The sequence below is a fragment of the Cryptomeria japonica genome, chromosome 10 (assembly GCF_030272615.1).
Source record: "Cryptomeria japonica chromosome 10, Sugi_1.0, whole genome shotgun sequence".
Taxonomy (NCBI): domain Eukaryota; kingdom Viridiplantae; phylum Streptophyta; class Pinopsida; order Cupressales; family Cupressaceae; genus Cryptomeria; species Cryptomeria japonica.
Window position 1 is genome coordinate 473,548,660 of NC_081414.1, and position 72,089 is coordinate 473,620,748.

General features: G+C 36.3%; 1 protein-coding gene across 3 annotated transcripts; it reads right to left on the reverse strand.

The window, feature by feature from the left end:
• Positions 1–13,930: 13,930 nt before the first annotated feature.
• On the reverse strand, positions 13,931–38,585 carry LOC131063375 (nudix hydrolase 16, mitochondrial). Of its 3 annotated transcripts, XM_057997174.1 has the most exons (6): positions 38,386–38,585; positions 37,976–38,227; positions 37,483–37,597; positions 25,070–25,153; positions 24,529–24,669; positions 13,931–14,417 (listed from the first exon to the last, which is right to left on the reverse strand). In XM_057997174.1, the coding sequence occupies exons 2-6, from the start codon at positions 38,044–38,046 to the stop codon at positions 14,127–14,129; spliced, it is 702 nt and encodes a 233-aa protein (XP_057853157.1). In that variant the 5' UTR covers positions 38,047–38,227; positions 38,386–38,585; the 3' UTR covers positions 13,931–14,126. The 3 variants fall into 3 exon arrangements, with proteins under 3 accessions (XP_057853157.1, XP_059068088.1, XP_057853156.1); XM_059212105.1 differs by lacking the exon at positions 38,386–38,585 and having other exon boundaries at positions 37,483–37,542; positions 37,976–38,311; XM_057997173.1 differs by lacking the exon at positions 38,386–38,585 and having other exon boundaries at positions 37,976–38,310.
• Between the last annotated feature and the right edge of the window lie 33,504 nt (positions 38,586–72,089).

The window sequence follows — 72,089 nt, forward strand, 5'->3', positions numbered from 1 at the left end:
GTATATGTTACCGAGGTTGAATCTGATGTTTTTATGGAAGATTAAGTTTGTATGATTCACCCCCCTCTCTCATCTTATTAGCTTGGCATCTGTACTTATCTTTAAGTATCAGAACTATCAATTGGTATCAGAGCTTTGGACTCTGGAAGAAAAAGTTTAAAGGTACTTGAGGAAAATATCCAAAGATGTATAAGAGGGATGCACCGAAGCTGAACAAGTCAAGTTTCTCTATATGGCAGAAAAGGATGAAGCTGCACCTATCAGGAGCTGGAGAATATGTTGTATATTATCTGGCGAATGATTTCATTACACCGAGCACCTATCCATTGACAATGGAAGAGATAAAGGCAAAGCAAGAACACATCCAAGCAATGATTGAAATAACATCTGCATTGACCGATTCAGAGTTTAATGATCTAGAAGGTTGCAATGATGCAAAGGCTATGTGGGACAAGCTCATAACAGTGTATGGAGGAGATGAACATGTTCAAAGAGAAAAAGTGGATAGTCTAAGAGGACAACTTGAATCTATAAGGATGAATGAAGGTGAGAACATAACCCAGTACAGTACAAGACTAAAGGAGATTGTCAATCAAATCAAAGGAGCAGGTGGAACTATTGAAGAAAAGGATATAACAAGTAAGTTGTTAAGAACCCTTCTACCGACTTATGCAATCCGAGTCTCTGCAATCAATGAATTGAGGTCTATACCTAATATGCCAGTTTCTTTAGATGCTACTATTGGTAAGCTACATGCATTTGAGTTAAGTAACTTTGATAACAGTGGGTCATCGGTAAATAAAGTTGAATCTGCATTTAGTTCTTTTCATATTGGTGAATCTGATGATTACAATGATAGAATGAGTAAGTACACTAAAGGAGATCATAGTGGAGCAAGTGAAAGATTTCGCAAGAACATGGAGGAAGTACACAAACTGTATGAGGAAATCAGAAAGCAAGAAGAGTTTGAAGCACTATTAGCCAAAAGGTTACATTTTGATTGAGTGTTTGAAATCCTTTAACAAGGTCACTTCTAACAAGGTGAAGATCTTAACAGATCTGAGGGAAATCCCTTAACCGGGTCACATCTAGCAATGTGTTTGTAATCTTTAACAGGATTTGCTTTTAACCAAGCATACTCTAGAAGAGTATATTTCTTAGTGGGTCCGAAATCCCATAGTGGTTTTTCCCTATTTGGGTTTCCACGTTAAATCTGGTGTTATGAGTGTTATGATTTTTATATGCTTTTGAGTTTGCATGTTTAGCAGTTTTGGTTATATTACTGAAGTATATGTTACCAAGGTTGAATCTGATATTTTTATGGAAGATTAAGTTTGTATGATTCACCCCCCCCCCTCTCATCTTATTAGCTTGGCATTTGTACTTATCTTTAAGTATCAGAACTATCACACATCATGAGCCTTAAGCTCTCCATCAATATTCAATGTACCACAACTCTTAATCTTGATAGAGGAGTTGTCACCAAACCGGACAGAACCACCATTCCAATCATCAAGCTTGATAAAAAAATTCTTGTCTTTGGTCATGTGATTTGAGCAGCCACTATCAACTACCCATAAATTCTTCCTTTCAGCATGTAGAGCAGTTTGTACAATCAAGCTTGACTCTGTCTTGTTCTTCTCCTTCTCTATCCAAACATGTTTCTCTTTCTTCTCCTCTCGCGTCATTTTGTGTTCCAGTTTAGTCTCTATATTCTGATCTTGTACTGCTTTTTTTGCTAGCTAGTTCTCAACTTACAATGTCTTGCTATATGACCAAAATTTTGACACTTGTAACATTTTTCATTAGCATTAAAAGATGTATCCAAAACATTCTTGTAGGACATCTGTACATGTCTTCTACACTCATAACTCTTATGACCAAACTCATTGCAATTATAACATGTGACATTTGTACCTTGTAATGCAGTAAATGAGTTTCTACTCTCAAAAGTCGGGTTTACATTCATTTTCCTACAATCTGTCATTCTATGACCGAACGTATTACACCAGTGACCATAACCATGAAAGTTTGGAACATACCGATTAGATTGTCTTGGTCCTGCAATTGACTCCCTCACTGGGGGTCTTCCTTTCATGCTGCTAACTTTGGTGAATCCTTCATGACTAGCTCTTGCATTTCTCCTTGGATCTGCATGGCGATGCATTGAGTATGGTCTTCGGTTCATTGATTGTATATACCGGTTTGTGTGACGGTTCTTAACAACATCTGCATATGTCTTCTTAACGGTATCTTTGCTTACCGTGAATGTCTTCTTCTCTTCACCTTCATTTGAATAAGTAAACTATATCTCCTTATTGGATGTGTCTTTGCTATTTTACCTTTGACCCTCTTCAAATCCTAATCCACTGGTATCTATAGATTGCTTTTGTTTTCTCAACATCTTGTCTAAAGCTTCAGTGTTGCCTTCATATTTGCTTCTCACTTTCACTTCTTCCTTGCTTTTCTCTAATTCCTTCTGGATCTTGACAATTTCTTCTTCCAAGTTTTGATGCCCCTTCTCCTTTTTACTCATGTCGGTGCTAGTAACTTCACAGATCCTCTTGGCCTCTTCCAATTGATTTTTTAGATCTGCAACTATTTTCTTGGATTCTTCAAGAGATTCTTCCAACATCTCTTGTTCTTCAACTGTAGCTTTTTTCACCTTCTTTAGATCTCTTCTTGTTTTCTTTAGCTCTTCCAAGGCATTGATGAGCTGTGCTTCATGATCTACTTCTCCTTCTTTCTCTTCCTCTTCTCTTTCTTTAGGTACTGGAGCCTCTTGGGCGATGAAAAGGGTTGCACTGACTTCATCTTCACTGCAACAACCATCTGAGGCACTTTCCTCATCTGTGGTATCATTTTCATGTGTGTAAAGACTGTTATGCTTCCGGTAGCCTCTTCTACCATGTCGATAGACATTCTTCGTCATGTCCTTACCGTATGATCTGCTACCACTTGATTCATTATTATCACCATAGGGACATTTAGCAGTAAAATGTCCAATCTTTCCATAGCTGAAACATTTCAAAGGCAGCTTGCCTTTGTATTTGCCTGAGCCCGTCTTGAGTCTTTTGACAGAGTTTGCCATGATTTCATCAAAGTCTTCACTGATTCCATCATGAGCAAACTCTTATTTTCCTTTTCTTGATGTTTTGAATGCACCTTCTTTCTTCATAGCCTTAGTATCAGCAGTCCTCATTTTATAAGCAGCTAAGGAACCATACAACTCATCCATTGTAAAGACTTTCAAATCTTTTACTTCTTTTATTGTTGAAACCTTTGTATCATACTTAGGTGTGGGGGATCTAAGTACTTTCTTCACTACCACCTCATCTTTTATTTCTTCTCCAAGCCCTCTAATATGTTTGTTGTTTCATCAATCCTTTAGAGATAGTCAACAATCTTCTCTTCATCTCTCATCTTCAAACCCTCAAGTTGTTCTCTCAATGTCTGTAACTTGGCTTCCTTGACTTTAGCATCGCCTTCAAATATCTTCTGCAACTTATCCCAATTTTATTTTGCAGATGAGCAATGTGTGACCTTAACAAACTCATTATCAGATAACCCACTAAGAATGGCAGTTTTAGCTTTAGCATTGTTCTCATATTCCTTCTTAGCATCTAGATCAGTAGGAGGATTGTTAGGGACTATATACCCATTCACAACTGACATCCATACATCACAAGCTAGAGAAAACAAATAGGTTTCTAGTATTCTACTCCAAAAGGCATAGTTGACACCATCAAACATAGGTGCTTTTGAGGAGGTTGATTCATTTCTTGCCATTGTGAACACTTGACGGGATCTACCCAAGCTAGAGAACTCTTTGACACAACAGGGTACCTAGGCTCTGATACCAATTGTTGAACACAATGGATCACTGAGAGGGGGGTGAATCAATGATTTAAATATTTTTTACTTAATCAGAGCTATATTGGTACAATATAAAATAAACAAAATGCAGGTCGGTTACCAAAACAATGCAAACAAGGTGTGTAGGAGAAATATCTAAAAGATTAATACAGCACACACATGAAGATGCAACACATAACACCATATGTACGAGGAAAACCCAATGTGGGAAAAACCTCAGTGAGAATAGATATTGGAGATCTTCTACTCCAATCCAACCTCACAATGAAAAGATCTGATTACAAATTTTAGGGCACCAACCCAAGGAGCATCAAGCCTTGATTTATGAGCACCAACCCCTACACAATTTATAGGCTACAACCCCTGCACTAAACACCTACTCAATGAAAACAATATGAAAATTTAGATACACAAATGAGATCCTTGTTGCAAATGAAGTTTTGCAACCCTTCAATACTCTACTCTACCAATTTCAATCTTACTGGTTTGTGATTACTCCACACACACTGCAACGGAACATATCTACTGATTCTAACTCTGTTGAGTCTTCTCTCCCTCTTTTTGTTGAATTAAACTTACACTTGATCACACTTTATTAAGTTCTATCTCAGCCGGTTTGTCACCTCTCCATTCTGCACTCTCTGTCGGTTTGTTCCTTACATCGGTTTGCCCTGCTTCTCCTTACTAGTACAATCTTCACTCACAAATAATTCATATGTTTATCTCTTCGGCTCTCAGACAACAATTTCACTCTATCCTTCACACTTCAGTAGCAGTAACTATTTGTCTTAGGTCGCCATATTTAAACTAAAGCTTTCCTGCCAAAAACCAACTCAAACAAAGGGCGGCTAGGGTTTCCCTCCACCGATCAAATATTCATCAAATCTGATTCGATCTACCTTGGATCGATCACTTGCATCGAGGAAACCGATTTGTACATGTTTTTATTCATTCAATGCATTTTTTCTAAGAATAGCAGATCTATCCTTACTTTTATGCCTTGATTTTCGTCGACCTCATTTAAGATCCTGTTATTTCCTACTAAAGGTCAACCTACAATCCTGATGTCATGCTTCAATCACTATGCCAGCAACTGCCTGACCATTCTATATCATCCATTCTTCCTCGATTCGTACCAATCTGTCATCGATCCATGATTTGTGGTCATTTCATTTAATATCGACTAACTACTCCAACAACCATGTCGATGAAAACTTCACCGACCTCTACATGCTTGCCACCTCAGCTCCACGTGGCATCACATCGGCATACACTTAGCTCACCAACACAGGGTCGGTTTAAACTTGAACATTCGACAAATCCGCATACCGGTAAAACCTTCTCCTGCTACTATCCGGCAACATGCACTACACCTGTAGCTCAACTTCACCTGTGATGGTTTGTGATCTCTTTGACACTCTACCTCTTCATCACAAACATTATCACAAACAAACAGCCAACCAACATATCGGTTACAACTTGTCATGCCAACACACAACTTTATGTCACCTCTTATTTCACTGACAATCTCAATACCTGCTTGTCTTCCACGCCTTCATACCGGTTTTGTCTTCAACCATACCGGTTGACATGCCTTCATGTTAATCTTCCTTATGTCGGGTACATCCTTCTACATATCGGTAGACACTTAGTTGACATCAGTTGACCATACCAACAATCTCCTACTCACCGGTTGACATCCATGACAACTCAACACCAACAAAAATATGTGAAGGGGATAGAATGCCATATAACTTGTATTAAGTATTAATAAATAAATGCATGTTTTGTAAATCATCCAACTAGCTAATTAGAGTCAAAAAAAAATTATGTTTAACTGGTAGTGGTAGTTAATTGGGTGTTATATATTGTTCGACTTAGGCAAGAGACAATAGATTAAGAATATTGTGTCTTATGATCTAATATGTAGATGTGGTGTGCATTGGCTTCCTTTCATAAAGAGCATTGTATGGTGTTGCCTTATCTCAAGGGTTTGATATCATGTTAAATTAGGCCAGTCAATTGTAACCAAAATCCTAAAAGATGTAGAGCAATGAGTCACACAAAACACAATGAAACCTTGATAAAATTTGAAATAAAATACTCAAAAAATCAAATCTAAAAATCAATATGTCAAAGGCAAAGCCCTGGTAGTTTAAGATACATTGTGTTCACTAATTGATCTAATAAAATGAAATATTGCACTAGATAAATAAATCTAGACTAAATAATTGCACTACATAAATAAATATAGGCCGCTTAAAGTAAATGTATTCAATAAACACACAATTAACCTAGATTGATTAAGGTCAATGACTATAATAAATATTCAAAAATTAGATGTGATGTATTAAAAGTACTTAGCTCTAGAATTGATGTAGATGTATGACTGATATTTTTAATTAATGATAATTTTATGTTGTCTAAAAATTCATGCCCTCATTTGATGATAGTGTCAAAGCCTATGTGATGTCAAAATTTCATTTTGTTTAATCTCATGTGCTACCAAGTCAATCACAATCAACTAAAAATCTATTTGACGAGTGGAAATAGTTTGACAAGACATGCTTAAAAAAATTGCATGCATTTACCTCCCTAGTAGTTGAATGTGTCAAAATGGTATCCTTAAACATCATTGAATAGATTGCCAATTCAATAGGTAATTATGTTATGATGGCAACTTGTTTGAAAGACACTCAATAGAAACAAATTCACAATAGGGAGATAGTATAATGAAAAGAAATTCAACAATGACAAGAACTTCAGATAGATGTGGTATTCAAGTGACGGAATAATTTAATCAAAGATAACAAATCAAATATTCTTTTGGTCAAACAAAACTTCATATCTTAACAAGGATTCCAAAGAACCGGTTTAAAAATAAGAGAATTAGAAATTTGAATGCATATTTATTTGTGTAGTATTTGAATTACGAAATACAGTTGATTCCTCCTATGATAAGAATTATCTCATTGAGGCACATTTTTGCTCCCTCCTTCCTCATTTTGCACCTTCTCAAAAACTTATCCCAACAATGAGGGCTTTTTCTCTCTTTCTCTTTCATTTCCAAATTTGTTTAATGAACATCCAAAAAATGTTCTTGTCCATGTCCGTAAAAATGTGTCTCATGCCCTAATTCCACTGAGTCAATAACCTCCAGCGAATATTAGGATGTAGGATATAGAATCTTGTAAAATCTTTGCTACCAAATAACTTCACCAAATGTGATACCCTGGAGATGTGAACTAGACAAAAGAACTAACCCCCCAAACTGAAACAAACACTTGCAAAACATAAACAAAGCAAAATGGAAACAAAAGTAAACAAACCAATTTATTGTAGAATGATGCCCTTGCATCAGGATTCCCGACACAAAAAGATTCATGAGTTCGAAAATAGAATGACCCAACTTTATGATTTCTAGTGCAATTAACTAAGTTGCATCCTCCAAGGGATGGTTTATCCACTTCACCAAATACTAGAAATATTCATGCTTGTGGGTCTTCTTCAATAATTGTCTATTGTCTATCAGGAATCCATTCAATCTCTAGTGGAGTGGATGAAGTTCCTTGATTCTCTTTGTTGAATAGTAACTCCTGATATACCTTCTTCCCCATCTTCTTTGTAAGGATATAAATCAACATTAAAAATAGGAGAAATACCCATGCCTGAAGGAAGGGCAACCTCATACACATTGGTAGTAAACTTCCTGAGAATTCTACAAGGATCGATCTTCTTCATTTTCAACTTATTATATTCACGTATAGGAAATATCTTTCCTAAGGTGAGCCAAGACAAGATCCCCAACCTGAAAAAATGAACTTCTCTCTTCTTCTTATCAACATATTGTTTGTATTGTTGATTGTATTCTTTGATGTTCATCTTAGCCTCCTCATGAAGGTCATGAATGACTTCGACAAAGTCTTCTCCATCTGCACTTCTTTTCTCCATATCACCAAGATTCCTGAGCTCATATACACCCCTAGCATGCATGCCATAAACAATATAAAGAGGACTGAAACTCCAATATGGAGATAGGCAAAATCAGCTTATGCTAATGCCAAATCCCAGTCTTCAGGTGTTTTCCCAACAAGGCACCTCACCAAACTCCTATTGATCACCTTGATTTGGCCATCTATTTGGGTGATAGGTTGAACTAAAACTAAGTTGTGTTCCCAATTTTTTCCAACAAGTACTCCAAAAATGTCTCACAAAATTGGTGTCTCTATCAGATATGATACTTCTTGGAATACTATGCAATCTTACCACCTCCTTGAAAAACAAGTTAGCAATGTTGGTAGCATCACTAGTTTTCTTGCATAGAATGAAATGTACCATTTTAGACAACCTATCCACAACAACAAATATAGATCCATTGCCCATTTGAGTTCGAGGGAAACTCAAAACAAAACCCATATTTACAGTCTCATGGTCTAGATGGAACTGGTAATGGTTGATACAAACTAGCATTTTGGCTTCTTCCTTTTGCATGTTGACAAACTCTACATCTCTCCACATATTTCTTGACATCAATGTGCATTTTTGGCCAATAATAATGTGTTCTTAATTGCAAAAAAGTTGTATCTTGTCCAAAGTGTCCCGCTAGGTTGCCACAATGCTTCTCCTTCAAGAGATTGGCTCGCATTGATCTTCTTGATATGCACAATTGGGTTACTTTGAACAACAAACCCTCTTGTAGCATAAAATCAATCCAAGGGACTCTACCTCTGCTAATAGGATTGTTGCAAGCTTCATAAGCATCTTTGAAATCTGCGTCATCTACATACAATTCCTTCAAACTATCAAAACCCACATTGTTAGCTTGAATTCCATGCAACAAAAAATTCCTCCTACTTAATGTATTAGCAACCTTATTCATTTGTCCACATTTATGTTTCAATACAAAATTAAATATTTGAATATACTCTACCCACTTAGCATGCCTTTGGTTTAACTTATGTTGGTTGTTTATAAATTGCAAAGGATGATTATCTGTATAAACAATAAACTCCTTAAGGAGTAAGTAATGTCTCCACCACTTCAATGATTGAACCAATGCATAAAAACAAGATCATAGGAAGAATATTTCTTCTTAGCATCATTCAATTTCTCACTAAAATAAGTCATTGGTTTACCTTCTTGACTAAGAACAACCCCTATTGCCAATCCACTAGCATTGCACTCAACCTGAAATACTTTATTGAAATCAAACAACGTAAGAAAGGGTTGCTCACTCACTTTTTATTTAAGAAATTTGAAACTTATTTTAGCCTCTAATGTTTATTCGAATTGCTTCTTAGATCCCTTAATTGTTTCAATCATGGGAACAACTACATAAATGAAATTTTTGATGAACTTTCTACAAAAGCTAGCAAGATCATGAAAGCTTCTTACCTCCATTGTACTCCTTGGTGTTGGTCAATCAATAATGGCTTGAACCTTCTCTTTGTCCATCTTCAACCCATCTTGCACACTACAAAGCCCAAATAAATCAACTCGGTTTGTATAAAGACACTTCTTCGAATTAATCTACAAATTTTCTTCATGTGACCTTGTCATAATCAATCTTAAATGCTCCAAATGCTCTTCCTTGGACTTGTTAAACATCAAAATTTCATCAAGATATACAATCAAAAACTTTCCTAAAGATATACAATCACAAACTTTCCTAGGAATGCTTTCAAAACCTCATTCATAAGCCTCGTGAAGGTATTGTCTACATTAGAAAGTCCAAAGGGCATAACCAGCCATTCATAGAAACCATCATTAGTCTTAAATGTTGTTTTCCACTCATATATAGGTCTGATCCTAATCTAATTATAACCACTTTCAAATCTATCTTAGAAAAATACATTGAGTTACTCAAACAATCCATCAAATCTTCAATCCTAGGAATTTGAAATCTATATATAATAGTTATCTTAGTAATGGCTCTAGAATCAGTGCACATACTTCATTCACCCCTTTTATTAGGCACTAAGATGGTTGGAATAGCGCAAGGGCTAAGACTTTCCCTTATCAAACCTTTCTTGAGCAGTTCTTCAACTTGCTTTCTAATCTCCTCATTCTCCTTTAGAGTCAATCTATATGTAGCCTCATTTGGAAGGCTAGTTCCTAGTATCAAATCCATGTGATGGCTAATGCTCCTCATAGGAGGCAATTTATCAAGCTACTATGTTGCAACAATGTATTTATGCTCCTCTAGGATTCCTTGTATCCCTTTAGGCAAGGTCTCCAACGTTGTTGATGTAAGGACATCCTTAAATCAAAGCATATCCCATTTCTTTATCCTTCATGGTATGTAAAAACTCATTTCTGCTCACCACCATTATTGTATTGCTATTGCTACTACTATTGCCCCCTTCTTGTTCTTGCATAGACAACAAGGTATGCTTGATACCGTCCTCAAAAGTGTAGGTGTTCTCTTTTCCATTATGTACCACTTTCCTATCAAATTGCCAAGGTCTACCAATCAATACATGACACACCTCCATGGGCATAACATCACATAACACACTATCCTTAGAGCAAGAGCTTGTTCATCTACCAATAATTGGTGCCCTTTCTGTAACCAAGAAACTCTATAAGGAGAAAGATGTTTAGTTTTCTTAAGGCCTAAGTTTTCTACCGTCTTTGTCTATCAATGAATAATTTGAAGACTTAACTTTTGTGTTAGTTTTAAATAGAGCTCATCTTTGGATTGGTTCTTGACTTTAATTGGGTGTCTTCAACAATACTCTTTTGAACAGCAATGACTCACCCAAATTCAGTTCTTCTTTATGATGGACATGTGACCCCACACTCTCTTGGTTAGCTTGCACAATTTGATTGTTCCTTTCAAGCTTTGCATGTCGTCCTTGTGTAGATTCAAGACATTCCCAGCTTTTGAGTCCAACATATTGATTACACTTGAAACATTTACTAGCAAATCCTTTGCCTCTTCCTTGAAAACCACCTCTTCCATATGATCTTCCTCCCTTATTTTGATAGCCTCCTCTTTTAGTATTGGTTGTCCCACTGGAATTTCCAGGCCCTTCTTCTTGATGATGTTGTTGTCCTCTTCCTCTCTTTCTTTCTTGTTGGTTTTGTTTCCTTGGTAGTTTCTCTTCTACCTTAATGGCAAGTTGATAAGCCTCTTCAAGAGTTCTAGGGGATACAAGATTCATCCTGCAAACTATACTTCCAACCATTCAAATAATTTGCTACTTTCTCTAGATTATCTTCACTATGGCTTGATTGGATCACCAACTTGTAAAACTCTTCTATATATTATTTTACGGACATATCATTTTGTTTGAGATTCTACAATCTTTTGAAAAAATCAATTTGATAATCACCCAGAAGGAACTTGGCCTTCAACTTAGCAACCATTCAATCCCAAGATTTAATTTTTTGAAGTTTTGTCTCTCCAATTGAACATAATCCCACCACATTGAAGTGTTGCCTTTGAGTCTCGTACAGGGAAACTTAACTATCTTTTTCTTCTGCAACTCCCTCATACTCAAAATATTTGCCAAGTTCATCAATCTAATTGATAAGTTAGTCACTATTGAGGCTTCGAAAATAAGTGGAATCATCTACCTTTGTCTTGGCTCCTACACTCATGATTACTCTTATTAATCTTACATCATTTCTAGCCAGTTTTACAAGAGCATTATCATTGACTTGGGGTTCCTCTTCCTCTTCCATGTCACTGCCCTTATCAATCACCGCACCTCTTCTTTGTGCCTGCTCCATGGCATCCACCCTTGCCATAATGTTCTATGACATTTCAAATATTCCATTTTCCTTACCACTCCAACCACCTCCTCCATTCATTCTTCTTGGTGGCATACTGCTCACACCACAATCTCCCAATCTCTTAAGGCTCTGATACCAATATGATGGTAGCCTGCCTAATAGATACTAAACAAAAACAAATTCACAATACCGAGACAATATTGTGAAAAGAAATTCAACAATAATAGGAACTTTAGATAGATGTGGTATTTTGAGTGACATAACAGTTTAATCAAAAGATAATAGAGCATTCTTTCGGTCAATCAAAACTTCATACCTTAACAAGGATTTCGAATAACCAGTTACCAAATCAAAGAATTAGAAATTTGAATGCATATTTATTTCTGATAGTATTTGGATTAGAAATTTGAATGCATATTTATTTCTGATGGTATTTGGATTACAAAATATAGTTGATTCCTCCTAGGATTGAAATTGTCCTCTTTCAAACCAGTTTTTGCTTCGTCCTCCCTCATTCAACATCTTCTCCAAAAATTATCCCAACAATGAGAGCTTTTTCTCCCTTTCTCTTTTGTTTTCAAAATTGTTCAATGAACATCCAAAAATTGTTCCTATCCATGTGGCATCAAAAACGTCGTCTCATGCCCTAACTCCACAGGTTCAATAACCTCTGCTGAATATTAGGATGTAAGATGTACAATCTTGTAAAATCTTTGCTACCAATGAACATTAACCAAATGTAACCCCATGGAGATGTGAACTAAAGAAAAGAACCGACCCCCCAAACTGAAACTAACACTTGCAAAACAAAAACAAAGCAAAATTGATACAAAACTAAACAAACAATTTATTGGGGAATGATGCCTTTGCATCATGTTCTCTCAAGTCAACCTCCTTGATGGGTCAAACTAATGGGAGTAAGTATTATGGAAGATAATATTCACCATGAAGATAGTATATGATGATGATTCCATAATATTCACCATGAAGATAGTATATGATGATGATGTGGATCTACTTCTTTATCCCTTTGAAATTGACGTGTAATTATATTCTCTTTGGTCAACCCCCTTTAATCTCCCTATTTTTTAAGACATTTAAGTGCATAGAACATTTAAAAATTTAGATGACAGCAACGTGTCTCACACACGTATCAAGTTTGTCCTTAATGGCTAGTAGAAAGAGGCAATAGAATTATTTTTGCATGTCTTTTTGAATGTGTGAAATTAGAACTTGGAATTGAAATGATAATTTTGAAGTACAAATATGTGAGAATAAGTAAAGAATCAAACCTAACACTAAAATATATGTCACTTAATATGTTATTGCATTAAGGACTTTCAACGAAAATGTGTCACTTGATATATTGTATTAAGGACTTCCCACCATCATGCTCCATTAAGAACTTTTGCATTAAGGACTTCCAACCAAAATATGCCACTTGATATGTTATTGTATTAAGGACTTCCCACCATCATACCACTTGATATGTTATTGCATCAAGGGCTTTTCCTTGTGGACACAAAACTAAATGGAAAAATGGAAAATGGGGTAGATGCACAAAATTTACTATTATGTATGTAAATATGTGCTCCTTGGGTAAATCATTAGATGAATCAAAAAATTTAAATTAGCTCTAGAAAATGCTGAAATTCTCTTTATAAAATTTTATAAAATTTTGTAATAATATTTTTAGTTTTTAAAAATTGGTAGGTAACAATACTATGAGACTGCTATCAGGATTAAACTCTGTAGTTTTTGAGTCAAACTCATTGACCCATGTTTCATGAGTAATGATTCACAAGAACCCATCTCCCATGAAAATGAATAGTCCACTTAGCAATACTATTCCCACATTTCTGCAATGCTGTATACTAAAAATAAACTAATTAAAAATTGCAAACCCTCTCTGCAAACCCCTCTATCCTTGGTCACACTCAATCATAAGAGGGACGGTTAATGCCAATGGGCTTTGCATACTCTCTTGAGAAATCGAAGACAAAATATGATCCGTAATTTATAAAGTCTCGCCAACTACTCTTGGAAAGCTAGGTAATATTGAAAAAATCACATATGGGCTCAAATTTAGCACACAGATCCTTTTGCAGTATTGACGCCGTGCATTTTGTACACCACTCAGTCTGTTTTAACATGGATTTCGTATGGGTTGCTTCGAAACTATTTTCAATTGAACAATGACATACAATCGGTACCAGAAAAAACAGATAATTACTCAAGTTGTTTATTTCTATGCTCAAGTTTACCATTGTTAACGAAATATATTCAAAATTCACTGGCACGACGTCAAAGACAGTAACGGCAAAACAAGAATAAGAAAAGCATCATTTAACTCTCCGAAACTTTACAAAATGTACTGCAAATCTATATCTCAAGGCTAGAGCCTCCATAGTTTACGAAAGGGGCCATTAAAAAGGCCAAACAGTTACAACAATCAGTTGAGGAAGCCAAGACGAAGAAAATACAGTGCTTGTAGAATACGATAAGGCTTCTCAATCAGAAGAAGAACTTGTGTTTTCCTCTGTCGTGCAGCTTGGAGCTTCATCGTCACTGGCAGCATTATCACTTAAAATACCTGCAGGCGCAGGGACCGTTTCCTCACATGCAGGCTGCTCTGAAGGTTGTTCATCTGAGACATGTGAGAGAGAATCTGAGGCCGAATCATCACCAGATACAGGCGATGAACATAAGGTATCTCCACCTTCAAGACAATCTGTAAACTTTACAAGAGCTTCACGCATCCACTCATTCTTACAGAGGCCCATTGCTTCTGTCACTGGGACCTGCAAAACAAAGAGAGAGTGAGACCGGGTCCTTTCCAAATAGTCGTCATGCAACACATTACAAATGAAATGAAAGTAGTTGTTCTTAGCCATTAAACCACAAAGTCCCTAACTTCCATGATATAATAAATGTCCAGAACCTTATTACCTAGATGCTATGAGACAATGGGAGGGTGTCATCTTGTAGATAGAGAGCATGCCAATCAATTATTATTCTAAATGGCAGGGTGTCATCTTGTCGATGGAATGCATGCCAATCCATTAGTAATCAAAAACTTGCCACTCGGCAAAATTCAGGCAACCCAATGTTGTTCCCAACTCGCCAAAACTCTTAACAAAAATTAAGAATGTTTATATTTCTTTTAATAAACATCAATTTCATGCAAAATATAATTACAAAACATAAATTGTTATAGATGTTGAGGTAGTATTTTCTATTAAATTTGAATATTAAAAAGGGTACAATATCTTATCAACATCCAAATACAATAGCCGAAAATATGATATGAATCTCATGATGATTGAAAATCATAATAAAAAATTATGATTCAATGAAGTTACAATACTGGATAACTTTCTCTTCCCCAGATACGTCCTAGTGATACATGTTGTTAGGGTCCTAATCAATCTTGAAGGTAACAACTCCTCAAGCTCAACATCATCCAAAGCCATGATGTCATTCAATCCGACACGTCCTACTTTTGCTTCTTTAACAGCCTCCTCTAGGGAAAAGGACCCATTAGTTGAGCGCGCGTTCCAATTCTTGTGATAGAAGTTGTTGATTTAATACCACCCCAATATTTGCTGATTTAATATCCAACCTTTGTATAACATTGCACCAATAGTTGTATGATAAGTACCAATAATTGAATGAAATATACCATTTGTTATGAAAAGTAACCAATCATGTGATGCCACATCAGCTGCACAAGTATTGGGGCCCTTTTGCACACCTATCGGTTTCACTTTTTTTTGGGCTGTTTTAGACACCTTGACAAAAAGCATGCTGATGTGGCATCATATTTGATGATGTGGCCCTGAAACCTTAGTTATAAGCAGGGGACTTGCCAAGTAAGCTGCTGTAAAAAAATCGGAGTGATTTGAAATTTCCACGTAAGATTTTGAGAAGCATGAAGTTAGGGTGCACAACTACTGGATCCTTTCCCCTATTTGCCTCTCAAAATCAACAATCTCATCCTCTATGAACAAAAGGACCTCATCTAGGTGAGTGCAGTCGCTATATGAATCAACATCATCTGCGTCAATCACCTCATAGCTATCTGAGCCCTACACCTTTTTGAGAAAAAAGTAAAGGTTGTACTGCACGAAGATGAGGTCATTAAGGCACTTTTGTGTAGACATATTGCACATCTTCATGTGAATGACATGAAATAAGCTCAAACTAGGCTGACATCAAAGAAGTGCTAAAAGGTTGGGCACCTCGTAGCTATCTGAGCCCTCCACCTTTTTGAGAAAAAAGTAAAGGTTGTACTGCACGAAGATGAGGTCATTAAGGCACTTTTGTGTAGACATATTGCACATCTTCATGTGAATGACATGAAATAAGCTCAAACTAGGCTGACATCAAAGAAGTGCTAAAAGGTTGGGCAAAATTCAAAGGGCTAGCTTTCGAAGCTTTTTGAGGTTTTTCTACTCTAATCTTCCCACAAAGAAGCTGCAAAAATTGCGAAAATTACATTCACAAGTTTGTTAAGTGAAAAAAATTGCAAATATCAAAAGATTTAAATTAAAGTGAACAATAAGATTTTTTTTTTACCAAGAGCTTGGATGGCTCTCCCTTAGAAAGGGAGTGACACTCTCCCCTCAACATGATCGTATTTTTGCAACTCTTAAATAATCAATTGTTTTAACTCAACCTCAAGTCATATCCTCTCGATACATGTTGATAAGCCCATCGCATCCTTGAAGTCTATAAAGAAAAAATTGGGATTGAGGTAGTATACACCAATGTGAATGGGTTAGCATTTTTTATTTTTTTTTATATTCACTATCGTGGAATCTGGAGGTGTCCTTGCCGAAGCAAGACTAATCCCCCAGTGTGTACAACCCACTCACAAGGTAGCAACACACACAGAGTTAACACAGCCGGGGACTTGAACTCAAGACCATGGGGAGCATACCCACGCCTTAAATTGCGATCCACGACCGGGTGAGCTAGGGCTGAAGCCCCTTGGTTAGCATATTTGATTGTTTCATCTCTAATTAATAATGTTCAAAATAGATTAAAATTTCTCTTTATCTTCCCTGTAATAGTTTTGGATGGCCTCTTGGCACTGTCCCAATGGCCTCATACAGATGCCCAGTGGGCTTTTCTCCCCATACATCAAGCGCAAAAACGTAACTAAAGGCTGTAGTATTTGAAAAATAAAATTAAATTAAATTAAAAAATTAAGCTTTGAAAAAATGAACAATATATAATTATTATTAAAAATTCAGAAGGTTAGAAAAGTCACTAGAATTTGCCAAAGCTTGGGTCACTATCAAAGGGATTTGCTTAAGGTCTCGAAAGAAAGAATTGCTCAAGCCATGGACTAACAATGGAAAGAAGATATTGACGCCTTCCTAAAAGGTAAGGAGAAGCTACTTATATTTTAAATTGGCTACATCAAAGACTATATCTAAGTGGTACCACTTCAAGCACAAGATTCTAGTGATTTATACCCTTACCTATTTATGTCATTGGAGTTTTCGATTGTGATGTGTCGTTAAATAAGGCAAAAACATTGCTCCACCATGATCAATCGACTTTACAATTCATTAAGGCCAAGGTAGTGCCTCTGCAGCCTCCTATGAAGGTCTTGGTGGTGCAGGAAATCCACCCAAAAATCAATCAGCTCTTCCAAGTCCTCTCCTAGTTAAATGTGCTTCCTCCCCAAATGAGTGTCATTAAAATTCCCTCAGAGAAGAATCGTGTTTCAAGGCCCTGACTCTAGAGCCAAAAAGACTTGGATTTTGAATGATGAACAAAGACAAAGGGTCGGAAAAAACCTAGAGGCGCGTTGCTTTGGTGAACGGGAAGGTGAAAGAGAATCTTAGGGTCCAATTCCTCCAGGGAAACAAGTAACTGAGATTATAAAGGACAATCTTGTTGAAAAGGACAATGCCCTAGAGGATGCTAATCCTACTTTCAACAAGGTTGAGATTGAGAATCACAAAAATAATGAAGTGGGAGTTCTTAAAGGAATTAAAAAGTAAAAATGAATCCCATGAAATAGATTTCTTGGGAATGAGAATGAGATTGAAGCTTAGCATGAGATAGCTATATCAATAGGTCAATAGGGAAGAACCATAATTTGAGGTCCATGTCAAGTTTAATGCGTAATGAGGACAGATGGAATATGTTAAGGGATAAATGAGGACAGATGGAATATGTTAAGGGATATATGTGATCTTAAAAAGGAAACGATATACATTTAACACCAAGATGAGTAAAATTAGAAGGAATCATCAAGACTTGAAAATCTCAATGAACAAGTTCGTCCAACTTAACAAGATCACCATTAAGAACTCAACTACCAACGTAATTATGTTCAAAAGGAAAATGAGGAGTCTTGATGAGGGCCCTAGTAAAAAGAACTAGGAGTCAAATGAGGAAAAAGGAGAGAAATGTTGTTGGTTTGGGCAATGTGTTGATGGAGGAATAACTATGTTCAAAAGGAAAATGAGGAGTCTTGATGAGGGCCCTAATAAAAAGAACTAGGAGCAATGTGTTGATGGAGGATCATTTACAATTATTAAAAGGAGTAGAATGCAGTACGAGTAGACTCATTGAAGGATTTCCTCTTCTTAGCTATAAGTTTGGTGGTTTGTAGTATTATTGGATTGTGTATCTATTGCTTCATTGTTAATTATTGTTGGCTTTCAGCTTTGTCCATGTGCCTTAAAGTTGCTTGCTATTATCTGTTGTCTATAGGCCTTTAAAGATCGTCTTTTGTCAATTGTAAATAGGCCCTCTCAAAAACCCACTTTTGCCTCCTAATCAAAAAATAAAATAGACAGGTTGAACTTCAAGAATACAATTTACATTTTAAATAATAATTTGAAGTTAACTTGTAATCTCATTAGCTCATCACAATGAAATTATCACAAATTGTATTTACTAGTCCCTCTATCCAGATTCGAATAAGAAGAATCCAGCGATTTTTAGCTCACAAACATATGCTTCAACATTGTTAGCAATAACGTGAATAACTTGCAAAGGTGACAAAATCACAAACCATGTGACACCCGCTCACACAAGCTATAATGTCTTGTTCTGAAATTTCCTTATTTTGCCTACAATAAATAACCCTAACTCACAATAATAATTGCACTGTTGATTATAAATGATAATTTATCTTAGAAATTATAATTTTGATCATATAATTTGGATTTAAAACTTGTGATGTCTCTTTTGAAAATATTAAACTTGTCCTTTTAGCCTCTGCTGTAATTCTTCTTTAAATTTCCAATGATTCCTCTTCGTATAAATGCCTTTGTAATGTTCCTAATGTTTTGTAAGGGGCTTTTGTCCGCTAACTTGACATTAGAAATTATGGGGTTTTGTCCTTAAATTTCTAATCTTGAGGGGTTTCATCGCCAAATCCTTAGTTCATATTCCACAAGGAAAATAAATAATGTATTGTTGATCAATTGATGCCTTCCTCTTGGTTTTATCTTCTTGTATATATGTTTTCTTCTTAATTATCACGACCCATCATTTCATACCTTTTGACCCTTTCATTAACTTCATTAATTTTTAGTTTTTATGATATTACCTATTCCTCCTCAATCACTCCTATCATAGGCAGCATTACAATCCGCCCTTCCCAAGATTGCTTGTCCACAAACAATATCAGCTTTAGAAACCTTTATCCATTTCGTGCGTACCAAGATCCATGTTCATCAATCTTGAACAATGCAACAAGTAAACTCTTATCTTTAGTAGTAATATTCACTAAATCCTAGTTTCCACGTTGCCCTTGCTTTCTTAATAACCTTATCATCATGTGTAAGCTCCATCATCATGATGGAAATGCCTCTTCCAAAACTTTGTTATTAACTTCACCTTTAAATTTGCTGATCATAAGACCTCATGACGTCCCCTTTGGAAAATAGTTTAAAATAGATTGTATGAGTGTCGATTGGTGATTATAGTAGTCGCATATTACCCCAAACTTCACCACTGACGTTGTGGACAATGCTAAGATGTACGTACAAAATGCTGTTTTCATGTGGCACCACTTACTGGAATTATTAGACGAAAAAACCTCCATATCAGCTGATATTAAACTACCCAAAGATAATACCATCAATTGAAATATTTTGCCATAGCTTTCATTTTGCTTCTCCTTGCTCATAAATAAAGAAATGTCGGCTGGAAACAGCCATGCTAGGATAATGATTCTTCTTAAAAAGGTCACTTTTTGCCAATGCCTCATACGGTAGCCATTTTTGGTGTGCTACCGTGATCATGTTCAAAATGGACCAAACATTATCAAAGTGGAGCTTAGTTGCTAGAAACGCGACGAGGAAAAGCCGTTGAAAGACTATATCCATTTCACCTAGTCCCACAACGTATAAATCATACTTGTCTTGATACCTCCCCAAAAATAAGTTGGGCTGTTGTAGTTTCTCCCAGCAAGGAATGATATGGCCATTTGCAAGCATAGCTTTCATCTCTTGTACAATCTTTGGCTCAATATTAAGACACAATTTGACATTATGACCAAAAATTCGCGCAAGGTTGTACTTGAGGTGTTCAATCCCATTGTTGGTCCTACTATGCCATTCTTCCAAGTGGCATCCTTGTTGGCAATGCTTTGGATTCCACTTCCTAATGCCACTAGATACAAAGTGTGAAACCCAGCAGTCGAAAAAAAAATGTTGGAAACCTTAGCATTATAAATAAATAAAAATTAATTGTTGCAAACCCTGACATTGAAAAAAAAAAAAATTAAATTAATCATTGCAAACCCTAGCATTGGAAAAAATATAAAACTGAAGAACCTTGAATTTGGAATTTTCTTTTTAAATACAATTTTAAATGCAAAAACCCTAATTAGGAAAGATTAATTTGAATGCATAAGAACATGTATGGAACAATACTTCTAAATGCTTGGGCAAATTTGGATATTTAACACAAATTCTGAAAAAAGGCCAAAAACATAAGGAAAGAAGCATATCTTAAATGTTCAAAACTCGCTGAAATCTCACTCCCACAATTGCCTAAATCATCACAAGGAGAGTTCAAAGGAGACATTTTTTTAGTGAGAAATGAGGGCAAGCAAGGCTTATAAAGGGGGAAAAAGTATCAAACCACGTTGTAGATGTGACGAGTTGCAGGTGCAGACCCACCAAGCACTCACAGTGAGTTCAAGCCTACAACTCATCCCAACTCATCCATATGTCTGTCAACAAGCTTCTCACTAAGCCTTGCAACACGAGTACTTGCAAGTAGGTGGTCAGTCAGCAAGTTTTAAAAATATGGCAGTTCATGTGTGATATTCTCTCTACTTTGGTTACAATACAATTTTAGTGTCCTCCAAATGAACTCCACACGAAAATCACTGTGTGAAATCTAACACACAGTCTTCGTAGATTCACTTCAAACTCAAGTCAGCGAGCTATATGTTTTTCAAGTCAAAATAAATAACATATTGACAGGATGTAATTCATATAGATATTCTGATGCATAATCATCTCAATTGTTCTTCATTCTCAAGAAACTCTCCCATTAGATTTAATTGCGTAGTTTCATGCAAATCAATACTAACCAACACTGGCTGATAAGTAAGCAAACACAAAGGTTCACAAGCATTGCCAATGCCATTCTTCTACTTGCAATCTCTAACCTTCTCTGTAGCCTACGCTCATATACTATGCAACTCAAAACAAATGTATCTCTCAACCAATCACATTCAAAAGATCAGTGATTTTCTTTACAATGAATTTTGAGTTTGAACTCTTCCTCTTCTAAGGAGAGGCATAGCAGCCACTAACGGATGCCTGATTTAGATCCTAATGGACTCAACCATGTGTTAGCAATAAATAGTGTAAGCAGAGATGCAACTTGTCACTAGTATTCCTTATACACTTTTTAAGCCCCCAGAAGGAAAGGGGGATAAGCTTTTAGACCTAAAAGTCAAAATATTTAGAAGATGCTTATGTTTGAATACCATTATTATCCTCAAGATGGCCCACGACTTCTCATGCTTATGCTTAGAATTTGCTTCTGTTTGAAGCCCATTATTATCCTGAGGAAGCCCACTATTTTGGGTTAATGTTTTACTTCTTACCTGGAAACAAGATTCTTTATTTTTATTAAGTCTATTGGTGGAAACATATGTATAAGCTACCCTGAACCACCATCTTTGAAGCAGTACTCAATGAATTTGAATCATCTATGGCAAAGACCACCGCCAAAATAAAAGGTCTGATATCAGTGCACAAGAATAGAAGCAGAAGAAATATCAGAACATGCTAAACAGACAAAGAAAACATACATAAGAAATATATAAGTAAATTCCTATTGGAATTCAGGACATTAATATCCTCGTCCTAATGAACAATGTACCTTTACTTTTGTGTAGTTGTCCAATAATATTATGTGACGTTCAATGACTCTATATTCCATCTTTATGAAATTATGAATATGGTAGCAAATGCAAGATATTAGCTAGATATAGCTTCAAAAACATAAGCCACGTACCCTTGCCTTAGAGAAATAGCCATGGATTGTACCCTTGCCTTAGAGAAATAGCCATGGATTGTGGCTAGGGAAGCAGTGAGGAACAGCTTACATGTCTTCGATGGTAAAAAGAATTATAAATATTTCATGGTGATCATAATTAACCCAAGTTACCGGTTCGTCTGTCTAGAGCCCCTAACACGGACCGGATTTGCATGGGTCCTGGTTAGCGTTGGGTTTGTGACTGGTTCAAACAAGGCCCCTGGGGTGAACCCTGTCCGGACCCGGGCGAACCCAGGTGAACCCAGGTTTGATGAGCATTGAAGATAGAAGACAATTATTATTTTTGATTGTCAATTTTGTAATTGTAATGATTTTCATTTGAATCATGAACCTGGACATATATGAATCTGTGATACATTGATATATATTATATGGCATATGAGTATATGACATAATATGATATTATTGAAATTCTAAACTATCAATTGGGATTTGGCATTGATCAATGATGAAGTAGCATACTATTAAATGTATTTAGATTTGTAATTTTGTATATTTCTTTAAATTTTTGTGTGCGTGTGTGTGCGCATGCATGTACGGATGAACCCAACCCATGAATTGGGTTCATGTCCTCGAACCTGATCCCAATCCAGAACCCGAACCGGTAACTTAATAAATAAACCAAACTGGTGTATTTGTCCTTGTTGCATCAGAACCTGTTATGACCATACATTACCTTTGTCAAATTGTGTGTGTAGAAACATAAAGTACATCAAGGTTGGCCTCGTCTACTATCACTATGTATTGCATTGGAGGTAGCTTATACCCATATGCTAGAATTCTCTTTGAGACTTGACTTAAAAATGCGTATAATATGTAGCCACACTATGTAATTAATTGCGTAGGATTCTGATGATTTGGAATGCATTAGGAGAACGAGTGATTTTTGGGATGCATAAAGATTTAAGCAAACATTTCACATTTCAAGTTGAGGGACTCAGACATCAAAACCATTGGTCCTGGGCCTTGGATTTATCCTTGGTCAAAAGGCTTCAACAAGACATGGAGACATCAAGCAACAGGTCCAGAATTGATGAACAAAGAATATATAGGAGCATGAAGTAAACGTCCTTCCCAAGAGTTAATAATGATCAAACTAAAATACCTAATTTAGTTTGGGACCAACTATAGAAGTAGTGCTTGAGTGAGAAAAACATCTCATGTTAAATAAATTTAGTTACAACTATACGTCTCATAAGTTAATAGAAGGGCACAAATAGCAGAGATAACTTTAAAAGACCCCACCTCAAAAAAACATATAAAATATTGGTGAATCTTTCATTTTTTTGGAAAACAAAATATTAATTTCTATTGGCAAATCTCTCCATTTTTTTGAAAAAATATTATTTTTATTGACTATTATAATTTAAATCACTTTTTCTTTTTAGAAAATATTGGTGAATCTCAGACAATAATAGGAAAATGCATTAATCACCATGGTGAATCCTTCCATTTAGAAAAATAGAATTCTTATAGAAAAGGATTAGCCTAAAGGTGGAAACCATTGATGGTTTTAAGGGGTAGATTCTATAATATTAAATTATAATCTACCAACCCTCATTGTATTCTATGAGATAATTGAACCTAATTCTAATGAAGCAAAAACTTTCATCAAGACCACTAATTTCCATTAAGATCAACAATCCAACAATCCAAAATAAATTTCGGTAAGTATTAAAAATAAAGTACATTTTACCTCATGGAATATGATGAGGATCATTTGATTATATTTTAAATCAATGGTTATAACTAAAGACTAATGATATGTCTCTTCAAGTAACTAATAATTACGATATATTACTAAGGAATTGATTTAGATTTCTACAATAACTTATAAAATTTAGGCAAATCTCAATGGTGATAACTAAAGACTAGTGATATGTCTCTTCAAGTAACTAATAATTACGATATATTACTAAGGAATTGATTTAGATTTCTACAATAACTTATAAAATTTAGGCAAATCTAATCTAATCATGTATCAAATATTGTGGCGAATCTTTGAGTTAAATTTTTTCATAAAATAAATTATGTGGCTATTTAAATAATACTAAAATAAATAAAAATTGCCAAATTTGAATTCCCAAATTTCAATTATTAGCCAGTTGGCAAATATCAGCCACTAAAAAAATCATTGACAGATAGACTCAGGCAGACTTTGAAAGCAATCAATTATGTCAGGGAATTATTCAATAGACTTAATCATAAGAGATAAATTCCCTGTTTTCCCTTGTAAGTAGCATCCATAACTGCACTCAATGCACTTGAATGTAGTTAATATGACAAACCCAATAAATGTGAAAAATATCTACGCACTCGATAATAGACAAACAATCTTATGCTATAAATGCAACTGACCCATTTCCGCTCACGAACAGCATCTTCAGGCCATGAGTCCAACTCCTCGGTGACATGCAGCAGATACATATAAACCTTACGTTGTAAACCATGTTCATCTTGGCAACTTTTGCTTGTGAATTCCCATGAACCCAAACAATTCTGCAGACACCACGAAAAAAATTACTCAAAAGAAGTGTAACTCAAAACACGTATCAACTTTGCGATACATGATAGTAAAAGATTCTAATTAATAGCAAGGTGGTTGGTACTTTGTATATATTCACAAATTGAGGACTTAAAATGGTACTGATTGTGCATTTTCCTGTAGACAGCTATCTGTCAGCCTAAATGAGGATTTAATTTTTTTTTTCTTATCAGTTAAACTACCAAGCCCCTCTACCTCTCCCTCACCAAATTTCTGATTAGGATCCACAAAATATCTGCTGTAATTTTTGTTTTGGAGTGCCCACAAGTTCCAATGTCACAAATTCCTCTTAACAGGTCAAATGATATTCTGAAGTGCATATAAAAAGATAAGAGTGAAAGTAAGAAACCTAACCATAATAACTCCGCTCACCCCAGCCTCTTCTAAAGCTTCTCGACATGCTGCTGCTTCTTGTGTTTCATTGGTCTCCCACCCTCCCTGACACGAAGGAAACAAGAGTCGAAAAATAAGAAATAAATAAGGTATAATATATAGAGAAAACAACTACTTTAGCCAACAACTAGCAATCCTATTAATAGTTGAAGGCTACATAAAAATGAACTCGTGAGAACACAATAATAAGTTGTATACATTATACACTAATTTAATCAGAGTTGATTTCTTGACCTAGACAATAAAAGATTATATAACCTTGCATACAATGTAGAAGTTACAAAATTACTTAATCTTGACAAGGCCAATTCAGTCTTTATTAATAGTTCTCATGTAAACTCCCTTTTATATTAGACACTCTTTTAAGACTCATTTTGTAAGAAAGATGCATGAACACTGGCAAAGGACAACAGAGCATAACAGAATCGAGCTGTCCTGAGTGATCGAAACACTCAGGACGTCACTATGATGCTAAAACAGAATCTATCAGTGATAGATTCAGCCCCACTTGAAACCATCAAAAAATTATATGTTCCATTGGTATGCGTCCCGGCCCCAGAACTGGGGCATCGTCCTCTATGGCATTTCCAAGATGTTGGGGTGACGTGGCAGGGGACATCCCTTAGCCATCGATAATTTTTTTAATCACATAAAATGTTAGGAAGTATCTATGAGATATTTGAACGTTCAGAGACACTCCTCAACTGTCTTGTGCACGTCCAGGCATCCCAAACAGAAAAAAAGGCAATTTTGCAAGTTTATAAAGAAAATAAGGTTGAATTTATTTTTAAAAACAGTTTTACAAGGGGCATTACATATATTTAGCAGTTTGTGATGTGTCCTGATGGATGGTCGCCACAAAACAAGTCATTACTTAAATGGATATATTATTTCCAATATTGTTTATAAAACTTCAACTATTCTGAATCTGAGTAGAATCATTTATTGAACAACACTTTAAACAGTGTTGCTTGACGATGATGGATATTTCTTATCAAAGCAACTACATTAAGGTTCTTGGCTGTCAACATAGTAGTTGTAGTAATTTTCAGATGCCTGATATGGTGTGTTTTGTCCAGTTGATTCTCTGCATATGTTGGCAGAGATAATTTTGAACTCTTCCATCGTGAGCATGTCAACTTGTAGAAATTTAGAGTCACACTGTTTGGATTGATAGGGTTTTTGAGGCAAACTGTTCTTTTTTACTCTGAGTAACTTAGATCGATTAGAACCCTCCTCTTGTGTGGATATTAAACAAAATCAAGGCAAACTATTTTCTGGACAAATAGCTCTTTCTTACTCAGGATAGAACCCTCCACTTGTGTGGATACAACCAAAATCAAGAGCTTTGGTAAATTTTTAGGGGGTGTCACACCTTACTTTGAATCAATATGTGGTTTTAATCCTGCCCCTTCTATCCAGTTTGTGCAGACCTGGATCAAAGGTAAGGTGACAATAGGCAACATTATATTTTAAGTCAAAGAGGGGCTAATTGGAGATGCTATGCGTCTGGGTACTGATGGGCTGAAATGTATGGGAAAAATCAGTGTGAAGGATTTCAATTAATTCCTTCATCACTGGAGAAGAACAGATGAACAAGCATCAAATGGGTTCAAGAGAGAGGATATCGCCCCTCCTTGGAATAAGGTGAGTCTATACTTAATTAAGTATTTAACCCTAGAAGGGTGTTTTCAATGGATTTACATTTAGCACTTCCCCTTGTTATGTCACCCTTGCCATAATATGTGCATAAGCTTTCTGTTCCACTTGTTGTCTTCTATAGAAACCTCTGTTAATGAGGCCAGACGAAACAAGGTGAGTGTGCCTCTGCACCAAGGCCTTGTCTATTGCCTCTACCAGTTTTGTTTGAACAATTCCCCAAACCCTGGCACCAAACACTTGCATGATGAGAATTGACCTAACCACATGGGATGGGTAAAAAAAGATTGGCCACAAGAATGCTCCCAAGTACGTGCTTGAGATTTCCCCTTTCCCCAAGAACCCTAAGTTTCTTCTTGGGAATGTTAAATGTAAAAGTAAACTCTCCAAGGTCTTTGAGAATATGCCTAAGGCTGTTAAGGGAACTTATTCTGAAGTTGTGAATGGAAGTCAAGAGAATGACTAATATGAGTCCTAGCCCTCCCTCACACTTTGATATTGTGGGGAAGAATGGCAAATGTAGAAAAGGTAAATAGAAGTGTGATTTGGCAACTCAGCTCCAAAAATTGATACCCATGTCAATGAGATCAATTTAGCGGATTCTAGTGAGGAGGATGAGCATTACGAACCTACAAACCTGAGATGGTAGCCTTGAACTTTGATGACAGTTTGAGTATTAGTAGACATTCCCCTGAAGAGGTCAATTCAGTGGACTCTAGTGAGGGGGACGATGTTCATTATGAGCCTACAAACCTGAGATGGTAGTCTTGAACTTGGATGACAGTTTGAGTATTAGTAGACATTCCCCTATAGTCAATGGGTAGAAATCAAGAAAGACTCTCTTGCTCCTGTCAATGAGAGGGAGGAAACTCGGCATAAAAGAGCCAAGCTAATTGTGAAGCGTCCAGAACAATACAAAAAGAAAGAGTTGAATAAGGCCCGAGAGTTTAAGAAGATTAACAACAAACACTATGCTTGCACAATTTGTTATATAAATTACAAGAAGATATATATTCTGCAGCTAATGTGGTCAAATTGAAAAGGAAATTCAGCAAGCTAGAGTGTTTTGTCACGAATGTTTTGAATTTGAGTAAACAATGCTTGAAATGTACATCCTTAAATATGAACATCCTTGAGGAGTTGAATAGGGACAATTCAAAGAAGACTATTATTGTTGTTAGTGCGCCGGTTATGTTGATTCATTGAATGACAAGTTGCATCAATTTTTGAATAGGAAGTGATGTCCAATCTCTTGGGATTGAGCTGTTCTCCATCTTGTTAGCTATTGTTCTTGGGGCCCTACAATCAATGACAGTTCTCTTTTTTGTAGGTTTGTTGTTAGGTTTCTGTGTTTGTCATATGTACCCTTCTGTTAAAAATTGGATTCTGGTCAATATTAACCCATTTTATTCTTCCTTCCGTGGGTTAATTGGACAAGCTTAGGCAGAAAAAGTAATTTAATATTTATGAATGTCTAAATATTCTCAATATCAAAAGGACATTCAAATATTAAATTAAATATTTGTAAGTAATTTAATATTTATGAATGTCTAAATATTCTCAATATCAAAAGGACATTCAAATATTAAATTAAATATTTGTAAACACTTAGTGGGGCATTGAATCTTGTGCCATAATAAGAAATTTGAAATATTTCTAATTAATGACTTTCCCACCAAGAGTGGAGTGGAAAATTGGCATATTTCTAATTAATTATTTTCCCACCAAGAGCAAATTTGGCAAGGAAGAGTATAGTGGAAAGTTGAAATATTTCTAATAAATGATTTTCCCACCAAGAGCAAATTTGGCAAGCAAAAGGGGAGATGCATGATGAAGAAAGTTTCCACCGTTGCAAGTGGAGAAGAATCTTGGACAACTCGATGACTTTTGGCAATTGTCATAACCAAATTAGCAAGAATTCACAAGAAGGAAGTTGAATTTGGGCACCAGAAACTTGCATGCAGGATGGATACAAATATTGTAATTTTGGTCATTTGGAGGGTATTCTTGATATCACACTTTTTCTCTCATATTTGCAGATTTGCAGGAAGATTCTTCAATAAACAAAACCCCGTTGGAGTAGAAGGCTTGTGGACAAAAACCCATGAGCAGCAGGTGGTCAGAGGACGGAAACCCTTTGTTCACAGTGGGCAATCTCATCCAAAGTTTACATTTGGACTGAAGGAAGATAGGAGATTTGTTAGCTTTTTCATTTCAGTTTGCAGGACTTTAATAGAGTTGTTTGGAGTGGTTTAATGAGCATAGTTGTGTGTTTGCTGTTGTTGTGACTTATTTGTGAGTGCATTACAGCAGTATGCTGCTGTTATAATATTTGTAACAGACTATATATTCTGTATATTTCCACTTGGAAGTCAAACAGTGACATTGGTGGTGCTTCAAGTGATTCGGGCAAATTGTGCGAGTGACATTTTGTGGGTTTTGTCTAATATTTTGCTCTTTTGGAGATTTTGTGTTGCTGCTAATATTAATTAGTTTCAGACCTGATTATATGATGCTCGTATCATAAAAACCAGTTTCAATAATATTCTCTAAGGTTTCATTTAAATTGGCCTCTTCAGTGCAAGACTATCTATCTAGTTTAGATAGTTTGCAGGGTTATTTGCAGAATATATTGTTAGTTTATTTTCAGATCTGAAATTATTGATAAATATTTGGTTGACATTACAGTGTTTTGTTGTTAGTCTGTTTTTTGGTTTTTTTGTGTGGCCTCTTTATGGGGACCTGTTTTGCCTTTGTTGTTTGTCTTTTGTAGGGGTGGGGAACCTTGTTAACCTTGTTATCCATTTTATATAATGAAAAACTTAGATCAATTAGGTGTCTTCTAAGCCCAAGTGATCACTCGTAAAAAGGATACCCATAAGGTTATTTTATTCTCTCTATTATCCGTTATGTTCTTTTTAAATCTAAATCATGACATTTTAAAATTCTATTTTACTTTAGATTTTTTTATGTTGTTCAAAAACACACATTTACACCATACATTTATCAAACATTTGAAAATACATTATTTTTTTAAATGTTATTCAAAAACACACATTTACACCAAATTTGTAGAAGAATATATACTGATTTCCGTGATATATAAATCAAAGTTCGAATTAAATACATAGCATGAATGAAAAAACAAGTGGATTATGCATAAAAAATTCAAAATGACTGTTATATTTTGTTTAAATATTTTAATTATAAAAAAAAACGATTGTCAATATTAGGCAGGAAATGGCCGTGCATTCAATGAGTTTTATATTGATTAACGCTGCATACATTATTCTTATAAAATAAATTGATGCTATTTAGGAGAAGTATATAGTTATCGGGCATTGTTTTTTGTCATTCCCATAGCAACTTTGATTTTGGCATGAAGTGTGATTTTATTTTTGGATGCAAACCCTACTGACTTCCTAGTAATTAACCATGACCTGCGTTTCAATATCGGGAGAGTTTAAACTTAGTCGAAAATGCTTAAAATCTGGTGATGAGGTTCAGAAAAACCCTCACGAGCCTGCCTGTCGTCGCATTGCTTCTTTTTTTGCCTGCCTGTTGTCGTGGCATTGCGGTTGCAGTTTTCGCATGTTTGTTTTTTTCCATTTTTTACTGACGAGTTTTACACCGATTTCATGCGAGTTTTGGCGATTTAAAGCACAAAAAATTGCAGCGAGTTTCAGACTAACTCATCTGTGAGTTATTGGGGAGTGACTCGCGGTGATGAAGGACGCGCGAGTACTCGCAAGTCTTTGAAAAAAGCGCAGAGCTTTTCATCTTTGAATTGTATAGTTTAACTTGTAATTTGGCCCTTGGATTGTTGTATTTGAAGTACATCCCTTGTCATCCTACCATCCTCATCCCAGCAAGTGACATGAACAATAGAATAATTTCAATTGTTGCTGATTTCATCACCATGTAACAAGCTCATCAGAGAAAGTTTCAATTGTTGTCAAGACCATCACACCAAATGGCATACCTTCAGTCTCAAAAAAAAGCTAAAATGTTCAAGGTTAGTGGATTTCGGTTGCTGAAGATTGTTGGGCTCCTCTCTAAAATTTCTTGTAACTTTGTTCTATAATATCTCCAAGAGAAGTCATTGTAGGACACGCCTCAGTGCTTTTTTCGCAGTATTAATTGAATTGAGCTTATGTTGCTTCAATTGTTCTCCCTATTAGTCATCAACGAATCATAGTATGTTAGGGAAATGCTAAGAGTATTGTAGAGTTTGTTGTGTGTTGTTTGGACATTTTTTGTGCAAATAAGTACATAAAAGCCTCTAGAAGGCAGTTATTTATTGTAAAAGCTTATGAGATATTGGCCAATAGAGGAGATCCCTCTCTTTTGGAGTTCTTCTCTCATTATGGCTTTCTCCAAGTCAATTTGTAATGAAATAATTTGCACAAGAATATAGTAGAAAATATGCTACAAATACTCCTGATAGTACTTGAAAATAATAAGCCACTTTGAAAAGACAAATCTCCAAAATTCTCCAATAGGAACACAATTTGCAATATAATGCTAATAAAATAGCCCCTAACTCCCATATATACCAAACTTATTAAGCAATATAATGCTAATAAACTAGCCCCTAACTCCCATATATACCAAACTTATTAAGCCATGGATGCCACTCAAAAGGAACTCCCTATATAAGACCATATCAATGAGCATATAAATTAATTAAAAGTTATCGTAGCCACAAGTTAACTACTCATATTCCCATGCACACTATAGGATTATGGTGCCCCCCCTTTACATAGGCATTGTCCTCAACACACATCAACTGTGGATGCTTCTACACAAAATCTTCATTTTCCATTTAGCATCTTCAACCAACAAATTCTTCCACTAAATGAGGTATTTTGTAATAATCCTAGTCCTCGGACCTCAACTTCTTTGTGCATGTTTGGACGATTAAAAATAGATCCAAGATGATTCTTCCCTCTTCATCTAGCTCTAGTAACACTGTATATGTTAAAATTTTGTATTGATCCACTTGCCTCTTCATTCTATTATGTGACTTTGCCTTATTATCCTTGAGACTAGAGGGTGTTGCTTGCTAATGTTGAATGTGTTCATCCCTTGCTCTAACTTTTTGTTGTCCCTCCAAAGAAGAGATTAAGGATAGTAGATGTTACCCTAGCACTAATTGAATGTTCTGATTTGGATCTCTTTAGAGAGTAAATCCTTTTGGCCTGTCCCTCAAAATAGCTTGTAGATTCATTGATGTAGGTACCTTTGACTATTGCAATTGAAGTGGTAATGATTGAGTCAACTTACTGTTGATGAAGTTATGAGTATTACCTAAGTCAATCAATATTGTTACCTTTTGTTGTTAAGGAATCCCAATTGACTCAATACTATTTACCTTCTATAGTTAAGGAAACCAAATATCTTAAGGGTTTGAAAGGTACTAATATTTGACATTGCATGGCATGAGATGGTTGGACATCTTCTAAGCCTTCCATAACTAGTACTACCTCTTCTTCATTTTCTTTGTCATAGGTGCCTTCAATGTAGAAAAATTTCTTCAAAAATATTTTCCAAAATAGTTGAAACATAACCTTTTGCCGATTGTTGAGGCATTAGTCGCAAGGTTAAAGAAATGCTGATGCAAGGTCCTCTAATCTTTGTTTCTAGGGAGTTCCTCCCTTTTGTTGGTCAAAACATTTTCCACTACCTACCTTTCCGTAATCATTACAAAAGTTGGATTGAAAATGCATAAATCATATTTGGTGTAGTCTTTTAACCTCTATAAAAAATAATTCAAATTTGATTCTATAACATGCTCAATCTTAAAGAAAAAGTTTGGAATTGTTGAGTGCAGTCCTTGACTATACCTATTTTCTTTAATTTGGTAATTTGGCTAAAGTAGTTGTCCATAAGATTATCACCATAGTGTGTGGTGAGTTCCTCTTGGAAAAGAAACCATGTCAGAGCAAATCCCTTCTTCAGAGCCAAGAATACCAAATGAATTGGTTTGGTTCCAAGTATGCTATCACAACCTTTTGTTGACATAGAACATGATGAAGATCAAAGAATTGTTCCATTGGGTAGAGCCAATTGGTTGGATCCTTGCCATCAAACCTTTGCACATCCATTTTTGGCATGAAGTGTCAAATCATAAAATTATTTGGGCAATAATCCACCCCTAGATTTGAGTCAAACTCAAAGAATTGTGTCCCTTGAAGACAAATATTCTTTCCAAATCTTATGTTGTGAATCCACTCCCTTAGACTCCATAGTATGCACAAGAGAATCAATTATTTTCAGAACAATAAGGTTTAAACTCTAAGTGGCGTAGCACCCTACACAAGAAAGTATTGAAAGAGCTCAAGTGAAAAAATATTGCTATTAATGGAGCAATGCTCTACTAAGTCACTTTATAAGGTTCACTTAAGTGATTTATGGAATATGAATGAGTAGTGAGTGGGGAAATGGGATCCATTCCTCCCTAACATGTATGCTCTAATAGTCTTGAATATTCATGTGAATATTTGAATACCCAAATGGGTAGATCGCACAATATCTAAGTCCTAAATTTGTTCCAGCTTAGCATGCACCTAGAAGACACCTCCCATGAGTGTGATTGGGAGATCAAAGCCCATAATAATGCATTTCATTCAAACCATAAAATCAGATCATACATTTCACACAAGTTAAAAACATCTACCTTATCTATTGGGCTCAAGACAAATGCTCTCACCATATAAATCACATCTAAACCCATCAACAAAATCTGAAAAACATATACAGGTGAATCTAAGATTGTAAAACTAATACATATCCATCCATGAGAAATCTTGTGACGCATAATCCATCATTGGCTAATCAACCCTATTTATTTTCTAAAGTTTTTGTAGATCCTATATGTTGGTAGGGAGCAATTCTAATCACAAGCAGCAACAGCCCAACTTTCCACAGTTGGAGAACCCACTAAAGGAGTTTGAGATAGCGGCAAAGTATCAAGAAATAAATATCATGTGTAGTCAAATCCTATAATAGGAGTGTGCCAAGGCCCTAGGAATGGGCAATGAACCTCCTTTCATTTGGAATTTTGGACCCATAGGGAATTCATTAGCACCTTCCTTCATTCATGTCAACTCTACTTCAAAAAGGATAGAACCTAAGTGGCTACTAAGGACTTCCTCTATTTGCACCCAATCAATCTCAACTACAAAGTCCATTTTTGTATCCTTAGAATTCGAGAAATAAATGGAAATCATCTATTGTATCAAATTGTCGCTATGTCCCCCTGAGGGTATGAGTAGGACCTACAAAACTAGGCTACACCAAGACTATATAACCCAAAGACAACAATTGAGGGAAGTGAGATGGAGTATAGTAATCTAAAGCAGGTTGGCCCAAGTTCGCTTCATTTTTTGTGAACTACATATAGTTTGGATTGACCCAATCATGATCAAGTTTTGCATAAGATTTGCCATATTGATCACTTGTACGTTCAATCTTTACCTTTTCCTAAAAGAACTTCTCCAACCAACCCCCCCTAAGCCCCTCCAATTGCCCCCAACTCTTAACTATAGTTTCACATAGGCAATCAAAACATTAACCATTAAAATGAGGCTTCGAGCAAGGTATGCACAAAAGAATGGTTTGGAAGAAAGGATCTGGCTGGATCTAGCCTTGGATTAATAAGATGTTTGTATGTGAGGCGAAACACTGTGAAATAAATAGAGGCACTAAATCAAGTTGTTAAGGAACTTGCCATTGAGGCTTATCCAAGGAGGCTATAGTGAGTGTAAGCAATGAAATAAGAGTGTTCAAAAGTGAGTTTTTTTTAGGTGGATCAATTCATAGTTCGCAAACTCTATTGAGTTCTCGTCGAGTTGTTGAGTACTCTATTTTTCTAATGCACAAGTTTTTACGAACACAGGAAAAATGCGAGTAAAAACACCAATGCAAGTAAGACACTAGTTAAAACGCATTTTTCACACATTTCTTTTGCTATAAAAACTTTTATTTGCACCCCCTATCATCAAGGTTCTTCAAAATCTGCAATGGTTTAAGTTGTCCAATTTTTGCCAAGTCAAAAATTTTGGGCTTGTTGAGTTCTCTCAAAGCCCGAGTCTATGAACTAGAGGTCAGTTCACAATATGAGTTTAGGAGGGGCACTTTCGTAACAAATCTTTGTAGAATCGAGTGTTAAAAGTGAGTTGGCACTAACTTTGAGTGCTCAAAGTTGGGCAAGGCGCATCTACCCCCTACCCATAGTGAATTTAGAATGAGCATATAGATAGGGAACCCGTGATCCATCAACATATAGAAAATCAATGGGCCATAATATGGGATAAAAAGGGCCCATGTGTGCAAGGTCTACATACAAACGTTGATCAATTCTGAGATGATCAATTATAGTAGTTGGGGAAAATGACATAGTCTCACCCTTTAAAACGACAAGCCAATCATATGATTTAAACTTTATTCTCAATCCTCAAATTGTATTAAGTTTTATAACTAACTTTACCCTTGGACATTTCGAGAAAGTTGAAAGGGCACACAAGAATGAGGTATCATTCAACTATAGTTTTCCCATTTTGAGCTAATATACCCAGCTGGCTAGTTCTCTCTTGCATTCAATTATTTTCACTAATGTTGACATCTCCACCTTCAATGTCAAAATAACACCCTTAATATTGGTGTTTTCTTACCATTTAAATTCAATATCTATGGAACCCACGTCCTCAATTACACTACATTATCCTTGTCTACAGATTTACCAAGTGTGACAAGATTCTCTCTCTTGCCTCTTGTTGAAGCCCTTGTCACTGTGTGGCAAAATAATTTTGCAATAAATTAAAAAAAAAAAATCCAAATAATTTGAAATATTTACTGTAGCTTCATAATAACTCCATTTTGTTAGAAGTATGGTTGTCGTTGCACCAAAAGTTCGACCTGTTAATGACCGATACAACCACTAGACTTATAGAATCCACAAGAGGCGGTTAAGCCATGTCAAAAACCCGAGCGCTGCACTGCACAGGACAAGGAGACCAAGGGCGCACACCTTGCAACAATCCCCAGTGGGGGTCTGAACTTGTGACCCAAGCTCTGATACCACTTGTTAGAAGTACGATTGTCGTTGCACCAAAAGATCAACTTGTTAATGCCTGATACAACCACTCGACTTATAGAATCTACAGGAGGCGGTTAAGCCATGTCACAAACCCGAGCGTTGTGTGCATAGCACAAGGAGACCAAGGGCGTACACCTTGCAACACATTTCCCTTGCCATGGTGCGGCAAATAATTCTGCAATAAATTTTACAAAACAAATCCAATTAATTTGAAATATTAAGTTTAATTAAGGCCTAGATCTCTCTTCTAAAAACTCTTCAAATGTTTTGCTGATTTGCAGCCTTGGAAGTGAATTTGATGGAAACAATAGCTTCACAATAACTCCAATTCCCTTGCCATGGTGTGGCAAAATAATCTTGCAATAAATTACACAAAACAAATCGAAGTAATTTAAAATATTAATTGTAACTTTCCAAGCCCACATCTCACTTCATAGAAAAGTCTTGAAGGATTTCAATAAATTACACAAAACAAACCCAAATAATTGAAAATATTAATTGTAACTCTCCAAATCTAGATCTCACTTCATAGTAAAGTCTTCAAGGTTTTTGCTGATTTGCCTCCTTGGGGGTGACTTTGGTGGAAACCTAAACTTGACAATAACTCAATTCTACTCTAAATGACTTCAAATATGGACTGTAGTAGCTTCAATATGTCCTTGATCAATCCTCTGAAATTCAGGAAAAAAAAAATCAGTATTTTAAAATTGTGAGTGAATATGGTGCCTACCCTATTTAGCAATCTCCTTCAAATCTGCTCCAAATGACCTCAAATGTAGACTATAGTAGCTTTAATATGTCCTTGCTAATCACTCCAAAAATCAGTATTATTTTGTCAAATTGAGATAGATATGTGCTTCACAACTTGACCTTTAAAATAAAAAAAGAATTGAATTTTTGTCTTGTATTTTAAATGCCAAGATCTTGATCTAATATGACTTGTACAAGAGAAGAATATAATAAAAATATGCTATTTGATATTACTTAATCATAAGCCATTTTAGGGGCAAATTTCCAAGAGTCACCAGTAACTTGTTCAAAAGAAGAATATAATTTAGAATATGCTGCAAATACTTGATAATACCTAACAATAAGCCGTTCCAAGGGAAAATTTCCAAAACTCTCCAATAAGAACTCAATTTGCAATATGATGCAGATAAACTAACCACTATCTCCAATATGTACCATACTTATATGCCAAGGATGCTATCCAAGTCAACTTTAATATATAAGACTATATTAATAATCATATAACTTAATTAAGAGTTATGGTAGTGACAATTTGATGCACACTACAGAATTAAGGGTGTAGCACAATTGTTGTTGTCCACTTAAAAATTAAGTGTGTTGTATGCCCTACTCTAATTATGCATGCTTCCTTTCATGTTAATTGAAAAGAACGACAACAAATTTAGGACATAGACACTATTTGCCTGTATTCTGTATGGAACAGCAACTTAATCAACCAATACATATTAAGGATAGGTAAAACTGTAAAATTGTATTGATGAACTATGTAGTGGAATATCCACAATAATAGTCTAAATATCCAAATGCACCAAATTGTAACCAAAAAAAACGCAAGAAATGCACGAGATTGTCTTGTATTTTTCACCTTTGGAAACAAAAAGCCCTCGCCTCTGTGTGGTGTAACCATAAGAACCTCCAGTCTCCCCTGTGAATCACCATTGCAAGTATCACAAGAATTATTATACCTGTAAGGGATGCACCTGTCGAATTGACAAGAAACTCTTCAGAACGTTTTCAACCCTTAAAACAAATAATTTCCAACAGCATTGCAAACAAGTTATTGAGAAAGAGAACATAAATCTCTAAAAATTAACATAGAATTCAAATGTTTGCATTATTGATTAGCCCAATTTCTGAACAATTCTTTTTACTCATTGCATTGAAGATTTTACTAGAGAGATACTTTTTGTATGATGTGGCAATCACATAAGCTTTGAATTTTATAGTAGTTACTACAGGCAATTGCTAAGTTACCTTACTCCCCCAACATGAGAGGAAATGATAACTTCATAAGCTATTCAAGTTAGTGGGTTCATGACCCAAGCACAAAACAGAGAGCAAGAGGCATAAATACTGACCCAGCTACGAGGCGGCAGCCGTCGACGTAGCGCTGGCGACAGCGACCGGTGGGGGAAACCGACGCTACCATTGTTGAGGTGCAGGCAAGTATAAGACCCTTTGTGTCTTGCTCAAAAGGAGCAGTAGAGCCAAGGATAAGAAAGCAAGCATAGGAGTATTGGTACAGGCAAAAGCAAGCACATAGGCTTCCTCTCCCATACGAAACGACCAGACAGCGTCAACTCCAATCTTCTAATTATGCTCAGAGAGGCCTGCAGCAAAGATTCCCTCACAATTATTCACTGGTATAAGATGATGCCAAAACAACATGACAATAAATGAGAACTTTTTAAAGGGCAATATTAAAAGGGGGGACCGAAAGAGATGAAATGGGGAAGGCGCATGGAAGGTCACATGCGGCGGAACCTACACGTTGGCGCCGACGCGCCGACATTAGCGCCTCTATCTCCTCTGTTCCCTTCACATGACTGGACAAATGCCCAAAATCACTCACTCCTCCCTTCCACGCGGCACGCGTTGCCACCGTCCCTTTGTTGACTCTCTCTTATCTCAACAAATCTCTTCTTTGTTTAAATACAAGATTTCGCTATCTATAGGGGAGAACAATTCAGAGCAATGTTTGGGTATCCTCTGTCTTTTTTATATTGTATTTCTGGGGTTTGAGGTTAAAAAATTGTAATGGATCTTTTATAGTCTGTTATAGCCCCTAATTTTTTTTTTTACCTATTATGGTTTATAGTATAAATGGTTTATAGTATAAATAGTTTATAGTGTTGGTAGTATAATTTAGAGAGAAAAAAAATGAGGTATCTATTGTACAATTTGTATTTCAATTCTTATATATCATATTTTTGAAAATTGAGTTTCAAGAAATGGAAATAGATTCTTTTATAGTCTATGATACAAGATGATTTGTTTTCGCAAGGAATTTGTAATGGTGTTCCATAGAATTTTTATAGTTGTGGCCCTATTTGTGATGTGATGTCATATTATATAAATTCATGTATTTATCTATTAAGTTGGACTTATTATTTGATTGTTCTCAATCCTTTTTTGGAAAATGTCTTATTATATAATTAAATATAGACAAGTTGTCTATTAAGTTTGTCTTATTATTTAATTTTTATTACTTTGATTATTATATAAATTTTATGAGTTAATTTAAATAAAAATTGAAGTCAATAAGCCAATATAGTATTTTTTAAAGTTTTCACAATAATTTATAATATTTTAAAATAATGCTATAAGTTATATTTTTTTATTTTATTGATCAATGTTGACTAAAATGATGATTTCTCTTCAATCTATTATTTATTGAATTTTAATCAATTATTTGTAAAGATCAATCAAATGACCTTTTTTCTTGACTATAAAACTTGATATTTTTACCATATCATATATGCTTAAAAAGACATTGAAAACTATTGGCATTGTCATTATAGTGTTTGTGTCTTGTGAGATATAGTCTTATTGTCTTCTAAGGTGGTGGGCTAAACTAAAATAAAAATTACCTCTATTAAAAAAGTCATCTTGAGTGAGAATTACTTAAAATTATTATGATTTCTCATTACATATACTGTAGATGACAAATATTGATTTTATGTTACTCTACACACGACTATTATTAGAGATGAATATTTATGTATTCACCAAGCATCAACCAATGAGAACCAAGAATTAAAATAGGTTGACCAAATTTCCTAATGTTTATATTTTTTTCAAATTTATTTCAAAATACACAAATTGCTTTATCTATTATTCTATTGGATAATAGTACTCTACACTCTTAATAAGATGATGTCAACATTTGGCTATTCTTTGATTATTATTTTTATGTTTGCATTTTCATATAATAGTATTTTACAATAATGTCACTATTACATAATAGTAACTAGTTTTGCCTCATTCCTTTTGACAATACAATGGATGATAAAGCCACTTGATTTTTTATAATAATAATTTTAAAAATACATAAAATTATAAATATCAAACATATAAAAAGTTAAATGTATAGCTTTAATTAACCCATTTAGATAGTGATTTAATGATTAATACATAATAATGTAATATAATTATATATTAATAAAATAATTATAATAATACATTAATTATATATAAATTAAACATATTAAGTAATTAATAAGTATTATTATATAATCATTAATAATAAATAATGTAATAATTATTGTGAATAATAATAGATTATATTAATAATTAATATTATAATAAATAATTAGTATATGTCTATCATTAATATTGTAATGGTGAAAAATTGGGGTTTCCACCACAAGAAGGATGAAAAGTGCTAATTTTTACTTAGGGACCATTACATAAAAAGAGGCAGGTGAACCCAATGGATCTAGCCACAAACCAGCAAGGATAAGGGCTAAGAATTCTATTGGATTTAGTAGATTTGATTGGACTGCCCTCTTTTAAGTTGAATTGTGAAAATGTTGAAATTAGGGTAAATGTGTTGGAATTGATGTAAAAATGCATAAGCAGTAAGCTACAATCGTCGGATCAAGCCATGAACCTGGATCTAAGGATTATAAGAGTATTCAGAGCTGTTCCTAGAAGGAGCTCTTGATTTACTAGGATTGTAGTGATGGTCGCTCTGGTCCTCCACACTTTTCGCACTCCAATGGGGGATTGATTCATCACTGTAAATAAAGTCAATTTTGAATATCATAGCTTCGTATGTAATGAATTTTCCTTAAAATATCACCATAAAATAACATGCATCGTGGATAAAAGCTTTGAAATTCATTTGATTAGTAGGAAACATTTTGGAAATTCTAAAAATGCAATATGCCAAAGTGCTATGAATGAAATGAAGTAATGTGAAGTGAAAGAAACCATTATCCAACACATGATTTTGATAAATATAAGTAAAAAGCAATGTAATCATATGTGAAATGGAATACACATCAAATCTACTAAGTGTCATTATGAATGTCTAAGATCATATTTGAAAAAAAAAGTTACAATTTATGCAACCCACAAATCAAATTAACCAAATTAAATTAGGTTTTTTATGAATTCAACCTCTAAAACTATGTATCTTTGATTAAAAACAAAATCTAAGTAAAAAATTAAAAATTAAAATGTCTATAAATCAGATTTGAGAACACAAATAAAAAATAGTGGTGTAAGAAGTCAAGTTCACTAAAATGTAATGATGAAAAATTAGGGTTAGGGTTAAATGAAGATAATAAAACTACTAAGTGTCCTAATCAACCAATTACATTAGGGAGGAGAGGAATCTAATAGATCTAGCCTTGATAGATTAAGATTTTGATCAAATTCCAAGCTCCTTGGATAGGGGCTTCTCCTCCTTGAATTGAATTGATTTGATTGTTGAATATTGGGGCAAAATAGGTGATTATTAAAGAGATTGGGCAAAAACAATGATCTATGGATTTGGGCAGAAACAACACCCACCCTATCTCAAATTTGGTCCCCTATGAGGGGGACCATGGCATTTTAGGGCACCATGGTCCAAACCATGATGTACCATACCCTAGTCTCACTGTAAAGGGGACCAAAACAAGATGTCAAGGAGGTGAGTACCACTCTATTGGACCCACAACAGGTTGCTCATGACATCAAAGTTGGGTAATTAGCACAAATCAAACCTAGAGATGAGATGAGGATAGATCACGTTAAAGTGGAAGAACAAACATGAGGTGTAATTTGGATCAGTGACAAATTATGATGCTACGGATAGGTTTTTGGCACCTTAGATACTTTCTCAAGAGAATCTTACTTTGTAAACTTTCTTAGAATGCACATAATGGGTTTAGCAAAAATGAAGTATTAAAAACTTGCAAGAATATTGATTTGGTAGTGGTAACTCCATGTTTATTCCCATACACCTCCTTCAAACTATGTTAGACTTCCCACTATAATTTACATCAAGTAGGGTCAAGTGAGGATTTGTAGCAGATTTTGTAAATTAATTTGCTCAAAGAATCAAGGGCAATCAATTTTGTTCAAAGAATAAGCAAAAAAAATATTTTGGAAACAAAAAAAACCTAGGAGAGGAGAGAACAAACCTATGAGCAAGAAGGTTGGCGAGTTGTTTATTTGGTGGGCACAAGTCTTTGGTCAAAAATGTTGGTCCTAAACAAAATGCCTAGGCTCGTTTTTTATTATTATTTATTTTTCAATGTTTTGGTTGGACCACATTTGACTAGAAACATTTCGATCAAATAGGTTTTGGCTGAAACACTTTCAATCGGAAACATTTCAGCTGAATTGGTTTCAACCGAAACACCTTTGTGGTTGAAACATTTTTAGCTTTAGAACATATTGGTTGGCCTAAAATGTGACACAATTATGTGCTTTTAACCATATAACAACCTTTATTCTTGTTATACATGTTCAAACATGGAAGTTGGAACAAATAAAATAAGCACAAATTGAAAATATGTTTTAATCAGCTTATTTTAGGTATATCAGGATAATGAGAGGTGGAGCTAGTGGCATGTTAATGTCTATATCTAGTTGGGCAATGAGTGGCATATTCATATAAAATAATGCAATGATTGAAACCATTTTATAACACCTTAATGAACAACATTGGAGACTATATCTTTCAAAATGCATAGGTAAACCAAGTTGTACATATACATTTGAAAAGATAATAGAATTTGTAGGATATTAAAGAAGTCTATGTTGTAGTCTTAGCATTTCATTTATTACCTTAAAACGATAATTTGTAAAAAGCTTTGCAATGTTTTTATAATTATTTGGCTAGCCAACTAATCAAAGATTCATCCACAAATGAACATGGTGCACATGGAGACACTCAATCAAGCTCAATTGCATTCTTTACAATATATTTATTATAATTTTGGAACGAGTCTAGATAATTACAATGCCAAAATTCTTTCACCTAGAGCTAGAAGTTAAAATCTAAAGGTTTGCTACAACTCCTTCCTTTCGTTTGCTCGATGAATGTTCCTTTTTACATCCCCACCTTTTTTGTTAATAAAAAATTTGCACATATGTGTCTTCCAATATCATCAAGAAATCTTTGAATGATGAACCATGGTTATCTAGAATTGTACATGTCACCCATGTCTACTTCCATAACCTTCACATGGTCATATATCTGAAACCATGCTCTTTACATCAATAACCATAAGTTTTTTATATACACCAATCATATCTTAGAAGCGTCCACATATACCAAGATGCATTAGAGAGTCTTTATATGTCATATTGTGTCTATTTCAATATCATTAATGACATCTCAAGTGATGTAGGAAGTTAGGTAGGGTTTTTTTGTTTGAATGATAAAGTTTCAAGAATTCACATGCCAAAGGGTGAAAAAGATTAAAAAAACCCAAAAATGTATGCCAAGATAAGCAAGTCCAAAATCTTAAAATTGAAGGGAAGTGAGGGTTTAGAAAAATGCATGTCAAGATACCAAGATGAAAAAGTTTGAAATCTCAAAATTGAAGGGAAAATGAAGATTTGGAGGAAATGCATGTCAAGATGCTAGGATCAGCAAGTTTGAAATATTGTAATGGAAGGGAAAAGGGGGGTTTGGAGTAAAGGCATGTTAGGATGTCGAGTGAGAAAGTTTGAAATCCCAATATCAAATCGAAAAGGGGGTTTTGGAGGAAAGGCATGCTAGGATGTTGGGATGAGCAAGTTTGAAATCTCAAAATGAAAGGAAATGGACAAAAGGGATTTTGAGGAAGAGGGAAAGGGGGTTCAAGGGAAAGACATTTCAATATGTTGGGAAGAGCAAGTTCAAATCCTAAAATGAAAGGAAATGGGGGAAAGGGAAAAGGAAAGGGGAGGTTTAGATGAAAGACATGCTAGGATGTTAGGATGAGCAAGTATAAAATCTTGAAATGGCATAATATTAGCTCAAAAAGGGCCATATTACAAGGCATTAACCATAATGGAAACCTCAATCTTTTTCACTAATGATTTTAAGAATAAAATAATTTGAATGAACATCCTTAGACAAACATTCCAATATAGGGGACCTAATTGGATATTTCTTAGATCAATTATCAATGGTGCACAAGATATTGGGAAATGCACAAATGGGAATAGAGCACAAATAAATGAGACACATTAAAATGGGATGCTAATAGTGTCCATCCTAGTCATCAAACAACAAGTAGGGGAGATGGGTTCTCTACCTCAAGTTTTGTATAGACAATGACACCCAACACTCTACTCTACAAAGCATGAATAATTGATTCATTCCTCTTTAAGCATAATTCATAAACAAAAGAGGAAGAAGATTCTATAATAAATAAAACATACAAGTTTCCTATTTTCCAAGTTTATAACAAGATACAAGATCTATTGGAGTTAAGAAAAAATCAACTCTACAGCTCCCAAAGATCACCTGCATGCAATCCTGTCATAGAAGGAGAGAAGCAAAAAAGCTATGGAGGCCAGAATTCAGAGATCCAGAAAATAGGAGTCATATTGATTGTGCAACAAGAATACAATTCAATAATTATAGTTGTTATGAAAATACAAAGAGAGAATCCTTATAAAAGTATACTCGAAACCCTAAAGGTGAAAACGGGTATGTGCAGGATCATGGTGTGCCAAAACAGGCCCTCAAGTGGCAATGAAATTTTAAAAAATCAAAGTTATGCAACTTGACATGAAAAATTGAATAAGTTATGAACATTATTTTTAAAATATGTAAGAAGAGAATCTATAGAAAATTGAATATAGTTTCTAAGCGACTAGTTGTTTTTTGAAAAAAAAAATTCTATTTGATGAAAAAATTTTAATTTCAATGCAGTGGTACAAAAATTTCAGGAAAAAGATAAGAAGTAGGTGTATGTCTAACCACCCTAATCACAATAAAATCATAATATTTTTTTATAAGATTTATAATATAAGTATTAGACTCACGTCTAGATGCAACACATATTTTTTTATAATTTTTTATAAAGTAAATAATTATTTATGAATTTTTTACTACAACTTTTTCAAAAATTCAAAAACTCCTACATTTGACCACCTTAACTTGGTCAAAACCTTATGAAATTCAATTTTTTTTAATTTTTCCCTATAGTAGACGAAGCATAGGATGTGACGCATGTTTCAGATTCAAAAAATGTTATGCGGTTTGAAAGTTATGAGTATTTTTCAATCAATCTATCAATTAGGACTTTTGTCATAATTCAATTAGAAAATAAATAATAAATATTTATTAAAGTCGAAATAAGACAAGCCTTATATTGTTGGAAAGTTGATAATGTCCTTAAAAAACCCTTTTCATGTTATCAATTTTGGCTATAAAAAAAGTCATCAGCCACCAGTGTAAAGTCTGGAAAATCAAGGAATATTGAAAAAACACGTTTTTTCAATTGACTTTCCAGGCTTGTCACTTCCAAGCCAAATCCCAAAGCAAACCCGAACCAAAAGATGGAGGGAAAAAATTGTGTTTTAAAATCGGATATCCGTTTTTTGAAAAAATGAAAAAATAAATTTTAGTAATTTGGGCATAACTTTTGCGTTTTATATCGAAATTTTGATTTTTTACAAGTGTTGGAAAGGTAATTAAGAGCTCTATGATATGGAATAGGTATATTTTCAATTATTTTTTTAAAAAAATAATTATAATTCATTTAAATTCATCCTTCATTTTTAAAACATAAAAAACTCATGACTTTTTCATATGATTTCCCTATTGCATGAATTTTTGTAACAATCATCTCAAAATAAACTAAATAAGTAATTAATTAATAATAGAAAATTTATGAATTTTATTGAGTTCGATAAATTTTGATAAGACATGTTATCTGTGTTTGTTCCTTTCTCCACCTCTCTCTCCTAAACCTATCGCTCCACCTATTTGTTTCTTCCTCCCTCTCTTTTGTCCATATTTATACATCTCTCTCTAGACCTATATCTCTAATTGTCAATGAATACCTCATTCAATCTCTCAAGCTCTACAAGATTCTTATATTTCTACCTCTTCATAATTTCCTCCTGTATGTGACTCTCTCTTCCCTAAGATCTAGACTAGTCTCTCTGCATTTCCTTCTCATCTCTAGCAACAAAATTCAGAGGGGACAAGGAGAGGCGTAGGGAAGTATCAAAAAAAAGAGAGGGGGAGAGAGGTGAGAAGGAGACATTAATTGGGGGTAAGAGAGAGTGTGAGAGAGAGAGAGCTATAGGTAATTAGGTGGAAGGTGAAGAGAGAGAGGGAGGGGTAATTGGGGTGAAGAGAGAATGAGAGGGAGAGTTTAAGATTATTAGGGGGTAGGAGGAGAGGGGGAGAGGGAAAAGTATCAACAAAGAGAGAAGAGAGATGGGGACAAAGGTGAAGAGAGACATAGAGAGTAATCAGGGGGTGGGGAGAGGGGGAGAGGGAAGTATCTATAAACCCATAGGAGAAGAGAGGTGATTGAGGGTAGTTGAGGGAAAGAAATAACGTGAGAGAGAATTGGGTGTAATTATCGGATAAGAAGAGAGGGAGAAGAGTAAGTATCAACAAAAGGAGAGAGGGAGAGATGTGGAGATAGGTGAAGAGAGTGATAGAGAGGATAATTAGTGGGAGTAGAGGGGAAGAGGGAAGTATTAACAAAGAGATGGACTAGAGAGAGGGTAATCAGGGGGCTCTCTCCCCATCTCTCCCCCCTCTTTCTTTGTTGATACTCCCTCCCTCTCTCTCCCCGCTCCCCTTCCCCTAATTACCTTCTCTCGATACCTCTCTCTTTGAACCTCTCTCCTCATCTCTCCCTCTCTCCCTTTGTTGATACTTTCCCACCCCCCCTCTCCTCCCAACACCTAATTACCCCCAACTCTCTCTAATTCTCTCTTCCCCAAATGTCATCTCTCTGACATACCTATCCTTACCTCTAACTTTACCATATGACCCCTTAGGTGTCGTTAGGGGTCATATTGTGTCCTAATGAGTCATATGGTGTCCTATGAACCCTTAGGACACCATATGACCTCTTAGGACACCATATGACTCCTTAAAACACTATATGGTGTTATTATTGGTCGTATGGTGTCCTAAGGGGTTATATGATATCCTATGACCCCTTAGGACACCATATGGTGTCGTTAGGGTTCGTATAGTGTGCTAAGGGGTCATAAGAAATCATATGACCACTGAGGACACCATATGACCCCTAAGGTGTCTTTAGGGGTCATATTGTGTCCTGAGGGTCATGTATGGTGTCATATGACCCCTTAAGACACCATATGGTGTCATCATGGATTATATGGTGTCCTAAGGGATCATATGGTGTCCTATGACCCCTTAGGACAACATATGATCCTTTAGGTGTCGTTTGGGGTCATATTATGTCCTAATAGGTCATGTGGTGTCCTATGACCCCTTAGGACACCATATGGTGTTGTTACGAGTTGTATGGTGTGCCAAGGGGTCATATTGTGTCTTAAGGGGTCATGGGACGTCATATGACCACTTAGGACACCATATGACCCATTAGGTGTTGTTAGGGGTTATATTCTATCCTAAGGGTTCATATGGTGTCCAATGACCCCTTAGGTGTTGTTAGGGGTCATATTGTGTCCCAACGGGTCATATGGTATCTTATAACACCTTTGGATACCATATGACATCTTATAACCCCTTAGGATACCATATGGCATCGTTAGGGGTTATATGGTGTGCTAAGGGGTCATATTGTATCTTAAAGGGTCATAGGACATCATATGACTCATTAGGACACCATATGACCCCTCGGATGTCGTTAGGGGTCATATTGTGTCCTAAAGGGTCATATGGTGTCTCATGAACCTTTAGGACACCATATGACACCTTAGGACATCATATGATGTTGTTATAAGTCTTATGGTGTCCTAAGGGGTCATATGGTGTTCTATGAGCTTTTAGGACACCATATGGTGTCGTTAGGGGTCGTATGGTGTGTTAAGGGGTTATATGGTATCCTATGACCCCTTAGGACACCATATGACCCCTTAGGTATTGTTAGGGGCCATATTGTGTCTGAACGGGTCATATGGTGTCCTATGACCCCCTAGGACACCATATGGTGTCGTTGGGGGTTGTATGGTGTGCTAAGGGGTCATATTATGTCCTAAGGGATCACAAGACATCGTATGACTCCTTAGACATCATATGATCCATTAGGTTTTGTTAGGGGTCATACTATGTCCTAAGAGGTCATATGGTGTCTCATGACCCTTTAGGACACCATATGACCCCTTAGGACATCATATGGTGTCGTTATGGGTTTTATGGTGTCCTAAGGGGTCATATGGTGTTCTATAACCCCTTAGGACACCATATGAGCCCTTAGGACACTATATGATGTTGTTAGGGGTCATATTGTGTCATAAAGGGGTCATATGGTGTCCTATGACCCCTTAGGACACTTTATGATGTCGTTAGGGGTCATATTGTGTTCTAAGGGGTCATATGGTGTCTTATGATCCCTTAGGACACCATGTGGTATCGTTATGGGTCATATGGTGTCCTAAGGGGTCATACGGTGTTCTATGACCCCTTAGGACACCATATGGTGTTGTTATGGGTCATATGGTCTTCTAAGGGGTCATATGGTGTCATATGACCCCTTAGGACACCATTTGGTGTTGTTATGTGTTGTATGGTGTCCTAAGGGGTCATATGGTGTTCTATGACCCCTTAGGACACCATATGACCCATTAGGACACCATATGGTGTCATTAGGGGTCGTATGGTGTGCTAAGAAGTCATATGGTGTCCTATGGCCCCTTAGGAAACTATATGACCCCTCAGGTGTTGTTAGGGTTTATTTTATGTTCTAAGGGGTCAAATGGTGTCCTATGACCCCTTAGGACACCATATGACCTCTTAGGACACCATTTGGTGTTGTTATGCATTGTATGGTGTCCTAAGGGGTCATATGGTGTTCTATGACCCCTTAGGACACCATATGGTGTCATTAGGGGTTGTATAGTGTGCTAAGGAGTAATATGGTGTCCTATGACCCCTTAGGAAACTATATTGCCCCTTAGGTTTTGTTAGGGTTTATTTTGTGTCCTAAGGGGTCGTATTGTGTCCTAAGGGGTCATATGGTGTCCTATGACCCCTTATGACACTATATGACATTGTTAGGGGTCATATTATGTCTTAAGGGGTCATATTGTGTCTTATGACCCCTTAGGACACCATATGGTGTCATTATGGGTCGTATAGTGTTCTAAGGGGCCATATGGTGTTCTATGACCCCTTAGGACACCATTTTTATGTTGTTATGGGTCGTACGGTTTCCTAAGGGGTCATATGGTGTCCTATGACCCCTTAGGACACCATATGGTGTCATTATGCATCATATGGTGTCTTAAGGGGTCATATGGTGTTCTATGACCCCTTAGGACACCATATGGTGTCATTAAGGGTTGTATGGTGTGTTAAGGGGTCATATGGTGTCCTATGAGCCCTTAAAACACCATATGACCCCTTATGTATCGTTAGGCGTCATTTTGTGTCGTTAGGGGTCATATGGTGTCCTATGACCCCTTAGGACACAATATGACCCCTTAGGACACCATATAGTGTTGTTAGGCATCATATGGTGTATTATGATGCCTTAGGACACAATATGACCCCTTAGGTGTCGTTAGGGATCATATTGTGTCCTAACGGGTCATATAGTGTCCTACGACCCCTTAGGACACCATATGGTGTCGTTCGGGGTTGTATGGTGTGCTAAGGGGTCATATTGCATCCTAATGATTCCTAGGACATCATATAACTTGTCAGGACACCATATGACCCCTTAGATGTCGTTAGGGGTCATATTGTGTCCTAAGGGGTCATATGGTGTTTTGTTTCACCATATGACCCCTTAAGACACCATATCATGTTGTTATGGGTCTTCTTGTGTTCTAAGGGGTCATATGGTGTTCTAAGGGGTCATATGGTGTTCTATGGGGTCATATGGTTTTGTATGACCCCTTAGGACACTATATGACATCATTATGGGTCATATTATGTCCTACAAGGTCATATTGTGTCTTATGACCCCTTAGGACACCACATAGTGTTGTTATGGGTCGTATGGTGTTTTATGACCCTCTAGGACACCATATTATGTTGTTATGGGTCGTATGGTCTCCTAAGGGGTCATATAGGACACCATATGACCCCTTAGGATACCATATGGTGTAATTATGTGTCGTATGGTATCTTAAGGAGTCATATGGTGTTATATGACCCCTTAGGACACCATATGATCCCTTAGGATACCATATGGTGTCGTTAGGGGTCGTATCGTGTGCTAAGGGGTCATATGGTGTCCTATGACCCCTTAGGACACAATATGACCCCTTAGTACACCATACAATGTCCTTAGGGGTCATATGGTGTCCTATGACCCCTTAGGACATAATATGACCCCTTAGGTGTTGTTAGGGGTCATATTGTGTCCTAATGGGTTATATGGTGTCCTATGACCCCTTAGGACACCATATGGTTTTGTTAAGGGTTGTATGGTGTGATAAGGGGTCATATTGTGTTCTAAAGGTTCATAGGACATCATATAACCCCTTAGGACACCATATGACCCCTTAGGTATCGTTAGGGGTCATATTGTGTCCTAAGGAGTCATACGGTGTCTCATGACACCATATGACCCCTTAGGACACCATATCGTGTCGTTATGGGTCTTCTTATGTTCTAAGGGGTCATATGGTGGAAACCATATAGTGTCATAAAGGGTGGTATGGTGTCGTAAGGGGTCGTATGGTGTCCTAAGGGGTCATATGGTGTCATATGACCCCTTAGGACACTATATGATGTTGTTAGGAGTCATATTATGTCCTAAGGGGTAATATTGTGTCTTATGATCCCTTAAAACACCACATGGTGTCGTTATGGGTCGTATGGTGTTCTAAGGGGTCATATGGTATTCTATGACCCTCTAAGACACCATATTATGTTTTTATGGGTCGTATGGTCCTCTAAGGGATCATATGGTGACCTATGACCCCTTAGGACACCATATAGTGTCATTATGCATCGTATGGTGTCCTAAGGGGTCATATGGTGTTCAATGACCCCTTAGGACACCATATGGTGTCATTAAGGGTCGTATGATGTGCTAAGGGGTCATATGGTGTCCTATGACCCCTTAGAACACCATATGACCCCTTAGGTATTGTTAGGTGTCATTTTGTGTCGTTAGGGGTCATATGGTGTCCTATGACCCCTTAAGACACCATGTAGTGTCGTTAGGAGTCATATGGTATCCTATGACCCCTTAGGATACAATATGACCCCTTAGGTGCTGTTAAGGGTCATATTGTGTCCTAACAGGTCATATGGTGTCCTACGACCCCTTAGGACACCATATGGTGTCGTTAGGGGCTGTATGGTGTGCTAAGGGGTCATATTGTGTCCTAAAGGTTCTTAGGACATCATATAACCCCTTACGACACCATATGACCCCTTAGGTATCGTTAAGGGTCAAATTGTGTTCTAAGGGGTCACATGGTGTCTCCAAACACCATATGACCCCTTAGGACACCATATCGTGTCATTATGGGTCTTCTTGTGTTATAAGGGGTCATATGGTGTTATATGACCCCTTAGGATACCATATGACCCCTTAGGACACCATATGGTGTCGTAAGGGGTCATATGGTGTTCTAAGGGGTCATATGGTGTCCTATGATCCCTTAGGTGTCATCATGGGTTGTATTGTGTCCTAATGGGTCTGATGAATACTAAGAGGGGGGGTGAATTAGTATGCCAAAAATCTTTGCACTTAAACACTTTGCAAGACTGACAATAAACCGGTAAAACAATTTAGCAGACAAACCGGTTAACAAACATGCAAACCAAATAGCTAATAATGCATTCACCCATAGAAGCACAAACACCATAACACAAGAGATTTTGACGTGGAAACCCAAATGGGAAAAACCACGGTGAGATGGAACTCACAAGTAACTATCTGCAGAATAGAAATCAGACCGGTTAAGGTCTTACAACGTTCTTTACTAGAACAGATCCTGTTAGGAATCTCAATCTCTGTTAGGAGATAAGTCTGATTAAAGACTACCTTGCTAGAGGATTTTAGATCCACAGATGTGAACCACCTTGTTAGAGGATTTACAAGAGGCTTTTGGGCCTACCCGGTTAAGGGCTACAGACTTGTCGAAGATGTGAATAATCAACAAGTGAGTGATCTAGCAAATAGCACAGATTGCTTGGTTAGATCCTTGATAGCTCGATCTTAATGCATTACAACATTACTTCAGTCTTGTACACATTCATACTCTCTCTAACTCTTTAGTTACCTTGAACCCTAGCAGCAACATCAACCTCAACAACAACAACATTAGAATCCTAGACATGATGTCCTTATAAAGGAATCTGATTTCATGTAGGTCCAATAGGATTACAATACAATTTCCTAGGTTCAATGCATTTGGACATATCTAGTAACACGACACAAAAAAAACCCCCAGAGAGTCGGCACCGTGAAACGATAGGTGGATGGTAACTCATCACAAAATGCCGATTGGTAACTCATCACAGAGTATTACCGGTTCATACAAAATACCAGTTGCCGGTTTGTCAAAATGAAGACTGGTAAAAATGTGTTATGCCGCTTTAATCCCTCGTATCGCTTGGTATCCATGAACCGCTTGGGGTCAACATTCCGCTTCAGACCGATAAACACATTCTGCAAAACATCAATAGTCTAAAGACTATAATACAACATACCGGTTGGAACAAATACCGGTTGTGCTCTAACTCACACATATGAAGAGGATCTTAATGCAAGTGTGTGTCCATCAATGACAATCACAACATGAACATAAGAAATGCCAACAATCTCCCCCTTTGGCATTGATGGCAACACTTAGGAAAATAAAATTTTGACATCTAAGTGTTTTACAACAAAAACATGCCATTAGCAAAATTTCTCCCCCTAAGCATATATGCTATCCCTTTAACAATACGATGTATAACAATTTTGCATATAGAGCATAAACATTGAGATATTAGAGCATATATCAAAGCATATAGCAAAATTTTAAATCCAGATACTTCTCCCCTATACTTCTCCAAAATAGATAGAGTACTTCTCCCCCTTTGCCAACAATGACAAAGTACCACTGAACAACCCTGTTTCCATTTGATATTAAAATAATAAAAGTTTATGACAACAAGGAATAATACTCGTCAAAAACAAATTTATAGTCTTGTAAGAATTCTTTCATCGATAGAGACCAGGACTCAAGTAGGGAGGTGGCTACTTCTTTCTCTATTTGCATCTGGGAGACCTATTCTTCCATGGCATCAACTGTGCTCATCTCCTGTGTAACTGTCAAGGCATCCAAGTTCAGATAACACTTCTGAAGAATTTGCAAACGTGGGAGTAGAACCATTTGTAGCTCCTGCAAATCTCTAGACCATGTGCTGATCTCTTGCTCCATTTTGGCTGACTGGATGTGAAACCAGTGAATGGTTTGCCCATAAGTTGCAAAGGAATCATAAGGCATCTTGAATGTGCTCATATAGGACTGTAAGTCTATTTGAAGCTTTTTCTTTTGAGCTAGCACATCATCATAGAATAGATGGGGTTGACAAATTTTGCTAAGTAGCAGATTTCCCTCATCTAAAGCATCCCTTATATCCTTTTGTTCTTTCTTCAGTTCAATCCGGAGCTCATTCAACTTCTTCACCAGAGCTATATTAAGAGCTTTTTGATGCTCCTTCTTGACATTAGCCTTTGTTGCCTCTTCAAGGCTCTGCACCTGATCATCTACTACTGTGCATAGGAGCTTAAGTCTAGCTAGTGATGAATCGGTGTTTGGAAGAGTTGTATCGGGTATCAAATAGGTAAGTGTATCCACAGCTGCTTGGATTACATCCTGCTCCTTCTTCCATCGAATGATTTCAAGGTGCTCTTGAGCTACCTTGATGCTCTGCATTAGCTTTGTTTCACTTGCAGACTGGAGATCTATAGGACTGGTGAGATCAGCTCGTTTAGCTTGACTCCCAGTTGTCTTCGGAGTCTCCATTTGGGTGTTCTTCACTGCTTCTCCTACCTTGTCCTCTTCCGCTTTCTTCTTCTCTGCTTCTCTCCTCTTCTCTGCTTCCTTGTCTTCCTCAACCTTTTTCTTTTCTGCTTCCTTTGTCTTCTCCTGTTCCTTATCTTCTTCTTCCTTCTTTTTCCTCTTTGCTTCCTTCTTCTTCTTCTCCTCTTCATCTTTCTTCTTTTTCTCCTCTTCATCCTTTTTCTTCTTTTCTTCTTCTTCCTTCTTCTTTTTCTCCTCTTCATCCTTTTTCTTATTTTCTTCTTCTTCCTTCTTCTTCTTCTCCTCTTCATCTTTCTTCTTTTTCTCCTCTTCATCCTTTTTCTTCTTTTCTTCTTCTCCCTTCTTCTTTTTCTCCTCTTCATCCTTTTTCTTCTGCTCGGCCTCTTCCTTCGCTGCTTCCTTTCTATCCTCAGCTTTCTTCTCCTATTCAGCCTGATGCTCCTGTCCTATTGCCTCAGATGGTATCTCTTGGGTAACATCCTCAACATCCAAAGCATCGACATCAATGGTGTCGATTGGTTCAACAACCAGATTTCCTTCATCATCAAATGCTTCATCCGCTTTGGATATAACCGGTTCTTTCTCAGCTTGTCAGTTGGCGAGACGCGCTTTGTGAGTCTGGACAACTGTTTTCATATACAGATGGGTGTCTTTTTTGACATCAGTAACTCTACCTTCTAACAACCAGAGTCTTCTTTTTCTAGTGAAGAAGAGTCCTTTGTTTTGGTCAATAACATCATACAACTCAGAATTTGACAGGTCGGGAAAGTACTGTGCAAAAACCTTCTCCCTATTTTCTTGTTCTTTCTTTATGGCAATTCGCCATCTATTATCTAATGACATATATAGAGAATCTGGTGTCTAAGATTTGATCTCTAAGGGCGACCGGTCATTAATACATAAATACTGAATTATTTCCTTTTCAACCGCTTCCTTTTCATCCTCATTGAAGTCATCAAAACACTCAAGTAAGTCATTTAGCACTTTTCTCCTAATATTCTTTATTGTTCTTTGACAATGTGTCAAAGGTTTATAGAAAGAGATATCTATATTTACCGATGCAGATGATATCAGTTCATCTTTTGTCTTCCTCTTTGTTTGACGTGTTTTCTTTGGCTTTTCCTCAAACAAGGTTTCTTCTGAGTCTGGAGAGGTGTTCCTTGTCTTCCTCTTTCTCTGGAACACTTTAGCCAGTGCAGCTTCCGGTTTCCTCTTGGCTAGTGACCACTTGGTCACTTTTGGAGTTCCAGTAGTAACCAGTGCAAATGCTGCAGGCACTGCCTTTGCCTTCTTCACTGCCAGTTCCTTTTCTTTCATTGCTAGTGGTTCCTCAACCGGTGCTATCCTCTCTAGGTAGGTGTCGGTTCTCTTCACCTTAGGATCAAGCGGTGAGGCAATAAGGGTAGAGGCATACCCTTTTAGCATATCATACATCACCTCATAGCCCATTGGCTCTACTTCTTCTTGTCTAGGCTCAACAACCTCCATTATGCATTTATCTACTTGGATGGTGAAGCAGATGTCATCTTCATATTTCTTGACGATATCACTTGAGATCCTCATCCTTTGGCTCATTTTTCATCTGAACTCATCAAAATACTTGTTCAGAACATCAGGGTAACTGGTTCCAATTGCTTGAATGCTCTCCTTGATTTGCTTGGTTACCAGTTGGTCAGGAGACCACTAGACATCTCCTACTCTTGGAAAGTATCCTTGAAAGTAAAAGAACAACCCGACCAATGGTTGTCCGAACTTAAACCTTTGTGCATTATCCTGTTTGATCAACTTCAGGTTTGACAGGAGTTGCCTCTGCATACCGGTGCACAGGTCAAATGATGCGTCCTCCTTAATCATCCGGTAAGCGACATTTACTGCTACAGCAGATACAGAGTTAATTCTACTGGTAGAGAATGTCCGGTAGCCTATCACCATGCAGGCATACTTAACCAAATCATCCTTGATGGAGTTGACTGTCATGCCTCGTGAGTTGCTCACTGAACCGGTGAGCCATGTCATTTCAGTTTTGCTTATTTGCCTTAGGGCTGGCACTTCCCCTGTGTTGCAGAAACCGGTGACTGCATGAATTGCCTGTGGTGTAATATCATGCGTCCTCTCCAGGTACATCTTGTCACCGCAGACTCTGCTCAAAATGATCCTTATGTGATCTTTTGTAAAATCTTGCAGGAAGTAGACAACATTGTGGAGTTTCTTCTTCTCCATGATATTATACTTCGGTTTGATTTTCTTATCCTTGTCACAAAACAAATCTAACTGGGAGTGGATAGCTAGAGACCCTAGGTCTTCAATCTTGCAGTCTATGTAGTCAAAAATTCCCTCTTCTACTATCACACCAACTAGAACTTGTGATAGAGCATTATACTTGGACTTTCATTGAATAAAACTTTCAGATTCAATAGATGCACTAGAACTGGTATGAGATGCGGAAGCCATGATAGAAACTTTACGAACTTCGAGAAATACCTTTTTTTAAAACAAGTGAATTTAGGGCTTTCCGATTCTCCTTCACTCCACACTCTGTTGGTTGTTGAATCACTGCTTTGTGTTCTCCACTTGACCATTTGTAGTTTGAATTTGAATCTCCTTTGCGGTTTGTCAATTTCTCAAGATCTCAGCTCAAATCGCCTTTTCGTCACTCTGCTCTTTGAAAAACTTTTCTTCGCTTGAAAACAGATAGTGAGAAATGATTTGAAAAATGCCTTTAAACATATCTCTCACCTACCACCATTAATGCTCCTCTATTAGGGTGTAAACCCTAATTTGCCTTTTTACCATTTCCGGTCTTCTGCCAAGCGACAGGTATCACATATCTGTTAAGGTCTTTTACCGGTGTAAGCCGGGGGTTTGAAACAATTTGCCATTTGCTCCCCCTAAGCTTTTCTGAGGCTTAGTTTGTCGGTTCCGATATTTCCACACTAGGTGCAGAAACCAGTTCCTCTTGTAACACCACTGGTTTCTTCTTCCAAGTTTTGTTCATATCCGCTTGAACAGTGTCAACATCAATGTCTCCTTCCAGAGTGACCGATATATCATTAGATATGTTCTTTCTTGATCTACAGAGTCTGGCAATGTGACCCGGTTTATTGCAGTGATAGCAGACCAATCCAGGTGCTCTCTAAGGTCCATTGTTCATGTTTCCATTCTTCCTTCTGCATGTTGTAGCAGTGTGACCATGACCATGACAGATCATACAATTTTCTCTCCATTCGGTTGCCGCTTGATAGCCATTGCTTCTTGGTTGATGATTGAAGACATTAGACCGGTTGTGATTCTGGTTCACAAAAGGTTCGGGACCAACTCCTTGGGTCCTCTGAGGATATCTTTCAGTGTCATTCATGACAGACCTGCATTCAAATGCTTTATGCCCATACTTGTTGCATGCATAACAGTTACCATTGAATCTATAGGATCTAGGCTTATCATTTAGGAAATAAGGAAAATTGTTGTAAGCCTTACTCCTACACACATTTTCAGTATGTCCTTCTTTAAGACAGTTAAAGCAAACATGTTTAAACTTTTGCTTACCTTTATCCTTTGATGTTGGTTGTTTCTTTGATGCTCCAGCATTTGTACCAGAGGTCTCACCTTCCTCATGACCGGAATAACCAAGTCCATTGGTATTCTTGACCGGTTTGGCAGATTCAAGCTTTTGCTCAAGCTTGACAGTACTCTTGTTGAACTTAGCAAGTATTTCCTTTGACTCAGAGAGTTCTTTGGAAATAGTAGCATTTTCTTCCATCAGGTTTTCATTCTCAGAGATGGCATTGTTCAGTTCACTTTGCATGTCGTCCTTTTCCACTTTGCTAGCATGGAGTTGAGCAGTTAGGGCACTGATCTCTTGTTTCAGCTTGGAGATCTCATGATCTCTTTCTTTCACCAGATCTTCAGCTTTCCTCCGGTTCTCAAGCTCTTGACACATCCGGATAGTCAGTCCTTCCAACTCCTTTCTCAGGTTGGAGTTTGATTCATTCAACTTGTTTACTTTTGCAATTAGGGCTTCCATGTCTACTTCATCTACAGAACTATTTTCAAATAGCTCCATCAACTTTTCTACATGTTCTCTCCTTTTTGCTTGAGATGCCTTGTATTTGACCATAAGATCATCATAGGCTTGCTCAGACTGAGTGAGCCGTTGAGTAAGTTCCCTTAAGGTGTATTCCCCCATATCTCTTTCCAAGTGGTTAAACTTATAGAAAGGTAGGCTCTAATATCAATTGATGAATACTAAGAGGGGGGGGGGTGAATTAATATGCCAAAAATCTTTGCACTTAAACACTTTGCAAGACTGACAGTAAACCAGTAAAACAATTTAGCAGACAAACCGGTTAACAAACATGCAAACCAAATAGCTAATAATGCATTCACTCATAGAAGCACAAACACCATAACACAAGAGATTTTGACGTGGAAACCCAAATGGGAAAAACCACGGTGAGATGGAACTCACAAGTAACTATCTGCAGAATAGAAACCAAACTGGTTAAGGTCAGACCGGTTAAGGTCTTACAACGTTCTTTACCAGAACAGATCCTGTTAGGAATCTCAATCTCTGTTAGGAGATAAGTCTGATTAAAGACTACCTTGCTAGAGGATTTTAGATTCACAGATGTGAACCACCTTGTTAGAGGATTTACAAGAGGCTTTTGGGCCTACCCGGTTAAGGGCTACAGACTTGTCGAAGATGTGAATAATCAACAAGTGAGTGATCTAGCAAATAGCACAGATTGCTTGGTTAGATCCTTGATAGCTCGATCTTAATGCATTACAACATTACTTCAGTCTTGTACACATTCATACTCTCTCTAACTCTTTAGTTACCTTGAACCCTAGCAGCAACATCAACCTCAACAACAACAACATTAGAATCCTAGACATGATGTCCTTATAAAGGAATCTGATTTCATGTAGGTCCAATAGGATTACAATATAATTTCCTAGGTTCAATGCATCTAGACATATCTGGTAACACGACACAAAAAGCACCACTAGAGAGTTGACACCGTCAAATGATCAGTGGATGGTAACTCATCACAAAATGCCGATTGGTAACTCATCACATAGTATTACAGATTCATACAAAATACCAGTTGCCGGTTTGTCAAAATGAAGACTGGTAAAAATGTGTTATGCTGCTTTAATCTCTCGTACCGCTTGGTATCCACGAACCGCTTGGGGTCAACATGCCGCTTCACCCCGGTAAACACATTCTGCAAAACATCAATAGTCTAAAGACTATAATACAACATACCAATTGGAACAAATACCGGTTGTGCTCTAACTCACACATACGAAGAGGATCTTAATGCAAGTGTGTGTCCATCAATGACAATCACAACATGAACATCAGAAATGCCAATAGGGTCATATGGCATTTTATGACCCCTTAGGACACCATATAACCCCTTGGGACACTATATGGTGCTATGGGTCGTATGGTGTCCTAAGGGGTCATATGGTGTACTATGACCCCTTAGGACACCATATGACCCTTTAGGACGCCGCATTGTGTCATTAGGGGTTGCATGGTGTCCTAAGGGATCACTTGGTGTCTTAGGACCCCTTAGGACACCATATGGTGTCATTAGGGGTCTTATTGTGTCTTAAGGGGTCATATGGTGTTTTATGACCCCTTGAGACATCATATGACCCTTAGGTGACCATATGGTGTCGCTAGGGGTCATATTGTGTCCTAAGGGATCATATGATGTTCTATGACCCCTTAGGACACAATATAAACCATTAGGAAACCATATATACTAAGTTTCAAATAAGGAGAGATATAAGGATGAAGAGAGATGAAGAAACTAAAGAGAGGGAAAAGAACTAAAGGACAAGGACATAAATAGAGATATAGATATTAAGGAGTATGAAGTGAGAGGGAGAAAAACTAAAGGACAAGGATGGATAGAAAGAGGTAGACATATCTAGATATTAAAAAGGAGAGAGGATGATAGAGATAAAAAAATGAAGATAAAGGGAGAGCGAGATGAATAGATATAGAGAAAGAGAGAGGTAAAGACAAAGATAAATATATGAAGAGATGGAGAAAAATGGATAGAGAGGGGTAAAGAGAGAGATAAAAAAGGAAGAGAGAGAGAGATATAAAGGAAGAGAAATATCGATAGATAGAGAGATATAGATAGTGCAAGAGAGTGAGAAAGAGAGATAGAGATTATAGATAGGGATAAATAGAGAGGGAGAGAGAGAAATAGGAAGATATAGAGATATATAAAGGCACTATAGAGAAGGATGTGGGGAGAGAGCCAAAGATATATAAAGATGGATCAAATAAAGAGATAAAGGTAGAGAAAGGGAAAGATACTTCAAGAGGGCGATAGAGGAAGAGACAGAGAAGTAGATTAATCATGTATAGAGGAAGATATATGAAGATAGAGGAACATGTAAAAATAGAGATTGATAGGGAAAGAGACGGAGATGTGAAGATGGAGATAGAGATAGATATGGATAGAAAGTGATAGAGAGAGTAAGACAAATGGAGGGAGAGGTGGAGTGAATAAGTGAGATTTAGAGATAATGAGATATAAATATACATGAAGACAGATCTATAGGGATATAGAGATAGAGGGGACAAGATAGGGAGATAAAGGAGGTGATAGAGAAAATTAATATATAAGTATAGGTAGGATAAGGTAGAGGAGGGAGATAAATAGAGAGAAGAGAGATTATTAGAGAGAAGTATAGAAATAAGGAGTGACAATGATGGAGTGGGAGAGGGAGAGATAGGAATAGAAAGATGGAGATATATGCAGAGATACATGTAACTTGGGAATTTATTTATCTAGATGGGATGAGAAAATAAGTGACATAAGTATAAAATAAAGAGATAGATAAAATATATTATATAAGTATAGATAAACAAGTGATAGATAAAGGAGGTGATAGGAAAAAAATGAGACTTTGTATGCAAAATTTGTGAGTATTTAAAGTTTTAAAATTGAAGGACTAACTTGAAATGATTATAATTAATTTTTGTTATATAATATCATCAAAATACCTCATGAATTTGATAGGTCTCTGAATTACCTTTCCAATGCTTGTAAAAAATCAAAATTTTGATAAGAAACGCAAATGTTATGCCCATTTTACTAAACTATATTTTTTATGCTAAGAAAAACGAATATCCGATTTGGAAAAGTATGACATCACAATAGTGACATCACAAATCGGATATCCGATTTGGTTTGGTATTACCAAACCAAATTCAAATTTTGGCCGACCCAAACAAAAAGTCAAAGCGGATTTTGGCGTGTTTGGAAAGGTTTAAAACACATTTTTTTTTCATTGCCACTTTTTGGCCCCCCATGATCTTGGACATACTGAAACCTTGAAGAATTATAAGATTCCTAAGTTTAGCTTAAGCATAGAGTATAATAGACTAATAATTAAATAAATAATTATTAGCTAATAAAAGATTACTCTAACACCCCCCCTTAAGATGAACTCAGGGAGTAGCTAAAAAACAACTAAGGACTAATAAAACATGTAAAAAATGCAGGAAAACAACAATGGGTCCCAACAACTAGGCTTGATGAGGTACCCAAGTACAATAAAAATCTCTGTAAAGTGGAAAAAAATGAGAAAACCCTATGGGAAAACAAAACTTCTCTCCAAGAAGAGATGAAAGCTCAAGTGAAGGACTAAGAAGTCTCCAAACAAGAGTGTTCCAGAAGATAGGAACAAAAAGAAGAGAATGAAGAACACCACTGAAGTATGAAATAACTGCAAACACTATCAAAGAGTAACTGGTGATCTAAAGAACCTCTAGTGAAATAGAACATGACCAAGTAGAGAAGACTATAATCTGCATGAGTGTCCTCAAATGACATATGGCAGAAACACCAAACCCTGAAGAGTTGATCAATCGAACCAAGGAAGCATTAGAATCAACAAGACAAACCTCCCCATAATACTGAAAAAAGAGAGGGACAGGTACATTGAAAAGAACAACCAACAAGAACTACATGACGAAGAACCAGGAACATTAAAGGTGCAAAGAAAGTACATAGTGTCGTGGAAGGAACACTCACTTGACACACATCATGAGGCTAATGTCATGGAAGGAACACTCACGTGACAAAGGTAGATGGAAAACAAAGGCAAACATCAACCCCCCCATAACACTTTATAAGTAGTGCATGTACAGTAAGGCACAAGATGTGCAAGATCCCAAGTATATAGTGCATGGTGGCACTTTATCTCAGTGTTTTTGCATAAATAAAATGCTACAATGATAAGAAGAGACAGAGGACTGGAAACATAAAGAACAACCAAAGATGAGACATCCTACTCAAAGAAAGAGATCCTAGGACTTGAAACACCCAAGATATTCACTAGAGTGCTAAAAAATAAAAAAAAATCAATAAAATATACTTGAAACAAAATCTAGAAAGAAAAATTATATGAATGGAGAGAACACAGAACAAGTTTTCCAATGATATAAAGTTTTCAAAAAACGGAGTTCGGATGCTCAAGTTATGTCTCCCGGAGTGCAAAAAAGAATCTTTGACTTTGACAGAAAAAAATGCCATCAAGAAAGAAAAATCAAAAGTTCAAACCTCCAGATCTGGATAGAGCTCAGAAAGAGCTTTCCGACGATATATGGTTTTTGAAAAAGCGCCTCTGTATGACCAAGTTACGGCCAAAAGAAAAAACACCCTCTTGTAGGGCATAAAGAGGGTTAAATTTTTTTTATTTTTATTTTTTGATGAAATTTTTTTGACGCATTCGTAGGTACAGTCGTACGAATTTTTGTGCCTCGAAAAATGTGCCAATAAAAATGCCCCTATCACCGAAAATAGGCAAATTATATATCAAAATTCATGGAACCAGCCTTCTAAATCCAACTATGAGGTCCTTTTGGCACCAAAATGTACCAAAAAGTCAGCTACCCCCAAAAATGGAAAAAAATGACTGCACAAACCCTCGAAAAACACAGATCTGAAGAACAAGGCTCAAAATATCTCATGAAGAGAACATAGGCATGCAAATGTGGAGCTCTGATACCATATTGGAGTTGAGAAAAACTCAACTCTACAACTCCCAAAGATCACTTGCATGCAAACCTGTCACAGAAAGAGAAAAGCAAAAAAGCTATGGAGGCCAAAATTCGGAGATCCAGAAAATATGAGTCATATTGATTGTGCAACAAGAATGCAATTCAATAATTACAGTTGTTATGAAAATACAAAGAGAGAATCCTTATAAAAGGATACTTGAAACCCTAAAGGGGAAAACCCTAAAGAATTATAAGATTTCTAAGTTTAGCTTAAGCATAGAGTATAATAGACTAATAATTAAATAAATAATTATTAGCTAATAAAAGATTACTCTAACAAGATCTATTATTTCACAAATGTTTTTATTCATTTTATTATCTCAACACCAAAGTTAGAGAGAGAACAACACCACATAGGAATGTTTTGTTTTCTATTTTAATACAAGACGTAATGTGTGTGTGTGTGTGTGTGTGTGAGAGAGAGAGAGAGAGAGAGAGAGAGAGAGAGAGAGAGAGAGAGTTAACATGACATTCGTAGACAAAAATGGAGTCAAACCATTGTCTTTTCTAATTGCATACAATTGTTAAAATAATAGAGAAATCTTTCCTTGACATTAGAAACATTCACAATCAATTATAATCCTTCAACACAGAGAAGTGTGAGAATCCCAATCATTTCACTTATAAGAACACCAATGATAATCACAAGTTGGAAAACACCTAATCATTTATCATAATTAACCATTAATGCAAGCATCATTCTCAAATATCACATACAAAATAGTAAGAGATAAGATTATGCAACTAAATGTATAAATGTATACTCAAATCTACAGACAATAGAAGAGTGGTGGTAGGAGAATGTTAAACATATAATGTGTAGGGAAAACTAATAGAAAAATTATGTCATGATAGAGTTTAAGGACAATATTGCACAAGTATGGTCACTACTATAGTGTACCACTTGACACTATGGAATAGATAAACTATGAACATTTAATGTGAAAAAATGTAGTTTGGGCCTCTCGATGGAATTATAAAATCTAGGTTAACACCATACTATTCAAGTTGGTATTGCAATCCTCCCAAAACTCACAAAAAAACATAGAATGTCATTCTAAATTTTTTCAACAAGTTTTTTTACATGTTTATCTAGGGTCCAAGATTAACAACTTGACTTTGTGGTAACTGTATAGTGATAATGAGCTACAAATAGTGATAAATTACTCAACATTGACCAATGCAAATGAAAGATGGAATCTAATCATAAGAACATCATTAAAACTATAATTTGAACATATCTTTTGATCGACAATGAATTTGAACTTGTTGTAGATCTTGTCAAACATAAATTCACCCAACCATGCACAATACTTAACTTTTACAAGATAATCTCTCAAACTCATACATCAACAAATTTCGTAATAGAAGGTTTTTCATAAACATTCATTTTAAAACTTCTCCAAGTCTAAAGTACGAGATAGATTTCATTCGTAGAAAAACCTCCACAAGCTATACTTTTTCTTCAAAGACATAATATTTACATTTAAGTTTCCTTTAATAATCAAGTTAAATATATCAACATTTCTCACAACTAATAAATGTAAAAACCATTCCTTTGTAACTTTTTCCATTCATTCGGAAGAAAGGGATCTTCAAGGCGTCCATTTGAATGAAAATTCAAGATTAAATCAAGCCAAAATGAGGATAGTTGCAGCCCAATTAATCAGAACTCTCAATCCTAACTTCAATCACCACCAAACTCTATCTTGACAAATATATATCAATGAAGTCTTGATTTACGACTTTGTAAATAAAAAATCCAAAAATATAGAAAAAAGAAGAAAAAAGAAGAAAAAAGAGTAGGAACCCCTTAAAATAGATGCACAAGGTTTTGATCAAAGGCGAATGCTTATGGAATAGATCGGTCACTATCGATTCCTGTTTATCCTCCTACCTCTATGGAAGCCTAGCCAATCCATGTCCATGTGAGAAAATGATTTGATTACTGGGATGAAAGAAACACACTAATATCCATCCCTGATGCTGAAGCTTACATACAATTCGGAAGGGGAAGGGGGCCAAAATTCCCTCCTGTGGATTCTATTAACCACCCAATTCAGAATCGGATGCAACATCAACATCTATGGAAAATTCCTCCCCATCAAGAAAAGGCAAGACCTGACCTTGAAGTGAATGAGTTTATTTAGGTGGGGCCGAACGATGCCTTGCAGGTAGTTCACTTCACTTCATTCTGGGACAGCCCTACAACCAACGGGTTTCTTTTTTCTTATCCCTTGTACGGCCATCCCTACATCCTCTCCGGCTCAGGAAACAAGTAGATATATTCAATCATTTTGGACAAGACTTAAGGATTGCCTTCTGCTAAGGGATTACATCCTCATTAGCGAGCTTAAGGAGAGCATCTCAGGATTTCATGAGATAAAGCATCATATCCTTTCAATGCTGAAATCATCATAACGCTCTCCTCTTTTAGTTTTAGCAAGATTTTAACTATAAGAAATACAAGCCTACCTCCAAACTTCTTTGATAATAAAAGATTTCTGGCTAGCTGAAGAACAATTTTTTTCAAAGTGAAAAACACAACCTTATTTTTTCTTTCTTCCACTTAGCTTTCAATCTTCAAAATATAATTATCAATCTCCAACAAGCCAACCACTCCCTTAACTCAAGCTTAAAATTAAATAAGACTACACCTTAATACCTCATCCTCAGAATGTGACACCACTTAGTCCATTTTCATCTAAAGCAAAGCTATTATCAAAAATGAAAATTCAAGGAATTTGAAAGCTATTAAATAAAAAATAAAAAAATGAACTTATAAAAGAAATTCAAAGCTCTTTCAAAACATGTTGAAAATCTTTCAAAATATTTAAAAAATTTCTTAATTAGAAAATCTTTAAAACAAATATTCATTAGCCTCTCATAAGTGAAAACCACACGGGCTTCATTAATATTAATATACAAAATATATATATATATATATATATATATATATATAGCCAACTCATGTGGATGTGATTTCCACCAAGGGCTATCTAAAAGCATCTATAAAAAAATCTTTTCTTTTTCAAATATAAATAAATATAGAAAGTCAATTTACATTTTAATTTAAATCAATTATAAATTGCATGTGCATAGAATCAACCAACTCACCTCTAAGTCACACATGACAAAAGTATCGTGCTTGTTTATGCCCTTAACCTATAACATGCAATGAGGGAGGGGATGGGGGTGTGGTGGAGGAAGGGGACAATATGTGTAGATATCTTGCGGCTAGCATAAACCTTCATTAGGCTATATGATCATTTACATAGACTTATATAAGTAGTTAGGCCGACCTCTATGACATCCATGATATAATTATGGTATATATATGAAGGTATAGAGCTTAACTAAGTTTTATGATCATTTAAAAAATCTTATATAGGTAGTTGGGCCATCTTGGATGACACCCATGACATAATTATGGTATACATATGAGGTAGTGGCTAGTTTAATATCACCATATTATGAATTATGTTAATATTGAAGAAATTTGGAGGTTCCCCGCCTTGAAGTGGCTTATTATTATCAAGTATTTACAACATATTTCCTATTATATTCTTCTCTTGAGAAACTAATTTTATTACAAGTGGCATCAAAGTATGATCTTAACATTTGGAAGACAAGAAATGAGCCAAATTTTTTTAATTTAGGAAGTCAAATTATAAAGTGCGTGTTTATTTTAATCTGGTAATTTTTATTCTAAATTTTGGAGGGTTGATCAAAGACATATTGAAACTACTATAGTTCCAATTTTAGATCATTTGAATCAATTTGAAGTAGTTGAGGCAAAGTAAGGGTTTTTATCAAATTTTCTCCCAAGGTTGCAATTCATCAAATTTCTTGGATTTTTTTTTTTAGAAAATGAATTTTGAGTAGAGGTAAGTTGTAGTTTAAAATGTTAGATCTTTTTAGTCATTTATTATGAAATTTGTTTAACAACGTCGTGGTGGATGTTTTAAAAAGAGACAAAGGAAGGATTTTAATCATTCTTGGGAAGAATATTGAAAAGAATGATCTAATAGTAAAGGATATGAATCTCATAACCATTAAAGATATAGAGGAAGAAACCAACTAGTTTGAGAAAATCTTGTTAGAAATGATAGAAAAGTTTGATACAATATTCAAATAATTAGCTTATATTTAAAGTTCTATAGACTCCCAAAAAGAAGATTCACACCATAAGACTTGGGATGCAAACATATCTTCATAAGGAAATGAAGCTTCTTGATTTGAATCATATATTAAGTAAGAACATCACATAAATAATTCTATTTTTTTTATCCTAGGCACTTCATACCAAGGGATGGAGATGTGCAACTTTGATGGCAAGGATCCAATAAATTGGCTATGCTAAATGGAATAGTTCTATAATATTTATTATGTTCCTGTTGATGCCTAAAATTGCTCTTAGGCATATAGCCTTATGGGAAACTCAGTGTTTGGGGACCTATGCGCTTTCACTGAGTAACCTTTGAGATTTTAGAAGTCGTCTCTTCATTTACTCAGGGGGAGGAAAAGGGAAGAGAAAACATAAAATTAAACTAATCTAAGGCGATGCGCCTAATCTGATTTTTTGTCGAACAACCTACATAGAAAACCTCATACATATGCGATTTTAAGGCCCATTCAACAATCAACATGCCTCATGCACAATCACAGATACATCAAAGATCTTCAAAATGACATAATGTAAATCAATCCTACACATTTACTTGAATGAAAGAGTGTATGGCATGATCCAGACAACAAAGTTTAAGCATACATTACTAGAGTCAAGACTGCATCTTAAATTGCACATAAAACCATTAATGAATATTGAACAAATTAGTCTAAAATCCCTGAGGCATAGTTCAATTTCTTTGATTTAGGAAACAATAACAACATTGAGGCCTGAAATTGTAGTCTAGAGATATTTTTAATATATCTATATTAAAGTCCAGAAGTCCCTAATGTTACAAGCATTTGAAATTAAATAGAGGAGGGTCGAATTGCCCACTACTTTTGAAACAGAAAACCTGTCACAATACCATGCCTAATGTTGCACCAGATGGCCCATTTACCATTTGTTATGTGGATAAAAAACCACCATCATAATCACCCCATCGCAACAACTTGCTGGACCTATCTAGAACAACGCCCCAAAAATAGTTGGTAAACCCTCAACACATTGGCACCACTTTATAGGTGGGATCCTACCCTCCGTTACATGAACGCGTGAGACCTCCAAAAATCACTTTGAAATGACATGCGACAACAGGATGGGGAACCTCCTCCTCGAGCAATCTACAAACTCAAAACATCCCTCAAAGCAGACGTGTGTCTCTCAATTGACCTCCCTTTAAACTGCGGACAAAACTTGCAGGAAAGAAAAAGGGAAACCATGTGGCATTCAAATGGGGCTCCGTGGCAAAAAGAAAAGAAGGCTACCCACAATGCATGCCATGCCAACACGTGGAAAACACGCGTAAACTTTGAACTGCGACCCTTTGACTTACCTGATCAAAATGAAGGTCGCAGACTTAGATAACATAAAAGGGGCCTTTAAGGGACGAGGGGGATCATACATTCATAATTTTAAGGCAACTCTTGGGGAAATCTCACCTACGGGGTGACAAAACTCAAAACTTTGGTTTTGCAAACCAGTTCTACGCACTTGCTCTGAAGAGTTGCTCAAGGGCCTTCTGCAACAGGAGACAATCATCTTCTGAGGGTGGAGCTTGGGATTTAAGATGTTGATGATCCTGATCCAAGTTAATGATTTCTTAGAAAGGCAAACCACTCAGCTTGCTAAGAGTCAGCTCTATGAGAATGTCAAGCTAAGTTGAGGATGAATCAATCCTTCAATCTTGCTAGTGTTAGGGGTGTCACTCACAACTTGCAGATATAACTGGTCCTGTTGATGTTGCTCTATCAAATCCATAACCTGCACTGAATCATCAGAGACGAAAGACGAGGGAATTCCACTCTGCACAAGCTGCTCAAACTGACTCCTTGTATGAGTGGCCAAGGACTTTAATGTTGCCAAGCTGGACATAGCCTGGACAACTACCTTATGACAATTTATAAACTCATTTTCTTTCCTTACTATAGCTCTACAATCTTCAATCCCGCTGCAGTTAGATCTTGATATGAGGTGACATACAACCAATTGACTAGAGTCTCTAAGAACTAGGGACCTTATGTATGATGGATTGCATGATTTGATCAATGGTATTCCTTGCATCGACACACGGTGATTGAGAATCTGCCACAAATTTAAAGGATGGTTGCAAAGAGACAAAAGATTACTTTACTTTTTCCCAACCAGAAGTGTAAATTTGTTGTACTACAGGAGTAAAATTTGCAGGGGGAAGAGGAGGAAGTATGGAAGGCTTCGACAAGAATTTGATTTCAGCTTCCTTTCAATTTTATTTTTTTAGTCAACTCCTTAATCTGTTGGGATGCATTAGACACTTGTTGCTGCAATACAGTGATCTCTGCACTCCTCTCCTACACTTCTTTATACTTTTGACCATAATTATTGTGTTCATTTTCTAGAGCTATCCTTGCATCACACAACTCCTCATCAAATTGAGCTTACTTGTCCCGTAGTTATGGTAATGCCTTCTCTTTTGCTCCCTTCTCCTCGACGAGGAGAGTTTGTACATTACTCCGCTCCTGATAATACTGATATTTTTTCTTGATGGCATTTTGCAATTGGGTTTGAATCTGAGTTACATCTAGGAAGCTTGCTCGCATCCGCAAGAGCTCATGCTCCTTTTCCTAGAATTTCTTGATTGATTCCTTTGCGACCTACTCTGCATGCCACTAAGCTTCTACTCTGTTTAGCTCATTCTGAAGCTTCTCCCTCTCCACCTTCTCTTGCTATGCGGTGGATTGGAGTCAAGTGATTTGTAAGCACTTGACTGTAGCCTTAACAATCTCCAATTCATCTATGCCCTTATCCAAAGGTCGTGTATGCTTCAAAAAGTATGATATTACCACCTTCTAGGTTTCCTCGATGAGTTTGACCTTATCTTGTGGTTGCACCTGTTTCATGATGATGCTGACGAAATGCATTGTATAATCTTCTGGCTTCATTTGCCCCACCGGTTTGATGACGTTTGGTGTCATGGTCGCAAACAACAGGTTCTCATGATCTTCATTGTAGAGTGTCTGCACACTAGGCTTAGTAGGTCTCTGAGCATCCTTTGCTTTTCATTTTTGTGACCTTTTAGCCTGAACAAGCTTGGCTGAACTTTCCTATTGCATAGGTTTTGATGGAGATGGGATGTGTTTCCTAGTGAAGGGGACCCCAGGCAAAAGAGAAAATGAAATTGAGACTATGGGAGCTTGCAACTAGGTTCGCATTAGCAAAGTAAGGGTGGCAGGAGAAAATGGAGGAATCCCTTGCAGTGCAACAGTGGGAGGGGAGAAGAGAGGGTCAACATTTGACGATACCAGAGGTGTGGAACTTGTAAAACCCAAGACTCATTCTATTGAAGGTGTGGTCGTTGCCTGACTTGGGGTTATTGTGAAAGGGGAAGAGATTTCTTTTGTGCCTACTGGTGTGACATTACACAAGGAAGAAAAAGAAAGGCCAGTGGATACAAAGGTCAATGGGGACTATGTAATGATCATAGATGATACTATATGCGTAGGGGAGCTAGAGGCAATAGCGGAGGTGTGTGGGATCGAGGCCACTGATGAAACCAAATATTGTGAAGAAAGAAGAGGGGGAGAAAAATGTACCTGAGTCGAAGATGTTGTCAATGTCGTTGAAACTTGAGTTATAGCAGATACTTGCATTTTAGCACTTCTTGAAATACTGATCATGTTTTGCCTCTTCCTTGGGGGGGTTGAGCCAACACCAGAAGGATTCTGAGACTACAATGTCTCACCAGGCCTTTTCCTCAATATTTGCGAATGAGGCCTTTTTATAGCTTCATATGTAGTCAGGGCTCCACGGGCCCGACTTGTCAACCTTTGTTCAACCTGCTTACCCTTTTCTTTTTTCTATCTAGATCCTTGTGGAGGAACTAGTTCATTTGTGCCACTCGGGGGAGGATTATAATCAATATCAATAGTATCATCACCATTGTATTTTTTCCATTCCTGTTCAAAATCTTCATCTGTAGTGATGTTGCTAATTCTTGTTTAGATTTGTTGAATCTCTAGTTTGTATATCCAAAAGGCTAGCTTCTTTTCTTCTAGCCAAGCATCTTCATCCATTCTCCTCTACAAAATGATGGGTATCTTTTTGGCAGGATCCACTTGCCCAGTTGGTTTGTAAAACTTTAGAATGAGAGTCAGATCCACATATATATTAGGGCCCTCTTGGGGTGGGCTTATCTTGGATTCCCAATATTTGTGAGGCATATGTACCACATGTATCTTCACTTTGACAAGTAGAAGCTTTGTGATAGTTGGGTCTCTGCCCATTACGTTGTTACAAAAGCTTATATCATCTCTCCTTCTTCACCAATATCCTTCTAATTATCTCCTGCAGAATTTGTTTGTCTCCTTAGTGAGCAGGGGAATGCACAACATATCTCTAACAACATCTACACTTATGACCAGCCTCGACATGTCTCCCTAAATAATGGTCAAGTCCGCCTTGAAGTTTGTTGTGCATGCATCAATGAATTCAAGATAGTGAGGAACCATCGACACAATGTATTGTGGGAGACCACAATGTATTGTGGGAGAAGACATTGTCTCACCCTTTTTCTTGTGAGACAACATTCTCGCACAAGCACCTTCTCAAAGATTCTTTGGGCGTTCGCACAGATCGAGATCATAAACCTCCTCATACATATCTATAACTATAGACACCTAAAAATGTCTCATTGACCACATACTAATTATTCGTCCATTTAATTAACTAATTCTTTAATTATTTTAAACTAATTTACTAATTCTAATCATCACCCTTCAACACTTCTAATTATTCTATTTCACCATCTAAATCATTTAAATCAATTAACCCTATCTCAAAT

Bases quoted from the DNA above. Each gene is read 5' to 3' on its own strand.
- LOC131063375 (XM_057997174.1), bottom strand. From the start codon at position 38,046: ATGGTAGCGTCGGTTTCCCCCACCGGTCGCTGTCGCCAGCGCTACGTC. The intron at 25,154-37,482 runs GTGAAAAATACA...CCTTCGTGTCAG, and splicing joins AGGGCTTTTTGTTTCCAAAG to GGAGGGTGGGAGACCAATGA. The intron at 14,418-24,528 runs GTCAGTTGCATT...TTTGTTTTGCAG, and splicing joins CTGTTCGTGAGCGGAAATGG to GTCCCAGTGACAGAAGCAAT.